Raw genomic sequence first — 72,089 nt, forward strand, 5'->3', positions numbered from 1 at the left:
CTCAGGTTCTCTGCGTTTGGTATTTTTTATGGTTTTTGGATCTCTTAATGGGGTCTTGAATTCAAATGTCAGAAACCAATGACAAGCTAAGTTAACATTCTGCCTCCTATATCTTGGAATTGAGGAGGAATTCTGGCTTTAGGAATTGCTTGACTCAAGAACTCAAAGCATGAGTTACATTGTTGTTTTTACCGTTTTTTTCCCTTTGTTTCTCTAGATCTTATTTTGGGCTATCCCCCCAGGTGACAGCCCTGTGAATCGTGGTCATCTCTCTATGACCTTTGTTGCTAATCTCCTGGAGAAAATCCCTACTTCTTTCCCTGTTGTTCCAGCCAACTCCTGAGTCCCATGGCCTCCTCTGAGTCTGTCACTGCAGGGACAGGTTGAGACTCCACCTGGCTCCCACACCACCTCTGCTCCCAGCAGGAAGAATTTAAACTAAGAATGGGTGAGGGGGTTCTTCAGTCACTCCTAAGAGTCCACAGTTCCATGCTGCCATGACGATGGGCTCTTTGTGACACTTTGGGGAAAAGGTGAGAGGGTTCTGTCCTACTTCTTCAATATTATAGAGAAACTGAGATTTACACACACACACAATGCACACATTCAACTTCTCACCAAAACTGTGCCTTCTGTTCATCTAAGACTGTGAGAAAAGACACCACAGAAAGTAGTGGATTGAAACAGCACGATCAGGTCTTCACTCACACATTCGCAATTGGGGTTTGGATCCTTCCACCGGCATAAGAGGAGAGGTTCTGCTGAGATCTGAAAATTCCAGGGCCAGGACACTCATGCACAGGTGGCGGGTGGTGCTGGCTCGGCTGGGAACTCTCAGAAAGCTGAGCGAGGAGACCCTGTGATGTGCTGGGGCCAGATCAGGCCAGCTCATCAGAGAGGAGTTTTGTGTGATAATTCTTAAACTGTCCATAGCTGGGAGCATTTTAACCACAGAAATTTACATAAATTTACATTGCAAATCACAGTTTGGTTTTTCCTAGAAAGCTGGTTGCTCTGTGTTCTCTAGCCCATCCTTGCAGGTGGGCTCAGTTCCTCTCCATGTGGAATGCTTAGTCTTCCTCCAAGCATGGTATCTGGGCTCCAAAGGCACCAGCCCTCAGCACATGTGAACTGCTAAAAAAAATTTAAAATGCCATGACCCAAGTTGCTCTAATATTGCCTGGAAGGTCACCCTCACTACCTCTCAGCTCTCTGTCCTGCTGGACAATAGTGACCCTTTATCTTCTTTGTTCCAACCCTCCACACCCTAACTTCAGCCACCACTCAGAACCACCTGTGGAGGCTGAGAAGTCCAAATCACGGTGGCAGCAGAATCAGTCTCTGGTGAGGACCAGCCTTTTGGTTCATATACAACATCTTCTCACTGTGTCTTCATCTGGTGGAAGGAATGAAGGAGCTCTCTGGGACCTCTTATACAGGGGCACTCATTCCATTCATGAGGACCCCACCGTGCTGACCTGCTCACTTCCAAAAAGGTCCCATCTTTTAATCCTACCATCTTAGGGTCTAAGACTTCAACATATGAATTTCAGAGGAAAAATGTATCAGGCCACAGCACCATCCAACACAGAGAAAGTGAAAGTCACCAGTTCACCAGGGCCTAATCCCAGAAAACAGCATGGCATCAAGTTGCATGTAGTCTGTCGGTCAAAATGTCACCCGTCCTAGACCCAACAGGTGAGAACAGAAACCTTCTGTATAAAAAAGAGTAAAAGGATTTAGGGGCCATATTTTAAAACAGCTCAGGGAAGCTATTTCCTTATGGTTTATTGTAAAATAAACCTGCTGCAGACGCCGATACCAGACACATAGACAGCTTGTGAGAGGCGGCTGGGAAAGGTGGACAAAGGGCAGGGGACTCGGAGCTCCTGCCTGTCCCAGCTGGATCTGCAGGCCCAGCAGTGGCTGTGTGGCATAGGCAGCATCAAGACCCTCCCCGCAGGACAAGGGACAAAGGGCTGAGGGGAGGGACAGGGCAAAGCACTCTGCGGAGCTGGGAGGTGGAGGGTCCTCCTCAGAGCTCACCTCCACGCAGCTCTGACCCACGCTAACACGCGCGCTGTGTTCCATGACTACCCTTTCCTACCAGGTCAAAATCATAACACCAGGGCCCTGCCCAAGGTCCACATACACTGTGTCTTCTGGGGCCACCAGACATCATAAGCGTGTGTGAGAATATACATGCTGCTCCTGAAAGCCTCTGTCCTCTCACACCTGCAGTCCCACCCACAGCTTCGCCAGAATGTTTGTCCCAGCGTGATGATGTCAAGGTTTTTATTGAGTCTAGACTCACTTCAATGTTCCCTAAAATTCAAATGCATGTTTCTGAAAAAACAGCTTCAGTTGTGTCTACATATAGTGTCTACAGTGTGGACACTGATTGTCTACACTGGCAGCAATTAGTGGAAAAATCAGGCTGGGGTTGGGGGCTATGGATCAACATGGAATTGAAAGTACTCTAAAAAAATTTTAGACGTCACACCTTTTTGTTTAAACCACAGAATTCTGCCAAGGTTCTGGTGCAGCCAAAAGAGAAAAGTGAATAGGACCACAGAGAGGAATCCCTCTGTTCTAACTTGAGTGTTAGAGTTTGAGAATCACCTGGGGAAGGATGGAGATGATGCCTGGGCGTGACCTCAACACAGACTGAGACCCTGCTGGGGCTCTGGGCTGCCGAGTCCTGACCACAGTCTATGGAGGAGGCAAGGATGGGAGCATGGCCACGAGGCAGACAGAGCAGTGTCCCAGCAGATGGTTCCCAGTCATGCAGCCAAGAATGGGAGAGAAGGAGAGCATAAGACTGGGTTGGAGCAGAGAAGGCCTCCCCTCCAGCGATAGCAGCCACCACTGACTCTGAGCCAGCTGGAGGGTCTCTGTTCTCCCTGAGCTCCTCAAATCACTCTGGGTGCTGCAAGTAAAGCCACCGCCTGGGCCAGGCCACACATCTGCGGCAGGGTTGCTGCACCCGCTCTCCCTCTTCCTGGACAGTGCCCAGGTTTCTGCAGGACACACTCATGGCCCTTCCAGCACTGTTGTAAAGATTCTGGGCATCAATTGGTCCTCAGTGGGCTGACAAAGTCCCCTTGCAGTTAAAAACCAAATCCTCACCACTAGTGTGCCGGCCACTTTGCGGCAGGCCCTCCATGTACTGGGACATCGTGTCTTTGGAGACAGCTATACCCCACTTGTCCATTCTGCTGAGGCCCACCAATATCATCACTCAGAAGCCATTCGCATGCTTTGGGGCCACAGCAGGATACAGTCTGTAGCTGGCCCAGCAGGTGATCTCTCCAGGCCATGCGTGGGTCCCAGGTTCTGAGTTTCACGGGGAGGCCCTCACTACCACCCATCACAACTCTCAAAGCCTCCGGATAAAGCACACTTGTCCCGGATGTGGGCTTCTGCACATGTAGACTTCCAGGGAAGGTAGCTCCTTATGCCTTGGGTGGAGCAGGTGTTCTCTTTTTGTGGCATTTCTTCACTTTCTCCTTTAGAACCACACCTATCATTGATTTAGATGGAGGATTCCACCACAGGGCATCACAACACTGGGGTGGGTTAAGGGAGTCTCATTTAGTTCATCATCCCCAAGCCACCAGCCTCCTCAAGCAGCACAGTGGCCTCCTAAAGTCATGGTTATTAATGTCTCTAGATATGCTACGGACATCCAAGGCACCAAGGACCTTCTAAGGGCCATCGCTTTTTTAACTCTCAATTCCCTGGCCACCATCTCCTCATCACAATTGGGCTAGACCCACTGTGCTGCCCACCTTGGTGATCACAGAAGAGTTAGCTTCTTTTTCCCTTAGAGATAACATCATTTACATGTTCTCCAATAATGAGACCTCCACACACCATCACAGGACATCCACCATCTCAACATCAAACATTACTGAACAACGGATTGTGGATGGATAGTAAACTATGATCTTCTGAGCACTGACGCCCCAGGCCCACTGGCACCCAGCAGCACCACGAGGCTTTTGCTAGACCATACCTCTCCATTTGACAGGCAACTTCTGGCACAAGCTCCTGTTTTTACCGGGTTTAAAGGTTAGCTAATATTTCCCACTTACTCCTCCTGACAGGAAATAGGGATTATTGCTCCAGAACCCACCGAGGGTGCAGTCAGAGGCAGTAAATGAGGAGAAGAAGTCTTCAAACTAGAGACAACAACTACATCAGGCAAAGACCATATGGAAGTGCCATCACCAAACGTGGCCACGGGGGAAAAAGTCACCAAGGAAAAGTGGGTGTGAGCTGACCCCATAATCTGTGTCAATATGGAAGCACTGGGAAGAAGCCCTGAGTGACAAGATGTCAGTGTTCTCCATGACTGATCTTGCGTGGTATCTCATGTACACATGCCTTGTGGGGTAGCTGTTAAACCCAGGCCTTGGAGACTAGAGAGCTGCTGGGAACAGGATAGCTCTAGTCAGAATTTGTACTCCAGGCTGGAAAACTGGGGAATTCCCTGTAAGCCCTGTTAGAGGGGCTACACCCCAAATACAACCTGACCTGTGTCCAACGTGGGCAACTCAATTCTTAGATATTGAATGGGTCCCATGGCACCAATGCTTAAACACCAGCAGCCCTCGAAACCTCAGCTCACCCTGTTTTAAGGATGAGGAGGTGGTTCTCTGGATGCACAGACTTCAGTCCAAATGGGCTAATGATGCTGCAGCACAAACCCAGACTGCAGCCTGAAGGGTTGGAGCTTTGCATTCACAGAAAGCATCCAGACATGATCATGGACTCAGTGATACACCTGTGGTCCAAAGTATATGAGTTATGGATGGAAACTTCCTATGCCTCTCAGGAAGCACCACTCAACTTTGCTAAATGCTTCTCTGAAGACCCACAAGGGCTGAGAAGCTGTACAACACCAGCAGTCAAGTGAATGCCCAGACTCCCACTTGCCTTCTTGGGTGGCCATCTGGAAAGGCCACTTCCACCCTGAAGGCTAATGCTTCAGACCAGTTCTTGGCTCAGATGATCCTAGACAATTGTTTAACCTTAAACTGTTCATTGGCCAAGCAAGGAGGTGATTGTCCCCTCTGGGGAACCACACGCTGTGTGTACATCCATAACTCAGGAGAACCCACAAAAGTCTGTTTCACATAGCAACAGAAGCCCAGGTGGCACTCAGTCTCACCTGGGTGTTCTCCAACATCCCAGCTCAGCCAAACGGCTTTGATTTGTTTTTATGGTTAGACCCGAGGTCCTTGGGACACTGCTTCAGAAACAGATTCCAAATCCTCTTCTGCGTGTGGGTGGCATTCCTATCCGAGTGTCTTTATAGGGAGTGTACTACGATATGCAACCAGGCTGTCCCGGAGGCTTTAAATACTCCCTTGGTGCAGGTAGTTCACCTCAGCCATGGCCAACGCAGCACAGGGTCAATTGTGTCAGGAGCCATGGAGAATCCAACGTTGGTTGCTGCCCAGGCCTGGTCAGGGCTGGCCAAGGTAGACAAGGGGTTCTTCTGCAGAGTTCTACTTTAACCTCACCTTCCCACCAAATTTCTCAACCGTTCTTGACACCACAATTGTTGAATGAACCCAACAGAAAGTAACCGTGGAAATTAGGACACCTCATCCCAAAAGACCTTGAAATAGGGGAAGTCCACTTGTGCACGTCTGCTCCTTGCTACAGAAGACCTGGGACAGAGGACTGCTGTCTGCCCTCTCTGGTCACCCTGCCTAGCTAGAAGAGCTGTAAGTAATACAAAACTTAAACCTTTACACTGAGTTTTCATCATTGAAGCTATGCCTCCAATCTGACCTCTACTGTGGGGATTACCCCAGGGTAAATCCCTGCTGGGAACGTCTGTCTGGATCTCTGTGATGCTGGGGACAATGGCTTTCAGCTAAGTTAATAGAGAAACTCAAGCAGTTTCCTTCTAAACACAAGTGTCCTAGTTGACATGTCCAGTAGAGACAATCGCAGGTCTTTGGAACATTCTTTTGAGAAAAGCCTATTCAGGTCCTTGGTCTGTTTTTCAATCAGGTTGTTTGATTTTTGCTATTGAGTTGTTTGACTTCCTTATGTATTCGGATATTTGCCCCTTCTACAATGTAGGTTTTGCAAATATTTTCTCTCATTTTCTGGATGAACTTTTCACGTAATTGATTGTTTCCTTTGCTGTGCAGATGCTTTAGCGTTCAATACAGCCGCACTTGTCTATTTTCCCTTTTATTGCCTGTGCCTTTGGTGCCATAGCCAAGAAATCATTACCTACATCAATGTCAAAAGCTTTATCCTTATATGCACTTCTAGTAGTTTATGGTTTCGGGTGCTGCATTTAGGTCTTTTTCATTCTAGGAATTAGAGTCCTGCCATTGGCTTCCCAAGGAGAGACTTTGCTAGGGACTGTGCAGAGTAGTGCAGCAATGAAAGCCTTGAAAGATTAGTTAATGTATACAGTTCATCCCACAGGCACGAGCAGACAACTAGGAAAAAAATAACAGCCACTTAGCTGAGCTGTCTTAGCCTAAGTTGCTTTCAGAAACAGCTTGTCAAAATTTCTCCAGACTCTACAATAATGTTGAAATCAAACTTTTAAACCCAAAGTCCATGTAATTCATTCAGGCAATCACCCAATATTATTCAATTTCCATGTAATTCACTAAGGCAATCACCCAATATTACTTAAATTTTAATCTTCTCTTTAATTCATTCTCCATGTAATCTTTTCCAAATCTATAGTGCTAAATGCTGTCAATTTCAGAATGATTCCTCCATTTATATTTTCAGTTCCAACCACCCAGCTGAACTCCAGACCCCAGAACCCATGTCCTGATATGTCCACTAGAATCTCTGACAGGTTATCTCACCCCTAGTGTTTCAAACTCTTCATTGTATATCTCCCCAGCTTGCAGGCACCACGTGCACATACAGGTGTTGTCATTTCAGAAAATGGCGCTAGTGTCTCTCTGCAATTGTTCAGGGCAAAAAATAAAAATTTTCTTCACATAGTCTCATATTCCATATTCTTACATCAGCAACTGTGTTGCCACTGTACCTTCAACATAAATTTTGAATGAGGCCACTTCTTATCCCCTGAACTGCTGGCACCCTGGTGCAATATACACTGACTTGTAGCCCAAGCTTCCACAGCCCCCTTGTAACGGGGCTCCTACTGAAACTTTGGTCCACTGTAGTCTATTTTCCACTGCAAATATCAAGGTTTTATCATGGTTTGCAGGTACGAGCCCTGGCTCTTGACCACCTCTGTCCTCAACTTCCACTACTGTCCACACCAGCCACCAGACTTTTTTCAGAGGAGGTTGTTAGGGGTTGAATTGTGTTACCCCAAAGTTCATATGTTGAAGACTTAACCCCTAGTATCTCAGAATGTGGTACTGTATCTGGAGAGTCTTTGAAGAAGTAATTAAGTTAAAATGAGGTAATGAGAGTGGGCAGTAAACCCAATATGACTGGAATTCTTACAAGAAGAGGTTAGGACACAGTCACACCCAGAGAACAGACAACGTGAGGACGCAGGGAGAAGACAGCTGTCTACCAGACAAGGAGAGAGCCTGCAGAGGACACCAGCCCTGCTAACACCTTCAGAGTTCCAGTCTACAGCACTGTGAGAACACAAATTCCTGTTGTTTTAGCCACCCAGTCTGTGGAAATTTGTTATGCTATTCTGAGCTGACTAATCCAGATGCCAACATACAGGGTTTCCTCAGCTCATCAGCTCATGAGCTCATCAGCTCAGAGCACTGGCAGAATCTTGGACAAGAGAAAATTCTTTGGCACAATTGCAAAGTCTCAAATGAGACAGTAAGAATGAATAGTGAGAGATGAACATCATTCATGTCTGTCCTTCAGATACAGCTCAGAGCTAGTGCACAAAGCACAATGGTTGCCACAAGACAAACTCTTCCAAATTGTGTCAGTGTCTGCAGCCCAGAGGGCAGTGAAAGTTTATCAAAGTTGTAAATTTCTCTTCTGCAAAAACTCTGCCTTCCTCAGCCTGACACCCTCTCTGAGAAAGTGGGCACCCACCTTCTCCCCCACCCCATCCAGGGTCCCTTCCTCCTGGGAAGGAGGGTGGCCTGCTGATGCATGGTCCAGATGGTGCGTCTCTCCTGTGTCTTTACCTGAAACGTCAGAGGCCGGCTTTCATTTTCACATCTGCATTGATAGACCGCCCTGTATGAGCAGTTTCCCCAAGAATGTCCACTTTCCTCACAGCCAGAGCAAGATGGCAGCTCTGCTTTATAGCGTTCATCAGCGCTGCCCCTGAGCACCCCTTTTTGAGAGCTGGTCAATACCCCTGTCTAGCGAGGCTCTTTCCCAGCCGTTTTCAAGATGCAACAACTGGGTACTAAGTCCTGACAGGCACTAATCTCTATGGTTCTCCAGGAATGAACAAATAAGGGACTAACCACACATATCCCATGTATCCACAGAAGTAGTGCCTCTTTCTTAAAGATGATGGGAAGCTCATTGCCCTTTCTTTAAGAAGCACTACTTTTGTGGATACATAGGATGCCCCCACAGCTGTGCTCTTGCAATTGATGTCCAGCAGCCTCTGAACAAGTGTGGAAGGTTCATTCAATAGTGCAAAACTGGGCTGTAGGTGCTCACAAGGAGGAGCCAGAGGTCCTCATGTTCACGAAAGACCCTATCTCTCTCTGTCTCCCATCTGCTTGCCTGTTACCAGCAATAAATATGGTCATGTCTAAGCATCATTTGTCCCCTGGAATATCCTGGAATACAAACCTCTATTATACAACCAGATTCTGTTGCTATCTTATTTTCTTCCAGGTCAATTCCCTTGCACCCTACTTTCTTAACACAGTTAATTTAATTCCTATGTTAAATAATTAACTCATCCGTCAAGGGAGTATATGCCTTCTAAGAGTGAATGTCCATATTATGGGTGGAAATCCTCTTTTTGTCCTGGCCCTGAGTGACCTGGACAAGTAGACCTTTCTACCCTGAGGTCCAGCTCCTCAGGGTAGAAAGTGCAGCATCGACATCTCTATGAAAATGACCAGGACAATAGAAACAAAAAGCTAAGAAAAACAAGTAAAGAAAAACATAAGGGAAAGGGGAGACTACATGGCCCAAAAACATTGAGTTTACTGTGAAAACTCATTTTTGAAGATAGTGAGAAGATAAAGCACAAGGTAAAGAGACTAAATTGTTCGTTTCCAGGTTCTCAAAAGCAATCTTGCCTTGATTTGGGTCTCAATTAACAAAGCACAAGGACAGCTGAGCCTGTAGCAGGTGTCGCTGAGCATACAGGTCCCAGAGTGATGCCCAGTGACAACAGGTGGGTCTGCAACTGCAGGTGCCCCTCACCTGGTGACCTTGAGGAAGATGGAGCAGCGTATTGGGCACAGGGCTGGGTTTCTGGGTACAGGAAATCAGATCAGAGCAGCCCAGAGGAGGACTGTGTCTGCTCATGGAAAACATACCTCGCAGATCCTATTAGAGCAGAATAAAGAGATCATAACTGGCCACCTGTCGGCCATTAAAGATCTGGTTCTTCCTGTAATCCTGGCACTTTGGGAGGCCAAGGCAGGTGGATCACAAGGTCAGGAGATCAGACCAAGCACATACTCAAGCATATGGGAAACAGAACAGGACAGTAATGTCCTTATCATCATTAACAGCTTGGATCAAGAAGAGGCATTAAGCATACAGACTCACTCTGTGATGAAAGCCGGGAGAAAGAGGAGCATCAAAGGGATCTTGAGGGCAAAGGCAGCCCTTCCCTGCCAATCACATGCCCACCTCCTCTCACTGTAGCCTCTGTCTCAGGCCTTCTCCCAGCAGAGCTATAAATCCAGGCTCACTCCTCACTCTACACACATTCACACCTCCTCTCCCGCCTCCAGGTGACCCCAGCCATGAGGACTCTCGCCATCCTTGCTGCCATTTTCCTTTTCGCCCTGCTGGCTCAGGCTAAGTCACTCCAGGAAACAGCTGATGACACTGCAACCCAGGAGCAGCCTGGGGAAGACGACCAGGACCTTGCTGTCTCCTTTGAAGAAAATGGACTCTCTACTCTTAGAGCCTCAGGTAGGAGACATCAATCTTGCAGATCTGCAAAATCTAGAACAAAAGGATTGGAGACAGGCTCTGGCGTCAAGTGTGGAAAAGTCTACCTCACTTGAGTGACTTTACTTAATCTTCCTGGACCTTGATTTTCTCATCTCTAAATTAATCAGTGAGAACCGAACACATCTAAAAGATTTTCTTTCTTCTAAGACTTTTAGTTTCAAGATATTTCTGTGAAATTTGCTACTTTTAAGATAGAAAGAGCTACACTGACTAATTTTTTGTAGGTCTGAATGGGTAGACTTAGTTATAGAGAGAATATTTTACTTTGTCCATTGGTAAAGCTTTTAGAACCTAGAGAGGAACCTATGGGTGCATTTCAATGTAGGCTAATGGGATTGATTAAATCTTTCTAAAATATATACATAGATCCAAACATCATATTGTGTCTCATACATATACACAATTATTATTTGTCAATTAAAATAAGGAAATAAGTAAAATGTGAAAAAAAAAAAAAAAGCGAGAGAGAGAGAGAGAGAGAGGGAAAGAAGAATTTGAATTTGGAAGGTCTTCAAAGACTCCTTGAGCACCAAAGTATTTGAGTCCATGACGTGAGCACGCACAATGCAGCATCTCAGAAACTGATCCAGGTGCATTAGGGAGCCTTGTTAGGACATGCAGATCATACATGGAGGTCAAGATTAGGGGTATGGATTAAGCAGAATGAAGAGTAGGTAACCGTGATGTTGAGAGGTATATTGTTTTACCAGGGAGCAGGTAATAAACATGTCCTGAATAGACTCAGATGGGGAAAGAGCTATGATCTTGCATGACTAACACACAGCTAGTACAATTTCTTGTCATTTATGACAAAGACATGAATTTTCTCCATCCTAACATGACTGATACAGTGTCTCTTGTTTAGACTATCTCAGTTAGTCTGGCCCTGCCTGTCCTTTTCCCCACCTCCCTCGCTGTGCCTGACCCTCTCTTCTTTCCACAGGTTCTCAGGCAAGTCACCCATGCATTTGCCGAATCGGCCGTTGTTTGAGGCGTGAGTCCTACTCCGGGAGGTGCAGCCGCATCTACATACTCTGCTGTCGCTGAGCTTCCTAGATAGAAACCAAAGCAGTGCAAGATTCAATCCAAGGTCCTGAAGAAAGAAAAACATTTCACCCTCTGTACCTTGTATCTTTCTAAGTTTTTCTCTCCAAAATAAAGTTCAAGCATTAAACTTAGGGTGTTTGACTTTTTAAATTTTCTTTTCTTTTTCCTTTTTTTCCCCCTTTTGCTTTTTTATATGGTGGTTTGTATGTTTCCTTTGTATGGAGAATTCTGATCCACATTAAGTTAACTGGTCTTTGCATTCCAATGATGCACAATTTGAGCGTCATAGAGCAATAACAAAATAGCAAAAATGAATATAATTGGGTTTCTTCCTGTTGTTGTTATTTGAGACAGTGTCTCACTTAGCCACCCAAGCTGTAGTACAGTGGTGCAATCTCGGCTCACTGTAGCCTTGACCTCCTGTGCTCAAATGATCCTCCCACCTCAGCCTCTTGAGTAGCTGGGACTACAGGCATGTGCCACCATACCCTGCTAATGTTTTGTACTTTTTGGAGAGACAGGGTTTCACCATGTTACCCAGATTGGTCTTGAACTCCTGAGCTTAAGTGATCTGCCCTCCTCAGCCTCCCAAAGTGCTAGGATTTCATGCTTGAGCCACCATGCCTGACAGGATATAAGTGTTAATTGGAATAGTTTGAAACTTAAAAGTTCAATGCATTCCTAATGATACTCAAACAATAGAAGTTTACAATGAGAGGCAAAAAGTGGTTGTTGACTCAAAGGAAAGATAGATCTGATGGGCTATGTTCACTTGTCCTTTAATTTTAAAAAGTGGGAAAGCATTGCTATACATAATTTTTGAAATTTTAAGCAGATGTGTTAAATACATATGCTATACATTAAGCTTTATTTCACTCTATTTGGGTAAGTGATATATAACTGTATCAACAAGATAGAATAAAATAAAGTTTAACAAGGAAAAAGTTAAAACTGTGCCAAAAACAGGAAAGACTGATGAGCATCAGTGATTCAATTAACAACCAGATAGCAGAAGAGTTCAGAAACTGGTGACCATAGAGGTTGAGGCCCAATAACCAATGAGACAAATGGTCCCTTACTGGTCCCCAAAAGGTTAATTAGGCCAATTTTTAATGAAGGAGTTGGTCTCAACTCTCCATCCCTTCAAGCATATGAATTCTATTCGTTATAATAAAGCTATACTATTTTAATAAAATGCTAGTGAGAAAATATATGTTAATATGTTTTTAATCATGTCAATGAACCAAGTCAATAATCGGAATGATAAGACAATTGGCCATACACTTACGGCTGTGCAAAAACTTACGGCTGTGCAAAAACTGTGCAACAACATATTTGTGAGAAAGGCAAGTTTCTAGAATTAAAATTTATATAAAAGACAGGGACTGAACAGTGCCATGATATGACGGAAAAAAACCCAAACAAACATTTTTATTACAACAACAACAAAAAGTCTCAACCTGATAATAAATAACAACTAGCCTGACTTTGATTCATCTTAGACACATACAAAGCACTGGTTCCTGATCAAGGGTCAGCTGTTTGACCCTAGACTTGCAACCTCGTTTAGTCATCTGGGGTCTCAGAAGATCAAGAAAATCACAGGAAGGAGTAAAATCAAAACAAAGAAGAAAAGACATCAAATCCATGACATGGACCCTTCTGTATCACTTTTGGTAAAATGAACAAATAAGTTTGTGGTCATCGTTCAGGAATATGCTTATCTATTCTTTAAGGTGTTAGATGTGTCTAAAAACAACCAGGCATACTAAATGTATGACATCAATGTAGATGAAGGGAATTTAAATAACCACCGTTGTATCAATATTTAATACTCAAGAACTGGTTTAAACTTAGTGTAAATAGTGATGAGATTTTTCTCTGTGCACAAAAGCCCTTTCAATATTAAAGAACCTACCAAGCTAGTGCAGGCTGCTGCTGCCTTTCCTCATCTGATGGTCCTTCGTGAGAGCTCTCCACTTTACAGGGAGATAGGTGGTCAGGGCTGGTTCTCTGCCTCAGCAACCCTTCTCAGCAGGACTCTCTTCCACTCTTGCTGTCACACCTGGTCCTGGAACTGGAGGGCCAGCAAGACAGCACGGTAGAGGAGGGCGAGCATTCTCATGCACCACCCAAAAGGCGAGGCTTTCTGGCAGCACGAACCAGAATGGGTAGTGGAGAGACCTCAGATGCTGAATACAAGTACATTTTTGGGGAAGATAAAGTCACTCTACAAAGTCTGTGAACTTAGGTCAGGTTGGTGTGTAGGGTGAAAGGGAAGCATTTTCCAAGTCTCACCTGGTTGACTAAAAGTCACCGTGATGCTCCTCTATTTAACTCCTTTACTCACAGCCAAAATTGACTGGTTGTTTGGTCTCTGCCCTTTCTTTTTGATGTGTTCTGCTTTTTGTTTCTTGGGTGTTTTGTTTTGTTTTGTTTTGTTTTGTTTCATTTTGTTTTGGTTGAATTGGAGTCTTCCTCTGTCACCCAGGCTGGACTGCAGTGGCACGATCTTGGCTCACCGTAACCTCCACTTCCCAGGTTCAAGTGATTCTTCTGCCTCACCCTCCCGAGTAGCTAGGATTACAGGCAAGTGCCACTGCACCCAGCTCATTTTCATATTTTTATTAGAGAAGTGGTTTCACCATGTTTTGGCCAGGCTCGTGTCGAACTCCTAACCTTGAATAATCTCCCCACCTCGGCCTCCCAAAGTGCTGGGATTACAGGCATGAGCCACTGTGCTGGGCCAATGGGTTCTGTTTTTTTATAAGAATCTTGAAGTCAGGTAGCGTGACGCCTCCAGCTTTGTCCTTTTGACTTAGGATTGTCTTGGCAATGCGGGCTCTTTTTTGGTTCCATATGAACTTTAAAGCAGTTTTTTCCAATTCTGTGAAGAAACTCATTGGTAGCTTGATGGGGATGGCATTGAATCTATAAATAACCTTGGGCAGTATGGCCATTTTCACGATATTGATTCTTCCTATCCATGAGCATGGTATGTTCTTCCATTTGTTTGTGTCCTCTTTGATTTCACTGAGCAGTGGTTTGTAGTTCTCCTTGAAGAGGTCCTTTACATCCCTTGTAAGCTGGATTCCTAGGTATTTGATTCTCTTTGAAGCAATTGTGAATGGAAGTTCATTCCTGATTTGGCTCTCTGCTTGTCTGTTACTGGTGTATAAGAATGCTTGTGATTTTTGCACATTAATTTTGTATCCTGAGACTTTGCTGAAGTTGCTTATCAGCTTAAGGAGATTTTGGGCTGAGACGATGGGGTTTTCTAAATATACAATCATGTCATCTGCAAACAGGGACAATTTGACTTCTTCTTTTCCTAACTGGATACCCTTGATTTCTTTCTCTTGCCTGATTGCCCTAGCCAGAACTTCCAACACTATGTTGAATAGGAGTGGTGAGAGAGGGCATCCCTGTCTTGTGCCAGTTTTCAAAGGGAATTTTTCCAGTTTTTGCCCATTCAGTATGATATTAGCTGTGGGTTTGTCATAAATGGCTCTTATTATTTTGAGATACGTTCCATCAATACCGAATTTATTGAGCGTTTTTAGCATGAAGGGCTGTTGAATGTTGTCAAAAGCCTTTTCTGCATCTATTGAGACAATCATGTGGTTCTTGTCTTTGGTTCTGTTTATATGCTGGATTACGTTTATTGATTTGCGAATGTTGAACCAGCCTTGCATCCCAGGGATGAAGCCCACTTGATCATGGTGGATAAGCTTTTTGATGTGCTGCTGAATCCGGTTTGCCAGTATTTTATTGAGAATTTTTGCATCAATGTTCATCAGGGATATTGGTCTAAAATTCTCTTTTTTTGTTGTGTCTCTGCCAGGCTTTGGTATCAGGATGATGTTGGCCTCATAAAATGAGTTAGGGAGGATTCCCTCTTTTTCTATTGATTGGAATAGTTTCAGAAGGAATGGTACCAGCTCCTCCTTGTACCTCTGGTAGAATTCAGCTGTGAATCCATCTGGTCCTGGACTTTTTTTGGTGGGTAGGCTATTAATTGTTGCCTCAATTTCAGAGCCTGCTATTGGTCTATTCAGGGATTCAACTTCTTCCTGGTTTAGCCTTGGGAGAGTGTAAGTGTCCAGGAAATTATCCATTTCTTCTAGATTTTCTAGTTGATTTGCGTAGAGGCGTTTATAGTATTCTCTGATGGTAGTTTGTATTTCTGTGGGGTCAGTGGTGATATCCCCTTTATCATTTTTTATTGCATCTATTTGATTCCTCTCTCTTTTCTTCTTTATTAGCCTTGCTAGCGGTCTGTCAATTTTGTTGACCTTTTCAAAAAACCAACTCCTGGATTCATTGATTTTTTGGAGGGTTTTTTGTGTCTCTATCTCCTTCAGTTCGGCTCTGATCTTAGTTATTTCTTGCCTCCTGCTAGCTTTTGAATGTGTTTGCTCTTGCCTCTCTAGTTCTTTTAATTGTGATGTTAGAGTGTCAATTTTAGATCTTTCCTGCTTTCTCTTGTGGGCATTTAGTGCTATAAATTTCCCTCTACACACTGCTTTAAATGTGTCCCAGAGATTCTGGTATGTTGTATCTTTGTTCTCATTGGTTTCAAAGAACATCTTTATTTCCGCTTTCATTTCGTTATGTACCCAGTAGTCATTCAGGAGCAGGTTGTTCAGTTTCCATGTAGTTGAGCGGTTTTGATTGAGTTTCTTAGTCCTGAGTTCTAGTTTGATTGCACTGTGGTCTGAGAGACAGTTTGTTATAATTTCTGTTCTTTTACATTTGCTGAGGAGTGCTTTACTTCCAATTATGTGGTCAATTTTGGAATAAGTGCGATGTGGTGCTGAGAAGAATGTATATTCTGTTGATTTGGGGTGGAGAGTTCTATAGATGTCTATTAGGTCCGCTTGGTGCAGAGATGAGTTCAATTCCTGGATATCCTTGTTAACTTTCTGTCTCGTTGATCTGTCTAATGTTGACAGCGGTGTGTTGAAGTCTCCCATTATTATTGTATGGGAGTCTAAGTCTCTTTGTAAGTCCCTAAGGACTTGCTTTATGAATCTGGGTGCTCCTGTATTGGGTGCATATATATTTAGGAGAGTTAGCTCTTCCTGTTGAATTGATCCCTTTACCATTATGTAATGGCCTTCTTTGTCTCTTTTGATCTTTGATGGTTTAAAGTCTGTTTTATCAGAGACAAGGATTGCAACCCCTGCTTTTTTTTGTTCTCCATTTGCTTGGTAGATCTTCCTCCATCCCTTTATTTTGAGCCTATGTATGTCTCTGCATGTGAGATGGGTCAGTAACCAAAACAGCATGGTACTGGTACCAAAACAGAGCTATAGACCAATGGAACAGAACAGAGTCCTCAGAAATAATACCGCACATCTACAGCCATCTGATCTTTGACAAACCTGAGAGAAACAAGAAATGGGGAAAGGATTCCCTATTTAATAAATGGTGCTGGGAAAATTGGCTAGCCATAAGTAGAAAGCTGAAACTGGATCCTTTCCTTACCCCTTATACGAAGATTAATTCAAGATGGATTAGAGACTTAAATGTTAGACCTAATACCATAAAAACCCTAGAAGAAAATCTAGGTAGTACCATTCAGGACATAGGCATGGGCAAGGACTTCATGTCTAAAACGCCAAAAGCAACGGCAGCAAAAGCAAAAATTGACAAATGGGATCTAATTAAACTAAAGAGCTTTTGCACAGCAAAAGAAACTACCATCAGAGTGAACAGGCAACCTACAGAATGGGAGAAAATTTTTGCAACCTACTCATCTGACAAAGGGCTAATATCCAGAATCTACAAAGAACTCAAACAAATATACGAGAAAAAAACAAACAACCCCATCAAAAAGTGGGGAAAGGATATGAACAGACATTTCTCAAAAGAAGATATTCATACAGCCAACAGACACATGAAAAAATGCTCATCGTCACTCGCCATCAGAGAAATGCAAATCAAAACCACAATGAGATACCATCTCACACCAGTTAGAATGGCAATCATTAAGAAGTCAGGAAACAACAGGTGTTGGAGAGGATGTGGAGAAATAGGAACACTTTTACACTGTTGGTGGGATTGTAAACTAGTTCAACCATTATGGAAAACAGTATGGCAATTCCTCAAGGATCTAGAACTAGATGTACCATATGACCCAGCCATCCCACTACTGGGTATATACCCAAAGGATTATAAATTATTCTACTACAAAGACACATGCACACGTATGTTTATTGCAGCACTATTCACAATAGCAAAGACTTGGAATCAACCCAAATGTCCATCTGTGACAGACTGGATTAAGAAAATGTGGCACATACACACCATGGAATACTATGCAGCCATAAAAAAGGATGAGTTTGCGTCCTTTGTAGGGACATGGATGCAGCTGGAAACAATCATTCTTAGCAAACTATCACAAGAACAGAAAACCAAACACCGCATGTTCTCACTCATAGGTGGGAACTGAACAATGAGATCACTTGGACTCGGGAAGGGGAACGTCACGCACTGGGGCCTATCATGGGGAGGGGGGAGGGGGGAGGAGGGAGGGATTGCATTGGGGAGTTATACATGATATAAATGACGAATTGATAAAAAAAAATAAAATAAAATAAAAATAAAAATAAAAATAAAAATAAAAATAAAAAAAAAAAAAAAAAAAAGAATCTTGAATAGTATCTCCCGTTCCTCATCAGCCTTTATGTAAACATCAGCTACAAAGCGGGAGTTTGTTAGAGGCTCTGCTGCTTCATTCAGAGCAGCTACAGTATAAACAACTCTAGGTTTTCCAGGCAGATCTCTTCAATGTCCAGTTTTCCCTTGAAGCTAAGACTCTTGTCTTATCTTAGCACAGTGATCAGGGGATATGAATAACTTCCATGGACGAGGACTCCAGGGTCATGGGGGAGAATACCCTACTCTCTACTGTGAGTGAAACTTACAGTAAGAAACAAAATAAATGTTTCCTCAGGCACAAAGCTGTTACATTGAGCATCCAGTCTCTGGTCAGGAGGAGAGCAGGTTCTGCAAAAACCATGATAAACAGAACATGTTCTTCACCCTTCCTTCAGGCAATGGGAGGCTTTTTCTAACTGCTAATGGAAATTCTTGGCTCAGCATGGACCTAAACAAAAAGGTCTGATAAAAGGCACTTCGCTCTCATTTCAACTGTGTCCTACATATAGCTCCTCATCTTTCCATCCCACACATCCTCATTCTCATGTCCCAACCCCAGTCAGTCTAACTGCAGATCTTCCTGTTCTCTGCTGCAGAAAATTCAGGTGACCACACAAATCAAGTGTCTACCTAAACTGTGTGTCTTGGTCAGGAACTCCAGAGAAACAGAACCAAAATAATGTGTATGTATAGAGAGATTGTTTTCAAGTAAATGCCTCATGTGACTAAGGAGCTAGCAAATCAAAAATCTCCAGGATGGGCCATCAAGCTGGAGGCCCAGGGAAGAGTCACACTTGCAGTTCAAGTCTGGAGCCTGTCTGCCGGCAGAATTCTTTCTTGCCCAGGGAAGGTCAACCTTTTCCCTTTTCAAGCCTTCAGCGGATTGGATGAGGACCACCTACATTAAACAAGACAATCTACTTCACGGAAAGTCCACCAACTTATATGTTAATCACATCCAATAAGACACCCTTACATAAATACCCAGAATCATGTTTCACCAAATATCTGGTCCACTGCAAACCAGCCAAGTTGACACATAAAATTAACCATCACACTGGACTTTCAGTTTTACTGAGCAATCTTCTAAGTCTCTGTATTTCAGTCTTGTTCCAGTTCTTTAGAAGGACTTCAACAATATCCTAGTTCTATCATATTCTATATCATGTTTGTCATAGATTAATGTCTTTCTTTTTCTTTCTTTTTTTTTTTTTTTTTTTTTTACAAGACAGACTCTCACTCTGTTACCCAGGCTGGAGTACAGTGGTGTGATCTCAGCTGATTCCAACCTCTGCCGCTGAGGTTCAAGCAATTCTCATGCCTTGGCCTCCCAAGTAGCTGGTACTACAGGCATATGCTACCACGCCCAGATAATTTTTTATGCTTTTAGCAGTAACAGGGTTTCACCATGTTGTCCAGGCTGGTATCAAACTCCCAATCTCAGGTGATCCACCCACCTTGGCCTCCCAAACTGCTGGGATTACAGGTTTGAGCCCCCATACCCAGCCTTGCTTCTGGAGCTTTTGATCCATCTTGTATCTGTGTGTAAAAGTAATCTGATAGTTGTTTTGCTTGGATTTATTTTGATAAACTTCTATAATTATGTAATTAGTATTACTATAATTAGAGTATGTCCTCCAAAAGTTCATGTTGAAACTGAATCCTCAATATAACACTATTAAAATGTGGGGTCTTTAAGAGCTGATGGGGTCTTGAGGGCTCTAAGCCCCCGAATGGATTAACCCATTCATGAACTAACATGTTAGTAGATTGTCACAAGAGTGAGTCTGCTGTGAGTCTGTTGTAAAAGCCAGTTCCTCTCAGGGTGTCCCACCTCACAATGTGACGCCCTGTACCACTGAGGACTGCAGAGATTCCTTATCAGCAAGAAGGACCTCACCAGATGCAGCCTCTAAACCTCAGACTTACCAGCCTTCAGAGTTGTAAGAAAAAAGTGTATTTTCTTTATAAGATACCCAGTCTTAGGTATTCAGTTATGGAAACTATATACATATACATATATATATATATATATATATATATGACAGCTACCATCTTAGGATCAAGGAAATACGGCAATATTGGTTAATATCCATTCATTGCCCCCATTGTGTTAGGCATCACACCAATTCCTTTCCCTACTACACATGAGATAGGAGAGAGACAATTATCTAGATTTCAGAGATGAAGAAATGGAGGCCTGCTACATGGAAACCCATCCTTTAGTCTTCAGTATACCTGATGTTTCATAAGAAACAATAGTAAACAGAAAATGAAGACCTCCCCCGACGGACAAAGGAGCCAGTGACCAACCTTAAGAAGATGGCAACGTTCAATAATTCAAAACAGCAGTTTTTAGGAAACTCAGCAAACTTTGTGATGACACAGAAAAGTAATTCAGAAATTTATCAGAAAAATTGAGCAAGGAGATCAAAATAGTTTTCTGAAAATCAAACAGAAACCCTGGAACTGAGAAATAAACTCCCTGGCAGAAAACTCTCAGACTCTCAAGAACAGAATTGATCAAGTAAAAAAAATTCAGTAAGCTCAATGAAGGTTATTTGAAATACAATGTAAGAGCAGAAAAAAAGGGGAAAGAATGAAGAATACCAATTAAATACAGAAAGTACCTCAAAAGAGCAAACCTAAAAGTCATTGACCTTCAAAAGGGAACTGAGAGAGGGCAAGGGCTACAAAACTTAAATAAATAATAAGAAAGAAAACTTTCCAAATATAGAGAAAGATATAAATATCTAGGTACAGGAAGGTCAAAGATCATCAAACAGATTCAACACAAGTAAGACTATCATAAGGCATATAGTCATTAAACTCTCAAAGGACAAAGAGAGGATTCTAAAAGCAACAAGAAGAAAAAAGCAAATTGCACGTAAAGGAGCTCCAATTCATCTGGCTACAAACTTCTCAGTGAAAATCCTACAGACCAACAAGGAGATGGATGATACGCTCAAAGTGCTGGGGGGAGGTTGAGGGAAAATCTTCCTACCAAAAATACTGTACCCAGCAAAGCTATCTTTCATATATTGAGTAGAAATAAAGTTGTGCCTGACAAACAAAAACTAAGAAAATTCATTACCAGACCTGTCTGTCTTAATACAAAACTATAGAAGGAAATTCTTTAGTCTTTAAGAAAAGGGTGCCAACATGCAATAAGATAACATCTGAAGGTATAAAACTAATTGGTAAAAGTAAGTACACAGACAATCTTAGAATATTCTAATACTATAATTGTGGTACGTAGATCTCTCATATCTCTAATATGAATACTTAAAGGCAAATCTATCAAAAATAGTTAAACAATTTGTTAAGAGATAGGCAGTATAAAAAGACATACATTGAGACCAAAAAAAGTCTAAATGTTGAGGGGGAGGGAGTTAAAGTATAGAGATTTTTAGGTTTTTCTCTCTTTGTTAGCTTGTTCTACTTTCCTTGTGATGAAAGTCAAGTTGTCATTTGTTCAAAGTAACTTCTTATACACATTTTATAATCTCCATAGTAACCCCACAGCAAAAGCCTATAATGCATACACTTCTTTTCTGTTTTTTGAGACAGAGTCTCGCTCTGTCACACAGGCTGGAGTGCAGCGGCATGATCTCAGCTCACGGGAAGCTCCACCTCCCAGGTTCTGGCCATTCTCCTGCCTCAGCCTCCCAAGCACCTGGAACTACAGGTGTCCGCCACCACCCCTGGCTAATTTTTTGTATTTTTAGTAGAGACGGGGTATCACCGTGTTAGCCAGCATGGTCTTGATCTCCTGACCTCATGATCCACCAGCCTTGGTCTCCCAAAGTGGTGTGATTACAGGCGTGAGCCACTGAACTCAGCCTGGATTACACTTTTTTAAAAGCGAAGAATTAAAGCACTACCAGAGAAAATCATTTAACTGCTAAGGAGGAAAGTTATAAAAGAAGAAAGAAAAGGAAGAGATGAGTTACAAAACAACCAGAAAACAAGTAACAAAATGGCAATAGTAAGTTCTTACCTATCAATAATAACATTAAATATAAACTAAAGTCTTCAATTTATAAACATACGTTGGCTGAATGGATTGAAAAATCAAGATCCAACTATATGTTCCCTACAAGAAAATTACTTCATCTATAAAGACACAAATAGATTGAAAGTGAAGGAATGAAAAAAGATATTCCATGCAAATGGAAACCAAAAAAGAGCAAATGTAGCCACATTTCTTTCAGACAAAATAAAATTCGAGTCAAAAATTACAAAAAGAAGCAAACAAGATCATTACATAATGATATAGTGGTCAATTTAGCAAAAGGATATAAAAATTCAAAGAGCCTTCAAATGCAAATATTAATGGATCTAAAGAGATAAGCTGCAATACAATTATAATAGGAAACTCCAACAACTCACCTTCGGTAAAGAACTGATCATTTAAACAGAAAATTAACAAAACCAAACATCAGAGTTAAATTACACTCTAGCCCAAATGGACCTAACTGACATTTACAGAATATTTCATCCAACTGATGCAGAATATATTCTTCTCATCAGCACATGGAACATTCTCCAGAACAGATCGTATGTTAGTCCACAAAACAACTCTCAACAAATTTTTGAGTCAAAACTGTATCAAGTATATCAAAATTATATCAAGTAGTATTCTGACCACAGTGGAATACAATTTGAAATCAATGATAAGAGGACCTTTGGAAACTGTACAGACACATGGAATTAAACAACATGTTCCTGAATGACCAATGGATCAATAAAAAATAAGAAGGAAATTTAAAGATTGCTTGAAACAAATGAAATTAAAAAGAGAACATAACAAAACCTATATTCAAGCCATACCTACTCTTAGGTGGTCACCGGTAAAATGACACAAGGAGTTTGAGTGGGACAGAGAGATTGAAGACTTCAAAGAAAGGGACAGCATTTCAAGTGGGTTTTCACCATACTTGACCAAAACATCTCAAGGGCCAGACACTGCTGTGACCACCAACACCAGTCGCAAATGCCCAGAGCCCAGGAGAAGGGAGCAGGTGTTTCCCACGTCCACCCCATGAGATTCTGAGGAAGTCTCAACACCAGACTGGGGCTCTGTCTGTCTGAAGAGGTGGTTCAGGTGTCCAGGCACCTCACTGAAACACTGCACTGCCAGGGAACCCAACACAGATCCCAGGGACAACACAGGCATTCTGACAGACAAATGATCCCACCCTTCCCCTTGTTTAGATGGTGAAGGAAACACACAAAACTTCAGATTGTGAATGCCAGGAGCCTCCCTTGGTTTCTAGTAACCACCACTGCTTCAAGTCCTGAGGTCCCTGAACTAACGTTCCATATTCTTCCAAATTGTGGGCTGGGTCAGGTTGACTCTATCCAGAGGGCATCTGCATTTCACCCGGAAGTACACCTGGCTCATTTCCCAGACCTGGGGTCTCTCCTAAAATTTCACTTTGTCACTGACATCTTTCCTGATTTCTCAATTTTAAATTGCAGCAACTTTCCTGAGTAATCTCCATCCCACTTGTTCTCCTTATTTTTAACTGTAGAATAGTAACGGTCTCACATTCTGTACACTCCACTTACTCTCTGTAACATTTCCCTCCCCACTCTAGGAGGGAAGTTGCATGTTTTGCTCATTGCTGGACCACAGTGTTCAGATGACTGCCTAGCACATCGTAAGAGATCAATAAATTAATTATAATAAAATTAATTATATTCAATATCACATAATGATATAAAATTAGATTATTACTCAACTGCATAGGAAAAAATGAAAACTACAGCAGCAATGCAGTCCACATATCAGATTTTGTGACAGCATGAAAAAAAAAGCCAATGAAAAACACTGAAGGCTGAAATACAGAAAAATTTCCTTGGGAAAATGTGGCTTCATGAAGGAATAGGAGTTTAGAAGAAAGAAATAGACTATTTTGGTTTTGAGTGCAAGAAAAGACTTCATGGTGAAACACAGAGGTATTTAAAACATGGGTAGATTAAAAGAAGGGGTAGAGTACAATCTTCGGTAGAGAGAATAATATCAGGGCAAGAAATATGCAAGGTCAGGTAGACCGCCACTGAATTTGGAGGAATGGATGTTGCCAGAGAGAAGGATGGAGTAGAATTCAGGCTGATGTGCTGAGGAGCATCCATAATCCAAGGGAAAGGGTCACATGAGGATGGAGCATCCCTGCTCCTCTGTGTGGATAAGGGCACACTGGGAGCACCACATGTGGCTTCTGCTACTGCAGTCTAGGGTGGGCAATGACAGCTGCAAACTCTAGGACAGAGAACTCAGGGAGAGGTGTGAGGGTCTCCAAACAACCAGGGCAACTTGCTCGGCCTCAAGTAACACTCAGAACTGTTCACTGGGATGCGCGAACACTCTATGTTCACTGATGACATACAAGAGATTTTCTACCTTGAACCACTCGTGTGGTGCAACAATGAATAACGAATAAGTCAGATGCCTCATCCCTATAAATGTAATTACCCAAGAAGGCAGCAGCTCTGTCTCTGTGGGAGGATAGGGGCCTTACTCCAACACACTAGCCAGCTTCCCTCCTAACGACCTCCAGAACCATCCTGCTAGCTCCCTCCAAGGCTTAAATTCTCCTGCCTTTGGCTTGAGGTAAGTTGAGTCCAAGGGCTCTTCCTATTACAGCGTTTTGACTCCTATTGCAACAGTCTTCAATAAACGTTCCCTTGACATTCATTTCTTGAAAGTCTTGCTGAAATTTTTCTTTTAAAAGAAAAGTAAAGAGTTGCTTTTTCTGTATCTCTGTTTGTTCTGAACTCTGCTTACAAACAAAACCAGAATGTGAGAGATGAGAAAAGTACTCGTTTCCTTTTCTGAAGTTCTGTATTTCTTCCTTTGCCACTAAAAGCTGAACAACTCATAAAAATAAAATCTAAGGGAAAGAGTTCATTCTAATATTTCCTGGCAGATCACCCTCCCAACCTCTCAGTGCTTTGTCCTCCTGGATGAAAGTGACACCTGCTTCCTCTTTGCCCCAGCCCTCCACCCATGGCCACCCACTGACTCCTGCCACCACCTGGAATTCCTCCAGCTCTGAACATCAACTATGAAGGTCCCCATCCCTGACTCACCCGCTGTCCTTCTAGCCTCTCTTGTAGCTGTCCCTCCTTCCCTGCTGATCAACATCAACAAGGCTCTTCTCCCCCGGGGCCGTGCATGGGAATCCCCAGGGAGCCTGATGCCCAAGCTGCCCCCAGGACACCTGTCATCTGCTCTCATCTCCTGTCCTTGTGCACTGCACCGTCTTTGCCTCTCAGATTCTCTGAGTTTGGTATTTTTGATGTTTTTCAGACTTCTTAGTGGGGTCTTGAATTCAAACGTCAAACCACGACAAGCGAGTTACCATTTTGACTCCTATATCTTGGAATTGAGGGGGAATTCTGGCTTCAGGCAATGTTTGATTTAAGGACTCGAAGCATGCGTTACATTGTTGTCTTCACCTTTTTCCCATTTATTTCTCTTGGTCTTACTTTGGGCTCTCTCCGCAGGTGACAGTCATGTGAATCATGGTCATCTCTCTGTGATCTTCGTAGCTGATCTCCTGGAGAAAATCCCTACTTCCTTCCCATTGTTCCAGCCAACGCCCAAGTCCCATGGCCGACTCTGAATCTGTCACTGAGGGTGGAGGTTGGCACCACACCTGAGTCCCATACTGCCCCTGCTCCCCAAGGAAGAATTTAAACTCAGAACAGTTGACAGGGGATCGGTGAGTCACTGGAAAAGTCCACAATCCCATTCCCCCACCATGATGGGCTCTGTGTCACACTTTGAAAATAATCTGAGAAGATCCATCAATATTTTAGAGAAGCACAAGTTGACATGCAAAAAGTGCTCAAGTCCAGCTTCTCTCCATGACAATGAGAACTTCTCTCCTTGTTCACTTGCTACTTTGTAAAAAGCCACCACAAAATTTAGAGGATTGAAACAGCATCATCAGGTCTTCACTCTCGCATTTGCAACTGGGGCCTGGCTCCCTCCAGGGGCATCAGAGAAGAGGTTCTGCTGGGATCTGAAGACCTCAGGGCTGAGACACTCCTGCACAGGGGCAGGCGGTGCTGGCTCAGCTGACAGCTCCGGCAAGACTGAGGGAAGAGACTGTGTGACATGCTGGGGTCAGATCATGCAGGCTCATGAGAGAGGTTTTGTGAAATAATTGTTAAATCATCCATAGCTGGGAGAATTTTAAGAACAGAAATTTAAAAACACTGCAAATCAGAGGTCCCCCCCCACCCCCAGGAAGCAGGATGTTTTGCATTCTCTAGCCAGTCCTTGTAGGTGGGCTCAGTTCCTCTCCCTGTGCAACGCTCAGACTTCCTCCAAGCACGATGCCTGGGCTCCAAAGTCGCCAGCGTTCATAGTCTGTCTGGGCTGCTAGCAAAATAATGCCATAAACCAAGCTGCTTATAAAAACAGAAATGTGTTTCTCATGGACTGATAAGACCAAATCAACGTGCCAGGAGATTTGGTGTCGTGAGAACTGCCTTTCTGATTCATAGACGGCATCTTCTCACTGTATTCTCACCTAGTGAACCCTCTCACCAGAGAGGGAGCTCTCTGGGGCATCTTCTATAAGGGCGTTAGTGCTACTTATAAAGCCTGTGCCCTCCTGACCTTCTTACCTACCAAAAGCTCCCATCTCTTATACTATCAACTAATGATTTAAGATTTTAACATATGATTTTCAGAGGAACAAAAACATTTAGGTTGTAACACCATCCAATAGAGAGGAAGTGAAAGATACCAGTTCATCAGGCCCGATCCCAGAAAAACAGCATGGCACTAAGTCAGGTGCATTCAGTTGGTCAAGATGTTACCCAGTCTCGATTCAAAAGGAGACAAGTAAACCTCCTTTTCTGTGTGAGGAGAGTCAATGATTTAGGGACACATTTTTAAACAGCATAAGGGAGTTATTCCCTCACAGTTTTTTGGAAAATTGCTGCAGACGCCAATGGCAGACACATATAAAACTTGTGAGAGGTGACTGGGAAAGGGGGACAAAGGGCAGGGACTCAGAGCTCCTGCCTGTCCCAGCTGGAATATGCAGGCCTGGGAGTTGCTGTTTAGCACAACAGCACCAGGACCTTCCCTTCAGGATGGTAGACAAAGGGCTGAGGGGAGGGCAGGGGAGTGCTCTCTGACAAGCTAGGAGGTGGAGGGTCCTCAGAGCTCACCCCCACGCAGCCTCCGCCCTGCCCCATGATAAGACACACGCTATGTTCCACGACTGTCCTTCCCTACCAGGTCAAAACCACGTTCCCAAGCCCTGCCCAAGGTCCACACACTCTGTGTCTGCTGGGGCCACCAGACAGACTCAGCTGTGTGAAAATATCCTTGCTGCTCCTAGAGGCCTCTCTCCTCTCACACCCACACCTGCACCCCCATCCACAGCTTCCCCAGAATATTTATTCCAGCCTGATGGTGTCAACGTTCTTATGGAGAGTCAGCTCCAACCTAGTGCAGGCTCACTTCAATATTCTCTGGAAATTCAAATGCATGTGTATGAGAGAACAGTTTCAACCATGTCTACACTGGAAGTCTACACTTGTAGAAATTTCTAGAAAAATCCACTGGGGTGGGGGTCATGGATGGTCACAACCTCAGACCACAGTGCCCCAACCCAAGGGGCTGTCAAGAAAAACCACAGCCTCCCCAGAACCAGGGGACTCCAAGGAATCCCACCTTGATGGTGAGGTCACCACTAAACCAGGCTCTCCTTACTGCTACAGGGTAGGGACCTCGCCACCCCCAGGACATGGTGCTGGCTTACATCCAGTACTTGGACCCCCACTTTGTTGCTCTCTTAGCTCATGCTTTGTTGAGTACCCTGCAGGTGACTTCATAGAGTGGTATTTTGCTGGGAACACCATTTGTCTTCATGTAACCCCATTAGCTACATACACCCTCTAGTACAAGCAAACCATAGGGCCTAGATCACACCATGAGGATGCCCTACAAGCTATGCAAAACTATGGACTTGGGAGACCCGTGTGTAACAACAGCACATCCAAATCTAACCAGCTCTCCCCGTAATAGCTCTCTCATGAGTTACTGAGGAAATGCCTATGGATTGGAGTGTGTTCTGTGTGCAGGAGGCTGGTCCAGGTATCACTTCTGCAGGACACTGGACGTTTCCCAAAACCACCAGACCTTCCCCACATGCACACACACCCCTTCTCATTTTGCCTCTACATCCATATCCACCCAGCTCTTCAGGCACCTACTAATGCCCTAGAACCTAAAACCATCATCTGGGGCCCAGTTCCCCAAATGGCCCGAATTTCTTCCTCTGCTGGGATGAGTCCAGTGCCCACTTCCTCCAATGGTGGAATTGCTGGGCCTGCTACAGATCAGGAACTCACTGCTTCCTCAGAGGGGACAGCTGACCCCACTGCTCTGGAACAGTGACCACCCCTTGCGAGGCTTGAGATGCCTCCTCCCTCCTTAAGACTGAGGGAGACGCTTCAGCTTTCACTCCACTGTCCCCAGTCCTGCACAGCCCAGTGCCTGCTGCCTTCACACAGAGCCGCAGGGAGGCCCACCCAGCCTGTGGGACCAGCGCTGTGCACAATCTTCCCGGGGCGGCAGGGGCTGCCCGGCCAGCACACTGGGTTCAGCAGCCTCACCGCAGGGATTTATTGCCTCAGAAGTGACTGCATTCTTTTCTCATTTCCAGATACCTTATTCCATCTAACTCACTAGGAGAAGGAGAAGGAGGGTGGAGAGTGGTACATTTTAAAATGTGCACTGGTCCCCCTAGGACTCCCCCTCAAATAACCCAGGGAGGACCATACCAGCTCAAGCCTGGTTATCCCAAGCACAAAGTAATCATCCCACTCATGCCGAGTGTATGGTGGCCACTAAGCCTGCCCAGAACTGGCTTTGGAACAAGGTGTTTGAGCACACAGCACCAGTCTTGCTGCCCCCTTGGCCCCCTGCCTTGTGGGACCTCTGAGACCCATTTGGTCTCACCTAAAAATCTCAGGATTTCTAGACCCAAACAGTCCTAGCAAATTGTTTAGCCTGAACTCTCTAAGGTCAAGCAAAGAGGCGAGTGTTCCCTCTAACAAACCACCTGTGGTATGTACGTGCTTTTTGTGTGTGTGTGTGTGTGCAAGATTTAATGAAAAACAAACAAAAATAGGAATGGTTGCTTTCAACCTTTTCCAGGTTGTGAAAGGTTTGCCACGATTCTCAGGGGTGTGGTTCTAAGCGGCATCAGTGGAACAGATACAAAATGCTGTCTTCCTCCCAGGCCGGAAGGCAGCGCACCTTCTCCTCTTAACCGCCATACTAGCGGGTGAGGAGTCAGTGCTATGACCCAGGCCAAAAGCTGGAGTGTCCTCATGGCTTTTTCTCTGACCAGTGGGGATTCCATCTACCTTGAGGCGTGCTGGCTGGGCCCTGTGTCCACACCAGCGCGCGGTGAGAGAGGGTAGCTTATCAACAGGCTGCTGGGCCTTAATACTGAAAGTGAGCGCAGTGGGTCACGGCCAGGAAGGGACTAACACAGATGCCCTCCCAGTCCCCACTGCTGGCCTAATTTTAGAATACCACGGAAAAGAGCTTTGATGAAGACAATAGGAAGTCAACACAGCAGAGAGTGGTATGGACAACCCAGAAGCCAGCCTCACACGTTCCATGCCCACACTTAACGATGACAACAACAGCAATAATAATAATAAAACAAATGTACAGGTGAAAAGCAGCGCTCGGGGTGTGCTGCTGCAAGCTGGGGAAGGCACGTGGTCAACTTGGAGAGCCAAGTTACTGGACAGGAGGTCCACGGAGCCCTCCCTGACGCCCGACCTGCTGAATTTCAAGAAAGGCTGGCTGACTAAGCAGTATGAGGACGGCCAGTGGAAGAAACACTGGTTTGTCCTGGCCGATCAAAGCCTGAGATACTACAGGGATTCGGTGGCTGAGGAGGCAGCCGACTTGGATGGGGAAATTGACTTGTCTACATGTTACCATGTCACAGAGTATCCAGTTCAGAGAAACTATGGCTTCCAGATCCATACAAAGGAGGGCGAGTTTACCTGTCGGCCATGACGTCCGGGATTCGGCGGAACTGGATCCAGACCATCATGAAACACCTGCACCCGACCACTGCCCCGGATGTGACGAGCTCGTTGCCAGAGGAAAAAAACAAGAGCAGCTCCTCTTTTGAGACATGCCGGAGGCCTACTGAGAAGCAAGAGGCAGAGCTGGGGGAGCCTAACCCTGAGCAGAAGAGGAGCGGCGCACGGGAGCGGAGGCGAGAGGGCCGCTCCAAGACCTTTGACTGGGCTGAGTTCCGTCCCATCCAGCAGGCCCTGGCTCAGGAGCGGGTGGGTGGCGCAGGGCCCGCTGACACCCATGAGCCCTTGCGCCCTGAGGCGGGGCCTGGGGAGCTGGAGCGGGAGCGTGCACGGAGGCGGGAGGAGCGCCGCAAGCGCTTCGGGATGCCGGACGCCACAGACGGGCCAGGCACTGAGGAGGCAGCCCTGCGCGTGGAGGTGGACCGGAGCCCAGGGCTGCCTGTGAGTGACCTCAAGACGCATAAGGTCCATGTGGAGAACGAGCAGCGGTGGCATCAGGTGGAGACCACGCCTCTCCGGGAAGAGAAGCAGGTGCCCATCGCTCCCGTCCACCTGTCTTCTGAAGATGGGGGTGACCGGCTCTCCACACGCGAGCTGACCTCTCTGCTGGAGAAGGAGCTGGAGCAGAGCCAGAAGGAGGCCTCAGACCTTCTGGAGCAGAACCGGCTCCTGCAGGTATGTACATTCTTAATTCCGGAAAGTCCAACAAACCTGCCCTGCTTAGCAACACAAACCGAGTTGGTCCTCATCTCACCGGGCGTTCTCCAATACACCTGTTTGTCCAAACAGCTTTGACTTGTTTTTATGCTTAGACCCCAGGTTCCAAGGAGGCTGGTTCAGGCCAGATTCCAAATCCTCGTCTGTGTGTGGGTGGCATTCTTAGCCTAGTCTCCTTACGGAGTAGATACTACGATACACAGGCCAGGCTGTCCCAGTGGCTTTCAATATTCCTTTGGTCCAGGTAGTTCAGTCTCAGCCACCAGTGTAGGCATCGCAGGGTCAATTGTCTTAGGAGTCGTGGAGAGTTCATAGTTGGGTGCTGCCCGGGGCCTGGCCAGGGCTGACCATAGACAAGGCGTCCCTCTGTGAACTCCTATTTTAATGCCAGCTTCCCAATAAATTTCACAACTGCTCTTACCAGCAGGTATTTAAACTACTCAATAGAAAGTAACCGTGAAAATTAGGACACCTGTTCCCAAAAGACCCTTAAATAGGGGAAGTCCTTTCCTGCTTGTGCACAGCTGCACGTATAGCAACATGAGCCCTGGGACAGGGGACTGTCCTCTGCCCACTCTGGTGGCCTTGCCTAGCTTAACAATCTGTAAGCAATACAATACAAAACTTAAACTTTCATGTTGCAGTTTCACCCCTGAAGCTGTGTTCTCAATCTGACTCGTGACTATGGGGCCACCCCAGAGGGATCCAGTGAGGGCATATTTTGCTGTGTGGGACTCTTTGCTGCAGAGGGGAGTGGCTATGAGCTCAGTTAATAAACTCAAGCAGTTTCCTTCCAAACACACGTGTCCTACTTAACATGTCCAACAGAGATGATCGTACCAATAGCTCCTAAAACATTATTTTTTTTTATTATACTTTAAGTTCTAGGGTACACATGCACAATGTACAGGTTTGTTACATATGTATACATGTGCCACGTTGGTGTGCTGCACCCATCAACTCGTCAGCACCCATCAACTCGTCATTTACATCAGGTATAACTCCTAATGCCATCCCTCCTCCCTCCTCCCCCCTCCCCACAATAGGCCCTGGTGTGTGATGTTCCCCTTCCCGTGTCCGAGTGATCTCATTGTTCAATTCCCACCCATGAGTGAGAACATGCGGTGCTTGGTTTTCTGTTCTTGGGATAGTTTGCTGAGAATGATGGTTTCCAGCTGCATCCATGTCCCTACAAAGGACACGAACTCATCCTTTTTATGGCTGCATAGTATTCCATGGTGTATATGTGCCACATTTTCTTAATCCAGTCTGTCACTGATGGACATTTGCGTTGATTCCAAGTCTTTGCTATTGTGAACAGTGCCACAATAAACATACGTGTGCATGTGTCTTTATAGCAGCATGATTTATAATCCTCTGGGTATATACCCAGTAATGGGATGGCGGGTCATATGGTATTTCTAGTTCTAGATCCTTGTGGAATCACCATACTGCTAAAACATTATCTTATTTTGAGAAAAGTCTACTCATGTTCTTTAGTTTTTATGTTTTATTTATTTATTTATTTATTTATTTAAAGAGATGGGGTCTCACTATGTTGCTGAAGCTGGTCTCCAACTCCTGGGCTCAAGCAATCTTTCTGCTTTGGCCTTTGAAAGCACTGAGATTGCCTTTGTGAGCATCCTGCCAGCTCATTGGCCCATTTATTATTCAGATTAATTGTTTTTTGCTATTGAGTTGTTTGACCTCCATGTGTATTCGGATATTTATCCCTTCTACCATGTAGGGTTTGCAAATATCTTCTCTCATAATCTGGGTTGCCTTTTCATTTAGTTGATGGCTTCCTTTGCTGTGCAGGTGCTTTAGCGTTCAATGCAGCCCCGCTTGTCTATTTCCATTTCATTGCCTGTGCCTTTGATGTCACAGCCAAGAGATAATTGCCCAGATTAATGTCAAAAAGCTTTATCCCTATATGTACTTCTAGTAGTTTATGGTTTCAGATTTTATGTTTAGGTCTTCAATCCATTGAGTTGATTTTTGTATGTGGTTTAGGGAAAAAAACCACATATACACATATCTCAAATTCTAAGGTAGTATACATTAGACACATACAATGTTTAATTGTCCCATGTATGTAAATAGAGCTGAAAATAATAAACGTATTTTTATCTTTCAATCAATTCTATCTCTGTCTCACAGAACTTGTTTCACCTATAGCCTGATGAGGTTGCTGTCCTCTCTACCAGCTCCTGTAGGAGACTGCTCATCCCCTCACCTCGAACACTCCTTCATGAGGGGGGTAATGCCCTTGAATCCTCTAATGAATTATTTCTCTACTCCAGTGGAATTCAGGTCTGTTATGCGGGTCTGGATCTCTGAAGAGAAGAGGGCTCATTTTCAGAAAATAAGAGGCATTTATTCAATGAAATTACTGAATTAAAGCACTGTTTCTATTATTTTCTGCAATATTAAAAGTAAATATTTAAGCAGGCAAAAATGGAAAAAATGATAGGATCCTTATCATCACCATGAGCTCCAACCTAGCACAGACACTAAACCTAGAGATTCATGCTAGAACGAAAGCTGGGAGAGCAAAGGAGCCTCAGAAGGATGTAGAGGCCAATGAATACCTGCACCCTCTCCAACAAAATGCCCACCTCCTCTCACTGCAGCATCCATCTCTGAGCCTTCTCGCAGCAGAGCTATAAATCCAGGCTGGCTCCTCCATCCCCACACATTCACTCCTGCTCTCCCTCCTCTCCTCCAGGTGACCACAGGTATGAGGACCCTCACTCTCCTCTCTGCCATTCTCCTGGTGGCCCTCCAGACCTGGACAGAGCCGCTCCAGGCAAGAGCTGATGAGATGCCAGCCCAGGAGCAGCCTCCAGCAGGCGACCAGGATGTGCTCATTTACTTTTCAGGAGATGAGAGCTCCTCTCTTCAGGTTCCAGGTGAGAGACGCCAGCATGCAGAGCTACAGACTAGAGGGAAGGACGGGAGACAGGCTCTGGAATTGGGTCTCAGTGGCAGATGTCACTTAGGTGGCTTTACTTAACATCTCTGGTCCTGGATGTTCTCATTTCTAAATGGAATAGAGATCCAAATAAATCTAAGAGATTTTTCTTTCTCCAAAAACATGATTCTAAGATATGACTGTGAAATTCACTAGGTTTAAGATATAAGGGGGATGCTACGTAGTTCCTTCTGGATTCAGACAAATAAGCTTAAGTATATAGAAAATATTTCACCCTGTCTATATAGGAGGTTTTAGAACCTGGAGAGGAGCTTAAGAGTATGTTCAGGTGTGTGTGTGATGGGGCAGGAGAGCAAAAACACGAAGCCAAGGAGAATGAGTCTCAAGTCCTGTGTGACCAGCACTGCTCTGTGTATTTATTCCTATTGACTGAGATTGTTTCTGCTACCGGCTGCAATACAGCCAACATCACTCATCAGCCAACATGTGACTTCTCCAAGATTCCCTTTACCACCCACTGCTGACCCCATACTCAATTTCTGATGCTCTCTCTGGGTCCCCAGCCTCAACGAAGGGCTTGATCTGCCATTGCAGAGTACTCTACTGCCTTTTTGGAGAACATCTTGGTGGGACCTGCTTCATCCATGGTGAATGCTACCCAATCTGCTGCTACTAAGCTTGCAGACTAGAGAAAAAGAGTTCATAATTTGCTTTGAGCATTAAAGGGAATTGTTATTTCTATACCTTGTTGTCAATTTCCTGTTCTCATTCTAAATAAATACTTGGTAACATGATTTCCAGGTTTTTTCTTTTATGTTGTTTTTAAGGTGGAGTCCCAGGCTGGAGTGCAATGACAGGACCTCGGCTCACTGCAAGCTCTGTCTCCCAGGTTCAAGCAATTCTCTTGCCTCAGCCTTCTGAGTAGCTGGGATTACAGGTGCCCACCACCACGCCCAGCTAGTTTTTGTATTTTTAGTAGAGACGCTGTTTCTCCATGTTGGCCAGGATGGTCTTGATCTCCTGACCTCGTGACCCACCCACCTTGGCCTCCCAAAGTGCTGGGATTACAGGCATGAGCCACCGCACCCAGGACAATCTAATAAAATAAAGATGCAAATTCTAGGAACTTCAAGGAAGAATTCGGTTTCAGACACAGATGTATATGAAAGGTCAAATGATGCCCTTGATCTCTCCATCCGCTGCTCTGTCTTTTCACTCTGCCTCTTTTTCACTGGATCCACTCTCAAAGAACTCCGGTGTTCTCGGCAGACAATCAGTGTCAGCTTAAAGTTTATGCAGTCAACAAATCATTCCTTCTAAGGAAAAACCATCATGCTGTTTCCAAAAATGTTGGAGTTTCATTCAACCAACCTGGATCACACATCTGCCATTTAAGTTTAGGGGTTATATCAATTCTATTGAAACAACTTTAATTAAGGTTGAAATGAATGGGTTGCAGGAGTTTGAGACTACACTGGGCAACACGGTGAAACCCCGTCTACACAAAAACATACAAAAAATTAGCTGGGCATGGTGGCACACACCTGTGGTCCAAGCTATCAGGGAGGCTGAGGTGGGAAGACTGCTTGAGCCTGGAATGTTGACGCTGCAGCAAGCTGAGATTGTACCACTGCAGTCCAGCCTGGGCAACAGAGTGAGACACTCCAGCCTGGGCACCAGACTGAGACCCTGTCTCCGAAAAACAAACAAACAAAAAAAAAAAACCCAAAAAAAAAACAATTTTTTTGAAGGTTGGAATGGGTTGTTAAGAAAGCTGTAATGAGTCAAACAAAGAGCCCAGGAGCACCACACTATGATAGACTCATTATCAGGACCTTCCAGGAGGAAGAGCAACAGCAACACCCTCTTAGCTCCTCAGAGTATGTGCCGGGATGGTCATGGCTCCTCTGCCAGGCTGTCTCCAACTGTTGCTCATCTTAATACCTCTCTCCTGGGGCCTGTGTCCTTTTGAGCTTGTCTTTTTCTTCCTTTCCAAGAGGACACGGTCACTGCCTAAACCTGGTGTCTCTGTAGGGCCAGGCTGACATCTTGTTGAGGTGTAATGTGACTCTTCCTCCTGTCTCCCCTCTGTTTCCTTCTCCAGATTCCAGCTGTCCCTTGAACAGTTATCCAATATGGCCTGCACATGGCCTATCAATCCCTGACCACAAGACCCTGGGGAGGCGTCCAGCGTGAGTGCCAGCTCCTTATTTGATTTGGAATATAGCGGTTTCAGTTTGTGATTCCATGACACATATTTGGAATAAGAATATGTCTGTTTGAGCCAAGGCTACTCTTATCAGGAGGGCTCTGGTAGAATGCCTTAAGAAGTCCTGGAGTGACAGAGAGACCACTGTTTGCAAAGAGACAGAATTTCAAGTGGGTTATTTACAATTCTTGACCAAAATAATTCAATGGGCCCAGATGCTGCTGTGACCAGCAACACCAACAACAAATGCCCAGACCCCAGGAGAAGGGGCTGGTGTTCTCCACGTTCACCTCACGCAGATTCTAAGCAGGTCTCAGCCCCAGACCAAGGCTCTGCCTGTCTGAGGAGGCAGCTTCAGACAGGCAGAGGGTCCAGGCGACCCACTGAGACACTGCAAATGTGAGGAACCCAACACAGATCCCAGGGAGGACAGAGGGGGTCTGTGTCCAACAAAGAAATGGCTCCAGGCCGGGCATGGTGGCTCATGCCTGTAATCCCAGCACAATGGGAGGCCGAGGTGGGAGGATCACCTGAGGTCAGGAGTTTGAGACCAGCCTGGCCAACATTGTGAAACCCCATCTCTACTAAAAATACAAAAATTAGCCAAGCATGGTGGTGTGTGCCTGTAATCCTAGCTACTCCGGAGGCTGAGGCAAGAGAACCGCTTGAACCTGGAAGGCAGAGGTTGTAATGAACCGAGATCACGCCATTGCACTCCAGCCTGGGGGACAGAGCGGGATTCCGTCTCAACAACAACCACAACGAAAAACAAAAGAATTTGCTGGATACCGCTATTCAGTAGTGAACCTTTGCAGTGCCCTTGGGGTAAGTTTATAAGGGACAGGAGCGCCGCCTGCTTTCCTTAAGGTGCTACTGTAGCACTACCGGCCCATCTTTCTGTAAGGGCAGGTTCTCCTTGCCTGGGAATACAGTGTGGGCACTGCTAGGTCGCCCTCTGATGACTGAGGACATCTCAAGGTGGAAACATACTGAAGCTACTGAGGAGAAAAAGCAGAAACAGCCCTTGGCACAAACAGATTGCACCTCAGTGAAAAGGCTCTGGCTTCGATGTTGGGTGGGGTGGGGTGAAAGAGAGAAGGGCGCTCAGCAGAGAGAAGGTCCTCATGACCACCGGTCATCACAGGGAATGGTGGTTACTTCTCACGAAGCTGCAGGATCCCGATGGCTAATGAGGGGGAGTCATACCCATCATGTGTTTGCATTTGTTCACTGAAAGCTGGGCCTAAGAGTAACGGGCTTTGCTGAATAGGGCTTGGACATTTGTATGTATGTGAGTATGGGGGCCGGGAGGAGAGGGGAGAGAGGAAAGCAAACCATTTGAAGTTCCCTTATTGTCCCCAAAGCCCTTTGATGTTCTTTTTCCAGGTCCGCCATCTATTTGCTTGGTGCCTCTGATGACTTCATGAGTTGTGATACAGATCCTGAGAAGATTCCCTGCTTCCCGTCTGTCTGTATGTTTACCAACCACCATGTGAACTAGCCTGTGTAACTCCTATTCCATCTGGAGTAAGCTGGGGCCACTTCTTATTTCCCAAAGGTAGATCAGACAATTCCAGAATTCCCCTTTAGGTCAAGACCAGGAAATCAAGACCACTTATCCTTAGAAGAATCTTGTCCTCTTAGGTAGATCAGGGTGGCTGAGTAATAGCTCCTGGGTGAGATTCCCAGGTGATAGGGGAATTGTTGTCTTCCCCTTGAACAAGTGGGGAAAGTGGTGTGGACAGTTTTAATTCACAATGAACAAGCACAATTTGGGGTGAAGGGCTGGGCGCGGTGGCTCATACCTGCAATCTCAGCAGTTCAGCAGGCCGAGACGGGGGGATCAGTTGAGGTCAGGAATTTGAGACCAGCCTGGCCAACACGGTGAAACCTTGTCTCTACTGAACATACAAACATTAGCCGAGTGTGGTGGCATGCACCTGTAATCCCAGCTACTTGGGAGACTGAGGCAGGAGAATCGCTTGAACCCAGGAGGTAGATGTTGCAGTGAGCTGAGATCGTGCTACTGCACTCCAGCCTGGGTGACAGAGCAAGACTCTGTCTCAAAAAAAATTGGGGTGAAGAAGGTAGGTTTAATTGGAAACCCGGTTCGTGGTTAAAAAGGCCACCTCACACTGGATAAATGAATGCCAAGTTCAAGTAAATATAAAACAAATGCAATGACACAGAAAATGCACATCTCTGGAAATGGCTGAAAAGTTTCAGAATTCTTTCACTCTGCACGGACCTCAGCAATGGGATTTAACAGAAAGCGTTTATGTCCGTTGCTTTTCGAAGGACCTGGGAGAAAGAGTCTCTGTCCTGAGCGATGATGGTCTATGAGCAGTAAACCTCCCCTAGGTCCACAGCGGTCTCAGTAAAACGCTATTGCTAGGACCCACGCCCCAGAGTGTCTGATTCAGCAGGTCTGGGGTGGGATCCAGGAGTTCGTACTGCTACCATGTTCCCAGGTGATGCAGGTGCTTCTGGTTCAGAGCTCTGGCTTTGAGAACACCTGCTGTGGCGTGAGAAATGGCATTGCTCTCACCTGGCTCCCAACAACACACCTCAGGGATCCTTGACCTGTTGGTTTCAGAAACCTTCCTCATACTCTGTTTTATTCACCCACTCCACAGCCATAACCGCAATCTTATCACTTGGAGATACTCTCTCCTTAAAAATGCAGATTCCAGCATCCTACCCTGCCTCGTCCCCACCCCTCAAACTTTCTAACTCAGCCACTCCCACGCTGTCACTCAATGTCGTCAACACCTCCATTCTCTAGGAACACCACTATTTCCCAATCAGTTGTCCAAACTCTTAATTCTTTCACATTCAGCCCTGGTCTGTGTTCCATCACTTAATCACTATTGTATGAGGACCCTACTCTCTCATCTTTTCCGCCTACTCTCTCATCTCCCTGGGCAAATGCCAAATACTAAGCCTACATCAATTTTATATTGTTCTCACCTTCACCTTGATGCTGAGAAAAAGTCCCAACCACGGAAATCCAATTAAAGCACAACTGAGTTCTCTGCCCTGCCTAGAAATCTTCCAAAAATCCTTACTTTTCCAATCTCAAAAGAGAACAAAATTATGTCACAGCATCTATTCTAGAAAAGCTCTTTTTTAAAAACCTCTTCGGAGGCAGAGCAAGATGGCCGAATAGGAACAGCTCCAGTCTCCAACTCCCAGCGCGATCGACACAGAAGACCGGTGATTTCTGCATTTTCAACTGAGGTACTGGGGACATCTCACTAGGGAGTGCTGGACAATCGGTGCTGGTCAGCTGCTGCAGCCTGACCAGCGAGAGCTGAAGCAGGGCGAGGCATCGCCTCACCTGGGAAGTGCAAGGGGGAAGGGAATCCCTTTTCCTAGCCAGGGGAACTGAGACACACAACACCTGGAAAATCGGGTAACTCCCACCCCAATACCGCGCTTTAAGCAACGGGCACACCAGAAGAATATATCCCTCACCTGGCCGGGAGGGTCCCATGCCCACGGAGCCTCCCTCATTGTTAACACAGCTGTCTGCAGCGATCTAACCGCGAGGCAGCAGCGAGGCTGGGGGAGGGGCGCCCGCCATTGCTGAGGCTTAAGTAGGTAAACAAAGCCGCTGGGAAGCTCGAACTGGGTGGAGCTCACAGCAGCTCAAGGAAACCTGCCTGTCTCTATAGACTCCACCTCTGGGGGCAGGGCTCAGCTAAAAAACAATAGGGGAAACAGCAGAGGCCTGAGCAGACGGGAACGACTCTGTCTGACAGCTTTGAAGAGAGCAGTGGATCTCCCAACACGGAGGTTGAGATCTGAGAACGGACAGACTGCCTGCTCAAGTGGGTCACTGACCACTGAGTAGCCTAACTGGGAGACATCCTCCACTAGGGGCAGTCTGACACCCCACACCTCACAGGGTGGAGTACACCCCTGAGAGGAAGCTTCCAAAGGAAGAATCAGACAGGTACACTCGCTGTTCAGCAATATTCTATCTTCTGCAACCTCTGCTGCTGATACCCAGGCAAACAGGGTCTGGAGTGGACCTCAAGCAATCTCCAACAGACCAACAGACAGTCCTTCTGACTGTCAGAAGGAAAACTATCAAACAGGAAGGACACCTATACCAAAACCCCATCAGTACGTCACCACCATCAAAGACCAGAGACAGATAAAACCACAAAGATGGGGAAGAAGCAGGGCAGAAAAGCTGGAAATTCAAAAAATAAGAGCGCATCTCCCCCTGCAAAGGAGCGCAGCCCATCGCCAGCAACGGATCAAAGCTGGTCAGAGAATGACTTGGACGAGAGGAGAGAAGAAGGCTTCAGTCCATCAAACTTCTCAGAGCTAAAGGAGGAATTACGTACCCAGCGCAAAGAAACTAAAAATCTTGAAAAAAGAGTGGAAGAATTGACAGCTAGACTCATTAATGCAGAGAAGATCATAAACGAAATGACAGAGATGAAAACCATGACACGAGAAATACGTGACAAATGCACAAGCTTCAGTAACCGACTCGATCAACTGGAAGAAAGAGTATCAGCGATTGAAGATCAAATGAATGAAATGAAGCGAGAAGAGAAACCAAAAGAAAAAAGAAGAAAAAGAAATGAGCAAAGCCTGCAAGAAGTATGGGATTACGTAAAAAGACCAAATCTACGTCTGATTGGGGTGCCTGAAAGTGAGGGGGAAAATGGAACCAAGTTGGAAAACACTCCTCAGGATATCATCCAGGAGAACTTCCCCAACCTAGTAGGGCAGGACAACATTCAAATTCAGGAAATACAGAGAACGCCACAAAGATACTCCTCCAGAAGAGCAACTCCAAGACACATCATTGCCAGATTCACCAAAGTTGAAATGAAGGAAAAAATCTTAAGGGCAGCCAGAGAGAAAGGTCGGGTAATCCACAAAGGGAAGCCCATCAGAATAACAGCAGATCTCTCGGCAGAAACTCTACAAGCCAGAAGAGAGTGGGGGCCAATATTCAACGTTCTTAAAGAAAAGAAATTTAAACCTAGAATTTCATATCCACCCAAACTAAGTTTCATAAGTGAAGGAGAAATAAAATCCTTTACAGATAAGCAAATGCTTAGAGATTTTGTCACCACCAGGCCTGCCTTACAAGAGACCCTGAAGGAAGCCCTAAACATGGAAAGGAACAACCGGTACCAGCCATCACAAAAACATGCCAAAATGTAAAGACCATCGAGGCTAGGAAGAAACTGCATCAACTAACGAGCAAAATAACCAGTTAATATCATAATGGCAGGATCAAGTTCACACATAACAATATTAACCTTAAATGTTAATGGACTAAATGCTCCAATTAAAAGACACAGACTGGCAAACTGGATAAAGAGTCAAGACCCATCAGTCTGCTGTATTCAGGAGACCCATCTCACATGCAGAGACATACATAGGCTCAAAATAAAGGGATGGAGGAAGATCTACCAAGCAAATGGAGAACAAAAAAAAGCAGGGGTTGCAATCCCTGTCTCTGATAAAACAGACTTTAAACCATCAAAGATCAAAAGAGACAAAGAAGGCCATTACATAATGGTAAAGGGATCAATTCAACAGGAAGAGCTAACTCTCCTAAATATATATGCACCCAATACAGGAGCACCCAGATTCATAAAGCAAGTCCTTAGAGACTTACAAAGAGACTTAGACTCCCATACAATAATAATGGGAGACTTCAACACTCCGCTGTCAACATTAGACAGATCAACGAGACAGAAAGTTAACAAGGATATCCAGGAATTGAACTCATCTCTGCACCAAGCGGACCTAATAGACATCTATAGAACTCTCCACCCCAAATCAACAGAATATACATTCTTCTCAGCACCACATCGCACTTATTCCAAAATTGACCACATAATTGGAAGTAAAGCACTCCTCAGCAAATGTAAAAGAACAGAAATTATAACAAACTGTCTCTCAGACCACAGTGCAATCAAACTAGAACTCAGGACTAAGAAACTCAATCAAAACCGCTCAACTACATGGAAACTGAACAACCTGCTCCTGAATGACTACTGGGTACATAACGAAATGAAAGCGGAAATAAAGATGTTCTTTGAAACCAATGAGAACAAAGATACAACATACCAGAATCTCTGGGACACATTTAAAGCAGTGTGTAGAGGGAAATTTATAGCACTAAATGCCCACAAGAGAAAGCAGGAAAGATCTAAAATTGACACTCTAACATCACAATTAAAAGAACTAGAGAGGCAAGAGCAAACACATTCAAAAGCTAGCAGAAGGCAAGAAATAACTAAGATCAGAGCCGAACTGAAGGAGATAGAGACACAAAAAACCCTCCAAAAAATCAATGAATCCAGGAGTTGGTTTTTTGAAAAGATCAACAAAATTGACAGACCGCTAGCAAGGCTAATAAAGAAGAAAAGAGAGAGGAATCAAATAGATGCAATAAAAAATGATAAAGGGGATATTACCACTGACCCCACAGAAATACAAACTACCATCAGAGAATACTATAAACGCCTCTACGCAAATCAACTAGAAAATCTAGAAGAAATGGATAAATTCCTGGACACTTACACTCTCCCAAGGCTAAACCAGGAAGAAGTTGAATCCCTGAATAGACCAATAGTAGGCTCTGAAATTGAGGCAACAATTAATAGCCTACCCACCAAAAAAAGTCCAGGACCAGATGGATTCACAGCTGAATTCTACCAGAGGTACAAGGAGGAGCTGGTACCATTCCTTCTGAAACTATTCCAATCAATAGAAAAAGAGGGAATCCTCCCTAACTCATTTTATGAGGCCAACATCATCCTGATACCAAAGCCTGGCAGAGACACATCAAAAAAAGAGAATTTTAGACCAATATCCCTGATGAACATCGATGCAAAAATTCTCAATAAAATACTGGCAAACCGGATTCAGCAGCACATCAAAAAGCTTATCCACCATGATCAAGTGGGCTTCATCCCTGGGATGCAAGGCTGGTTCAACATTCGCAAATCAATAAACGTAATCCAGCATATAAACAGAACCAAAGACAAGAACCACATGATTGTCTCAATAGATGCAGAAAAGGCTTTTGACAACATTCAACAGCCCTTCATGCTAAAAACGCTCAATAAATTCGGTATTGATGGAACGTACCTCAAAATAATAAGAGCTATTTATGACAAACCCACAGCTAATATCATACTGAATGGGCAAAAACTGGAAAAATTCCCTTTGAAAACTGGCACAAGACAGGGATGCCCTCTCTCACCACTCCTATTCAACATAGTGTTGGAAGTTCTGGCTAGGGCAATCAGGCAAGAGAAAGAAATCAAGGGTATCCAGTTAGGAAAAGAAGAAGTCAAATTGTCCCTGTTTGCAGATGACATGATTGTATATTTAGAAAACCCCATCGTCTCAGCCCAAAATCTCCTTAAGCTGATAAGCAACTTCAGCAAAGTCTCAGTATACAAAATTAATGTGCAAAAATCACAAGCATTCTTATACACCAGTAACAGACAAGCAGAGAGCCAAATCAGGAATGAACTTCCATTCACAATTGCTTCAAAGAGAATAAAATACCTAGGAATCCAGCTTACAAGGGATGTAAAGGACCTCTTCAAGGAGAACTACAAACCACTGCTCAGTGAAATCAAAGAGGACACAAACAAATGGAAGAACATACCATGCTCATGGATAGGAAGAATCAATATCGTGAAAATGGCCATACTCCCCAAGGTTATTTATAGATTCAATGCCATCCCCATCAAGCTACCAATGAGTTTCTTCACAAAATTGGAAAAAACTGCTTTAAAGTTCATATGGAACCAAAAAAGAGCCCGCATTGCCAAGACAATCCTAAGTCAAAAGGACAAAGCTGGAGGCGTCACGCTACCTGACTTCAAACTATACTACAAGGCTACAGTCACCAAAACAGCATGGTACTGGTACCAAAACAGAGATATAGATCAATGGAACAGAACAGAGTCCTCAGAAATAATACCACACATCTACAGCCATCTGATCTTTGACAAACCTGAGAGAAACAAGAAATGGGGAAAGGATTCCCTATTTAATAAATGGTGCTGGGAAAATTGGCTAGCCATAAGTAGAAAGCTGAAACTGGATCCTTTCCTTACCCCTTATACGAAGATTAATTCAAGATGGATGAGAGACTTAAATGTTAGACCTAATACCATAAAAACCCTAGAAGAAAATCTAGGTAGTACCATTCAGGACATAGGCATGGGTAAGGACTTCATGTCTAAAACACCAAAAGCAACGGCAGCAAAAGCAAAAATTGACAAATGGGATCTAATTAAACTAAAGAGCTTTTGCACAGCAAAAGAAACTACCATCAGAGTGAACAGGCAACCTACAGAATGGGAGAAAATTTTTGCAACCTACTCATCTGACAAAGGGCTAATATCCAGAATCTACAAAGAACTCAAACAAATATACGAGAAAAAAACAAACAACCCCATCAAAAAGTGGGGAAAGGATATGAACAGACATTTCTCAAAAGAAGATATTCATACAGCCAACAGACACATGAAAAAATGCTCATCATCACTCGCCATCAGAGAAATGCAAATCAAAACCACAATGAGATACCATCTCACACCAGTTAGAATGGCAATCATTAAGAAGTCAGGAAACAACAGGTGTTGGAGAGGATGTGGAGAAATAGGAACACTTTTACACTGTTGGTGGGATTGTAAACTAGTTCAACCATTATGGAAAACAGTATGGCAATTCCTCAAGGATCTAGAACTAGATGTACCATATGACCCAGCCATCCCACTACTGGGTATATACCCAAAGGATTATAAATTATTCTACTACAAAGACACATGTACACGTATGTTTATTGCGGCACTATTCACAATAGCAAAGACTTGGAATCAACCCAAATGTCCATCTGTGACAGACTGGATTAAGAAAATGTGGCACATATACACCATGGAATACTATGCAGCCATAAAAAAGGATGAGTTTGCGTCCTTTGTAGGGACATGGATGCAGCTGGAAACCATCATTCTTAGCAAACTATCACAAGAAGAGAAAACCAAACACCGCATGTTCTCACTCATAGGTGGGAACTGAACAATGAGATCACTTGGACTCGGGTAGGGGAACGTCACGCACAGGGGCCTATCATGGGGAGGGGGGAGGGGGGAGGAGGGAGGGCTTGCATTGGGGAGTTATACAAGATATAAATGATGAATTGATGGGTGCTGACGAGTTGATGGGTGCAGCACACCAACATGGCATAAGTATACATATGTAACAAACCTGCACGTTATGCACATGTACCCTAGAACTTAAAGTATAATAAAAAAAAAAAAAAAAAAAAAAAAAAAAAAAAAAAAAAGAACCACACGTATCATTGATTCAGATGGAGGCTCCCACCTGAGGGAATCACAGCACTGGGGTGGGTTAAGGGAGTCTCATTTAGTTCATCATCCCCAAGCCACCAGCCTCCTCAAGCAGCACAGTGGCCTCCTAAAGTCACGGTTATTAATGTCTCTGGATGTGCTACGGACACCCAAGGCACCAAGGTCCTTCCAAGGGCCATCACTTTTTTAATTCTCAACCCCATGGCCACCATCTCCTCATCACAATTGGGCTAGACCCACTGTGCTGCACACCTTGGTGATCACAGAAGAGTTAGCTTCTTTTTCCCTTAGAGATAATATCATTTATATGTTCTCCAATAATGAGACCTCCCCACACCATCACAGGACATCTACCATCTCAACATGAAACATTACTGAACAACAGATTGTGAATGGATAGTAAACTATGATCTTCTGAGGACTGACGCCCCAGGCCCACTGGCACCCAGCAGCGCCACGAGGCTTTTGCTAGACCACAGCTCTCCATTTGACAGGCAACTTCTGGCACAAGCTCCTGTTTTTACTGGTTTTAAAGGTTAGCTAATATTTCCCACTTACTTCTCCTGGCAAGAAGTAGGGATTATTGCTCCAGAACCCACCGAGGGTGCAGTCAGAGGCAGCAAATGAGGAGAAGAAGCCTTCAAACTAGAGACAACAACTACATCAGGTAAAGACCATATGGAAGTGTCATCACCAAACGTGGCCATGAGGGAGAAAGACTCCAAGGAAAAGTGGGTGTGAGCTGACCCCATAATCTGTGTCAATATGGAAGCACTGGGAAGAAGCCCTGAGTGACAAGATGTCCGTGTTCCCCATGATTGGCCTTGCGTGGTATCTCATGTACACATGCCTTGTGGGGTAGCTGTTAAACCCAGGCCTTGCAGCCTAGAGAGCTGCTGGGAACAGGACAGCCCTAGTCAGAATTTGTACCCCAGGCTGGAAAACTGGGGAATTCCCTGTAAGCCCTGTTAGAGGGGCTACACCCCAAATACAACCTGACCTGTGTCCAACGTGGGCAACTCAATTCTTAGATATTGAATGGGTCCCATGGCACCAATGCTTAAACACCAGCAGCCCTCGCAACCTCAGCTCACCCTGTTTTAAGGATGAGGAGGTGGTTCTCTGGATGCACAGACTTCAGTCCAAATGGGCTAATGATGCTGCAGCACAAACCCAGACTGCAGCCTGAAGGGTTGGAGCCTTACATTCACAGAAAGCATCCAGACATGATCATGGACTCAGCGATACACCTGTGCTCCAATGTATATGAGTTATCGATGGAAACTTCCTATGCCTCTCAGGAAGCACCACTCAACCTTGCTAAATGCTTCTCTGAAGACCCACAAGGGCTGAGAAGCTGTACAACACCAGCAGTCAAGTGAACACCCAGACTCCCACTTCCCTTCTTGGGTGGCCATCTGGAAAGGCCACTCCCACCCTGAAGGCTAATGCTTCAGACCAGTTCTTGGCTCAGATGATCCTAGACAATTGTTTAACCTTAAACTGTTCATTGGTCAAGCAAGGAGGTGATTGTCCCCTCTGGGGAACCACACGCTGCGTGTACATCCATAACTCAGGAGAACCCACAAAACTCTGTTCCACATAGCAACAGAAGCCCAGGTGGCACTCAGTCTCACCTGGGTGTTCTCCAACATCCCAGCTCAGCCAAATGGCTTTGATTTGTTTTTATGGTTAGACCCCAGGTCCTCGGGACACTGCTTCAGAAACAGATTCCAAATCCTCTTCTGAGTGGGTGACATTCCTATCCAAGTGTCTTTGCAGGGAGTATACTACAATATGCAACCAGGCTGTCCCGGAGGCTTTAAATACTCCCTTGGTACAGGTAGTTCACCTCAGCCACGGCCAATGCAGGACAGGGTCAATTGTGTCAGGAGCCATGGAGAATCCAACGTTGGTTGCTGCTCAGGCCTGGTCAGGGCTGGCCAAGGTAGACAAGGGGTTCCTCTGCGGAGTTCTACTTTAACCTCACCTTCCCACCAAATTTCTCAACCGTTCTTGACACCACAATTGTTGAATGAGCCCAACAGAAAGTAACCGTGGAAATTAGGACACCTCATCCCAGAAGACCTTTAAATAGGGGAAGTCCACTTGTGCACGGCTGCTCCTTGCTACAGAAGTACCTGGGACAGAGGACTGCTGTCTGCCCTCTCTGGTCACCCTGCCTAGCTAGAAGAGCTGTAAGTAATACAAAACTTAAACTTTTACACTGAGTTTTCCTCATTGAAGCTATGCCTCCAATCTGACCTCTGACTGTGGGGATTACCCCAGGGTAAATCCCTGCTGGGAACGTCTGTCTGGATGTCTGGTGGCTGCTGGGGACAATGGCTTTCAGCTAAGTTAATAGAGAAACTCAAGCAGTTTCCTTCTAAACACAAGTGTCCTAGTTGACATGTCCAGTAGAGACAATCGCAGGTCTTTGGAACATTCTTTTGAGAAAAGCCTATTCAGGTCCTTGGTCTGTTTTTCAATCAGGTTGTTTGATTTTTGCTATTGAGTTGTTTGACTTCCTTATGTATTCGGATATTTGCCCCTTCTACAATATAGGTTTTGCAAATATTTTCTCTCATTTTCTGGATGATCTTTTCACGCAGTTGATTGTTTCCTTTGCTGTGCAGATGCTTTAGCGTTCAATACAGCCGCACTTGTCTATTTTCCCTTTTATTGCCTGTGCCTTTGGTGCCATAGCCAAGAAATCATTACCTACATCAATGTCAAAAGCTTTATCCTTATATGCACTTCTAGTAGTTTATGGTTTCGGGTGCTGCATTTAGGTCTTTTTCATTCTAGGAATTAGAGTCCTGCCATTGGCTTCCCAAGGAGAGACTGTGCTAGGGACTGTGCAGAGTAGTGCAGCAATGAAAGCCTTGAAAGATTAGTTAATGTATACAGTTCATCCCACAGGCACGAGCAGACAACTAGGAAAAAAATAACAGCCACTTAGCTGAGCTGTCTTAGCCTAAGTTGCTTTCAGAAACAGCTTGTCAAAATTTCTCCAGACTCTACAATAATGTTGAAATCAAACTCTTAAACCCAAAGTCCATGTAATTCATTCAGGCAATCACCCAATATTATTCAATTTCCATGTAATTCACTAAGGCAATCACCCAATATTACTTAAATTTTAATCTTCTCTGTAATTCATTTTCCATGTAATCTTTTCCAAATCTATAGTGCTAAATGCTGTCAATTTCAGAATGATTCCTCCATTTATATCTTCAGTTCCAACCACCCAGCTGAACTCCAGACTCCAGAACCCATGTCCTGATATGTCCACTAGAATCTCTGACAGGTTATCTCACCCCTAGTGTCTCAAACTCTTCATTGTACATCTCCCCAGCTTGCAGGTACCACGTGCACATACAAGTGTTGTCATTTCAGAAAATGGCGCTAGTGTCTCTCTGCAATTGTTCAGGGCAAAAAATAAAAATGTCCTTCACATAGTCTCATATTCCATATTCTTACATCAGCAACTGCTGTTGCCACTGTACCTTCAACATAAATTTTGAATGAGGCCACTTCTTATCCCCTGAACTGCTGGCATCCTGGTGCAATATACACTGACTTCTAGCCCAAGCTTCCACAGCCCCCCTGTAACGGGGCTCCTACTGATACTTTGGTCCACTGTAGTCTATTTTCCACTGAAAATATCAAGGTCTTATCACGGTTTGCAGGTATGAGCCCTGGCTCTTGACTACCTCTGTCCTCAACTTCCACTACTGTCCACACCAGCCACCAGACTTTCTTCAGAGGAGGTTGTTAGGGGTTGAATTGTGTTACCCCAAAGTTCATATGTTGAAGACTTAACCCCTAGTATCTCAGAATGTGGTACTGTATCTGGAGAGTCTTTGAAGAAGTAATTAAGTTAAAATGAGGTAATGAGAGTGGGCAGTAAACCCAATACGACTGGAGTTCTTACAAGAAGAGGTTAGGACACAGTCACACCCAGAGGACAGAAAACGTGAGGACGCAGGGAGAAGACAGCTGTCTACCAGACAAGGAGAGAGCCTGCAGAGGACACCAGCCCTGCTAACACCTTCAGAGTTCCAGTCTACAGCACTGTGAGAACACAAATTCCTGTTGTTTTAGCCACCCAGTCTGTGGAAATTTGTTATGCTATTCTGAGCTGACTAATCCAGATGCCAACATACAGGGTGTCCATGGCTCATCAGCTCAGAGCACTGGCAGAATCTTGGACAAGCGAAAATTCTTTGGCACAATTGCAAAGTCTCAAATGAGACAGTAAGAATGAATAGTGAGAGATGAACATCATTCATGTCTGTCCTTCAGATACAGCTCAGAGCTAGTGCACAAAGCACAATGGTTGCCACAAGACAAACTCTTCCAAATTGTGTCAGTGTCTGCAGCCCAGAGGGCAGTGAAAGTTTATCAAAGTTGTAAATTTCTCTTCTGCAAAAACTCTGCCTTCCTCAGCCTGACACCCTCTCTGAGAAAGTGGGCACCCACCTTCTCCCCCACCCCATCCAGGGCCCCTGCCTCCTGGGAAGGAGGGTGGCCTGCTGATGCAAGGTCCAGATGGTGCGTCTCTCCTATGTCTTTACCTGAAACGTCAGAGGCCAGCTTTCATTTTCACATCTGCATTGATAGACCACCCCGTATGAGCAGTTTCCCCAAGAATGTCCACTTTCCTCACAGCCAGAGCAAGATGGCAGCTCTGCTTTATAGCGTTCATCAGCGCTGCCCCTGAGCACCCCTTTTTGAGAGCTGGTCAATACCCCTGTCTAGCGAGGCTCTTTCCCAGCCGTTTTCAAGATGCAACAACTGGGTACTAAGTCCTGACAGGCACTGATCTCTATGGTTCTCCAGGAATGAACAAATAAGGGACTAACCACACATATCCCATGTATTCACAGAAGTAGTGCCTCTTTCTTAAAGAGGATGGGAAGCTCATCACCCTTTCTTTAAGAAGCACTACTTTTGTGGATACATAGGATGCCCCCACAGCTGTGCTCTTGCAATTGATGTCCAGCAGCCTCTGAACAAGTGTGGAAGGTTCATTCAATAGTGCAAAACTGGGCTGTAGGTGCCCACAAGGAGGAGCCAGAGGTCCTCATGTTCACGAAAGACCCTATCTCTCTCTGTGTCCCATCTGCTTGCCTGTTACCAGCAATAAATATGGTCATGTCTAAGCATCATTTGTCCCTTGGAATATCCTGGAATACAAAACCTCTATTATACAACCAGATTCTGTTGCTATTTATTTTCTTCCAGGTCAATTCCCTTGCACCCTACTTTCTTAACACAGTTAATTTAATTCCTATGTTAAATAATTAACTCATCCGTCAAGGGAGTACATGCCTTCTAAGAGTGAATGTCCATATTATGGGTGGAAATCCTCTTTTTGTCCTGGCCCTGAGTGACCTGGACAAGTAGACCTTTTCTACCCTGAGGTCCAGCTCCTCAGGGTAGAAAGTGCAGCATCGACATCTCTATGAAAATGACCAGGACAATAGAAACAAAAAGCTAAGAAAAACAAGTAAAGAAAAACATAAGGGAAAGAAAAGGGGAGACTACATGGCCCAAATACATTGAGTTTACTGTGAAAACTCATTTTTGGAGATAGAGAGAAGATAAAGCACAATGTAAAGAGACTAACTTGTTCGTTTCCAGGTTCTCAAATGCAATCTTGCCTTGATTTGGGTCTCAATTAACAAAGCACAAGGACAGCTGAGCCTGTAGCAGGTGTCACTGAGCATACAGGTCCCAGAGTGATGCCCAGTGACAACAGGTGGGTCTGCAACTGCAGGTGCCCCTCACCTGGTGACCTTGAGGAAGATGGAGCAGCGTATTGGGCACAGTGCTGGGTTTCGGGGTACAGGAAATCAGATCAGAGCAGCCCAGAGGAGGACTGTGTCTGCTCATGGAAAACATACCTCGCAGATCCTATTAGAGCAGAATAAAGAGATCATAACTGGCCGCCTGTCAGCCATTTAAGATCAGCCCTGAGTATAGCAGAGGCAAGATTAGACTCAGAATAAAGGATATGAAAAACAGTATTAAAACAAATACCAAAATTGGTATGAAATCAGAAATGACAGCGAATAGCCAAAGTAATCTTGAACAAAATAACAAAGCTAGAAGCATCATGCTCTCTGATTTTAAAATGTATCATAAAGTTATTGTAAGCAAAACAGCATGGTCTGGCGTAAAAGCAGACACAATAACCAAAGGAAAGGAGGAGGAAGCCCAAAACTAAACCCAAGTATTTATGATTATTTGATCTTCAACAAAGATGCCACAAACACACAATGGGTCAAGGACAGTCTCTTCAATAAAAAGTTTAAGGAAAACTAGATATCCACAAGCAGAAGAATGAAATTGGACACTTATTCCACACTATACACAAAAATCAACTCAAAATGGATTAAAGACTTGCATAAAAGACCCAAAATTGTAAATCTACTAGAAGAAAACATGGGGTAATATCCTTATGACATTTCTCTGGGCAATTATTTCTACCACAGGACTCCAAAAGCAAAGACAACAAAAGCAAAAATAGACAAAGGAGGTTTCATCAACTAAAAAACTTCTGCACAGAAAGGAAACAAAGTGAAGTGATGATCCGTGGACTAGGAGAAAGTATCTGTAAACCATACATCTGATGAGGGGCCAATATCCCAAATATATAAGGAAGTCAAACTACTCAATAAGAAGAAGACCAATATCTCAATTTAAAAATGGGTAATAAACCTGGCCCACAGATATATGGAAAACATACTCAACATCACTAATTATCAGGAAAATGCAAATTAAAATCACAAAGAGGGAATCATCTGTTAGAATGGCTTTTAACAAATAGACAAATAATATGAGTTGGTGAGGATATAAAAAAAAGGGGACCCTTGTACACCATTGGTGGAAATGTAAATTAGTACAGCCATTTTGGAAAATAGTATGGAGGTCCCTCAAAGCACTAAACATAGAATTGCCACATGACCTAGCAATCCAGCTTCTGGGTATATCTCCAAAAAATTGAAATCACTATATCAGCCGGGCTCAGTGGCTCACGCCTGTAATCCCAGCACTTTGGGAGGCCAAGGCAGGTGGATCACAAGATCAGGAGATCAGACCAAGCACATACTCAAGCATATGGGAAACAGAACAGGATAGTAGTGTCATTATCATCATTACCAGCTTGGATCAACAAGAAGCATTAAGCATACAGACTCACTCTGTAATGAAAGCTGGGAGAAAGAGGAGCATCAAAGGGATCTTGAGGGCAAAGGCAGCCCTTCCCTCCCAATCACATGCCCACCTCCTCTCACTGTAGCCTCTGTCTCAGGCCTTCTCCCAGCAGAGCTATAAATCCAGGCTCACTCCTCACTCTACACACATCCACACCTGCTCTCCCTCCTCCAGGTGACCCCAGCCATGAGGTCCCTCACTATCCTTGCTGCCATTCTCCTGTTTGCCCTGCTGGCTCAGGCTAAGTCACTCCAGGAAACAGCTGATGACACTGCAACCCAGGAGCAGCCTGGGGAAGACGACCAGGACCTTGCTGTCTCCTTTGAAGAAAATGGACTCTCTACTCTTAGAGCCTCAGGTAGGAGACATCAATCTTGCAGATCTGCAAAATCTAGAACAAAAGGATTGGAGACAGGCTCTGGCGTCAAGTGTGGAAAAGTCTACCTCGCTTGAGTGACTTTACTTAATCTTCCTGGACCTTGATTTTCTCATCTCTGAATTAATCAGTGAGAACCAAACACATCTAGAAGATTTTCTTTCTTCTAAGACTTTTAGTTTCAAGATATTTCTGTGAAATTTGCTACTTTTAAGATATAAAGAGCTACACTGACTAATTATTTGTAGGTCTGAATGGGTAGACTTAGTTATAGAGAGAATATTTTACTTTGTCCATTGGCAAAGCTTTTAGAACCTAGAGAGGAACCTATGGGTGTGTTTCAATGTAGGCTAATGGGCTTGATTAAATCTTTCTACAATATATACGTAGATCCAAACAACATATTGTGTCTCATACATATACACAATTATTATTTGTCAATTAAAATAAGGAAATAAGTAAAATGTGAAAAAAAAAAAAAAGCGAGAGAGAGAGAGAGGGAAGGAAGAATTTGAATTTGGAAGGTCTTCAAAGACTCCTTGAGCACCAAAGTATTTGAGTCCATGACATGAGCATGCACAATGCAGCATCTCAGAAACTGATCCAGGTGCATTAGGGAGCCTTGTTAGGACATGGAGATCATACATGGAGGTCAAGATTAGGGGTATGGATTAAGCAGAATGAAGAGTAGGTAACCCTGATGTTGAGAGGTATATTGTTTTACCAGGGAGCAGGTAATAAACATGTCCTGAATAGACTCAGATGGGGAAAGAGCTATGATCTTGCATGATTAACACATAGCTAGTACGATTTCTTGTCATTTATGACAAAGACATGAATTTTCTCCATCCTAACATGACTGATACAGTGTCTCTTGTTTAGACGATCTCAGTTAGTCTGGCTCTGCCTGTCCTTTTCCCCACCTCCCTCGCTGTGCCTGACCCTCTCTTCTTTCCACAGGTTCTCAGGCAAGACTCGCGTGCATTTGCCGAATCGGCCGTTGTTTGAGGCGTGAGTCCTACTACGGGAGGTGCGGCCGCAACGACACACTCTGCTGTCGCAGAGCTTCCTAGATAGAAACCAAAGCAGTGCAAGATTCAATCCAAGGTCCTGAAGAAAGAAAAACATTTCACTCTGTGTATCTTGTGTCTTTCTAAGTTTTTCTCTCCAAAATAAAGTTCAAGCATTAAACTTAGGGTGTTTGACTTTTTAAATTTTCTTTTCTTTTTCCTTTTTTTCCCCCTTTTGCTTTTTTATATGGCGGTTTGTATGTTTCCTTTGTATGGAGAATTCTGATCCACATTAAGTTAACTGGTCTTTGCATTCCAATGATGCACAATTTGAGCGTCATAGAGCAATAACAAAATAGCGAAAATGAATATAATTGGGTTTCTTCTTGTTGTTGTTATTTGAGACAGTGTCTCACTTAGCCACTGAAGCTGGAGTACAGTGGTGCAATCTCGGCTCACTGTAGCCTTGACCTCCTGTGCTCAAATGATCCTCCCACCTCAGCCTCTTGAGTAGCTGGGACTACAGGCATGTGCCACCATACCCTGCTAATGTTTTGTACTTTTTGGAGAGACAGGGTTTCACCATGTTACCCAGATTGGTCTTGAACTCCTGAGCTTAAGTGATCTGCCCTCCTCAGCCTCCCAAAGTGCTAGGATTTCATGCTTGAGCCACCATGCCTGACAGGATATAAGTGTTAATTGGAATAGTTTGAAACTTAAAAGTTCAATGCATTCCTAATGATACTCAAACAATAGAAGTTTACAATGAGAGGCAAAAAGTGGTTGTTGGCTCAAAGGAAAGATAGATCTGATGGGCTATGTTCACTTGTCCTTTAATTTTAAAAAGTCGGAAAGCATTGCTACACATAATTTTTGAACTTTTAAGCAGATGTGTTAAATACATATGCTATACATTAAGCTTTATTTCACTCTATTTTGGTAAGTGATATATAACTGTATCAACAAGATAGAATAAAATAAAGTTTAACAAGGAAAAAGTTAAAACTGTGCCAAAAACAGGAAAGACTGATGAGCATCAGTGATTCAATTAACAACCAGATAGCAGAAGAGTTCAGAAACTGGGGACCATAGAGGTTGAGGCCCAATAACCAATGAGACAAATGGTCCCTTACTGTTCCCCAAAAGGTTAATTAGACCAATTTTTAATGAAGTAGTTGGTCTCAACTCTCCATCCCTTCAAGCATATGAATTCTATTCATTATAATAAAGCTATACTCATCTTAATAAAATGCTAGTGAGAAAATATATGTTAATATGTTTTCAATTATGTCAAGGAATCAAGTCAATAATCATAATGATAAGACAATTGGCCATACACTTATGGCTGTGCAAAAACTTACCGCTGTGCAAAAACTGTGCAACAACATATTTGTGAGAAAGGCAAGTTTCTGGAATTAAAATTTATATACAAGACAGGGACTGAACAGTGCCATGACATGACGAAAAAAACCCAAACAAACATTTTTATTACAACAACAACAAAAAGTCTCAACCTGATAATAAATAACAACTAGCCTGACTTTGATTCATCTTAGACACATACAAAGCACTGGTTCCTGATCAAGGGTCAGCTGTTTGACCCTAGACTTCCAACCTCGTTTAGTCATCTGGGGTCTCAGAAGATCAAGAAAATCACAGGAAGGAGTAAAATCAAAACAAATAAGAAAAGACATCAAATCCATGACATGGGCCCTTCTATATCACTTTTGGTAAAATGAACAAATAAGTTTGTGATCATCGTTCAGGAATATGTTTATCTATTCTTTAAGGTGTTAGATGTGTCTAAAAACAACCAGCCATACTAAATGTATGACATCAATGTAGATGAAGGGAATTTAAATAACCACCGTTGTATCAATATTTAATACTCAAGAACTGGTTTAAACTTAGTGTAAATAGTGATGAGATTTTTCTCTGTGCACAAAAGCCCTTTCAATATTAAAGAACCTACCAAGCTAGTGCAGGCTGGTGCTGCCTTTCCTCATCTGATGGTCCTTAGGGAGAGCTCTCCACTTTACAGGGAGATAGGTGGTCAGGGCTGGTTCTCTGCCTCAGCAACCCTTCTCAGCAGGACTCTCTTCCACTCTTGCTGTCACACCTGGTCCTGGAACTGGAGGGCCAGCAAGACAGCACGGTAGAGGAGGGCGAGCATTCTCATGCACCACCCAAGAGGCGAGGCTTTCTGGCAGCACGAACCAGAATGGGTAGTGGAGAGACCTCAGATGCTGAATACAAGTACATTTTTGGGGAAGATAAAGTCACTCTACAAAGTCTGTGAACTTAGGTCAGGTTGGTGTGTAGGGTGAAAGGGAAGTATTTTCCAAGTCTCACCTGATTGCCTAAAAGTCACCGTGATGCTCCTCTATTTAACTGCTTTACTCACAGCCAAAATTGACTGGTTGTTTGGTCTCTGCCCTTTCTTTTTGATGTGTTCTGCTTTTTGTTTCTTGGGTGTTTTGTTTTGTTTTGTTTGAGATGGAGTCTTCCTCTGTCACCCAGGCTGGACTGCAGTGGCACGATCTTGGCTCACCGTAACCTCCACTTCCCAGGTTCAAGTGATTCTTCCGCCTCACCCTCCCGAGTAGCTAGGATTACAGGCAAGTGCCACTGTACCCAGCTCATTTTCATATTTTTATTAGAGATGCGGTTTCACCATGTTGGCCAGGCTGGTGTCGAACTCCTAACCTTGAATGATCTCCCCACCTCGGCCTCCCAAAGTGCTGGGATTACAGGCATGAGCCACTGTGCTGGGCCAATGGGTTCTGTTTTTATAAGAATCTTGAATAGTATCTCCTGTTCCTCATCAGCCTTTATGTAAACATCAGCTACAAAGCGGGAGTTTGTTAGAGGCTCTGCTGCTCCATTCAGAGCAGCTACAGTATAAACAACTCTAGGTTTTCCAGGCAGATCTCTTCAATGTCCAGTTTTCCCTTGAAGCTAAAACTCTTGTCTTATATTAGCACAGTGATCAGGGGATATGAATAACTTCCATGGAGGAGGACTCCAGGGTCATGGGGGAGAATACCCTACTCTCTACTGTGAGTGAAACTTACAGTAAGAAACAAAATAAATGTTTCCTCAGGCACAAAGCTGTTACATTGAGCATCAAGTCTCTGGTCAGAAGGAGAGCAGGTTCTGCAAAAACCATGATAAACAGAACATGTTCTTCACCCTTCCTTCAGGCAATGGGAGGCTTTTTCTAACTGCTAATGGAAATTCTTGGCTCAGCATGGACCCAAACAAAAAGGTCTGATAAAAGGCACTTCATTCTCATTTCAACTGTGTCCTACATATAGCTCCTCATCTTTCCATCCCACACATCCTCATTCTCATGTCCCAACGCCAGTCAGTCTAACTGCAGATCTTCCTGTTCTCTGCTGCAGAAAATTCAGGTGACCACACAAATCAAGTGTCTACCTAAACTGTGTGTCTTGGTCAGGAACTCCAGAGAAACAGAACCAAAATAATGTGTATGTATAGAGAGATTGTTTTCAAGTAAATGCCTCATGTGACTAAGGAGCTAGCAAATCAAAAATCTCCAGGATGGGCCATCAAGCTGGAGGCCCAGGGAAGAGTCACACTTGCAGTTCAAGTCTGGAGCCTGTCTGCCGGCAGAATTCTTTCTTGCCCAGGGAAGGTCAACCTTTTCCCTTTTCAAGCCTTCAGCGGATTGGATGAGGACCACCTACATTAAACAAGACAATCTACTTCACGGAAAGTCCACCAACTTAAATGTTAATCACATCCAATAAGACACCCTTACATAAATACCCAGAATCATGTTTCACCAAATATCTGCTCCACTGCAAACCAGCCAAGTTGACACATAAAATTAACCATCACACTGGACTTTCAGTTTTACTGAGCAATCTTCTAATCTCTGTATTTCAGTCTTGTTCCAGTTCTTTAGAAGGACTTCAACAATATCCTAGTTCTATCATATTCTATATCATGTTTTTCATAGATTAAATGCTTGAAACTGTCTTTCTTTTGTTTTTTTTGTTTTTTTTTTTTACAAGACAGACTCTCACTCTGTTACCCAGGCTGGAGTACAGTGGTGTGATCTCAGCTGACTCCAACCTCTGCCTCTGAGGTTCAAGCAATTCTCATGCCTGGGCCTCCCAAGTAGCTGGGACTACAGGCATATGCAACCACGCCCAGCTAATTTTTTATGCTTTTAGCAGTAACAGGGTTTCACCATGTTGTCCAGGCTGGTATCAAACTCCCAATCTCAGGTGATCCACCCACCTTGGTCTCCCAAACTGCTGGGATTACAGGTTTGAGCCCCCACACCCAGCCTTGCTTCTGAAGTTTTTGTTCCATCTTATATCTGTGTGTACAAGTAATCTGATAGTTGTTTTGCTTGGATTTATTTTGATAAACTTCTATAATTATGTAATTCGGTATTACTATAATTTGAGTATGTCCTCCAAAAGTTCATGTTGAAACTGAATCCTCAATATAACACTATTAAAACGTGGGGTCTTTAAGAGCTGATGGGGTCTTGAGGGCTCTATGCCCCTGAATGGATTAACCCATTCATGAATTAACATGTTAGTAGATTGTCACAAGAGTGAGTCTGCTGTGAGTCTCTTGTAAAAGCCAGTTCCTCTCAGTGTGTCCCGACTCACCATGTGATGCCCTGTACCACTGAGGACTACAGAGATTCCTTATCAGCACGAAGGCCCTCACCAGATGCAGCCTCTAAACCTCAGACTTACCAGCCTTCAGAGTTGTAAGAAAAAAGTGTATTTTCTTTATAAGTTACCCAGTCTTAGGTATTCAGTTATGGAAACTATATATAGATATACGACAGCTACCATCTTAGGATCAAGGAAATATGGCAATATTGGTTAATATCCATTCATTGCTGCCATTCTGTTAGGCATCACACCAATTCGTTTCCCTACTACACATGAGGTAGGAGACAGACAATTATCTAGATTTCAGAGATGAAGAAATGGAGGCCTGCTACATGGAAACCCATCCTTTAGTCTTCGGTATACCTGATGTTGCATAAGAAACAATAGTAAACAGAAAATGAAGACCTCCCCCAATGGACAAAGGAGCCAGTGACCAACCTTAAGAACATGGCAACGTTCAATAATTCAAAACAGCAGTTTTTAGGAAACTCAGCAAACTTTGTGATGACACAGAGAAGTAATTCAGAAATTTATCAGAAAAATTGAGCAAGGAGATCAAAATAGTTTTCTGAAAATCAAACAGAAACCCTGGAACTGAGAAATAAACTCCCAGACTCTCAGACTCTCAAGAACAGAATTGATCAAGTAAAAAAAATTCAGTAAGCTCAATGAAGGTTATTTGAAATACAAAGTAAGAGCAGAAAAAGGGAAAAAGAATGAAGAATACCAATTAAATATAGAAAGTACCTCAAAAGAGCAAATCTAAAAGTCATTCACCTTCAAAAGGGAGTTGAGAGAGGGCAAGGGCTACTAAACTTAAATAAATAATAAGAAAGAAAACTTTCCAAATATAGAGAAAGATATAAATATCTAGGTACAGGAAGGTCAAAGATCATCAAACAGATTCAACACAAGTAAGACTATCATAAGGCATATAGTCATTAAACTCTCAAAGGACAAAGAGAGGATTCTAAAAGCAACAAGAAGAAAAAAGCAAATTACACGTAAAGGAGCTCCAATTCATCTGGCTACAAACTTCTCAGTGAAAATCCTACAGACCAACAAGGAGATGGATGATACGCTCAAAGTGCTGGGGGGAGGTTGAGGGAAAATCTTCCTACCAAAAATACTGTACCCAGCAAAGCTATCTTTCATATATTGAGTAGAAATAAAGTTGTGCCTGACAAACAAAAACTAAGAAAATTCATTACCAGACCTGTCTGTCTTAATACAAAACTATAGAAGGAAATTCTTTAGTCTTTAAGAAAAGGGTGCCAACATGCAATAAGAAAACATCTGAAGGTATAAAACTAATTGGTAAAAGTAAGTACACAGACAATCTTAGAATATTCTAATACTATAATTGTGGTACGTAGATCTCTCATATCTCTAATATGAATACTTAAAGGCAAATCTATCAAAAATAGTTAAACAATTTGTTAAGAGATAGGCAGTATAAAAAGACATACATTGAGACTAAAAAAAGTCTAAATGTTGAGGGGGAGGGAGTTAAAGTATAGAGATTTTTAGGTTTTTCTCTCTTTGTTAGCTTGTTCTACTTTCTTTGTGATCAAAGTCAAGTTGTCATTTGTTCAAAGTAACTTCTTATACACATTTTATAATCTCCATAGTAACCCCAGAGCAAAAGCCTATAATGTATACACTTCTTTTCTGTTTTTTGAGACAGAGTCTCGCTCTGTCACACAGGCTGGAGTGCAGTGGCATGATCTCAGCTCACTGGAAGCTCCACCTCCCAGGTTCTGGCCATTCTCCTGCCTCAGCCTCCCAAGCAGCTGGAACTACAGGTGTCCGCCACCACCCCTGGCTAATTTTTTGTATTTTTAGTAGAGACGGGGTATCACTGTGTTAGCCAGCATGGTCTTGTTCTCCTGATCTCATGATCCACCAGCCTTGGTCTCCCAAAGTGGTGTGATTACAGGCATGAGCCACTGAGCCCAGCCTGGATTACACTTTTCTAAAAGCGAAGAATTAAAGCACTACCAGAGAAAATCATTTCACTGTTAAGGAGGAAAGTTATAAAAGAAGAAAGAAAAGGAAGAGATGAGTTACAAAACAACCAGAAAACAAGTAACAAAATGGCAATAGTAAGTTCTTACCTATCAATAATAACATTAAATATAAACTAAAGTCTTCAATTTATAAACATACGTTGGCTGAATGGATTGAAAAATCAAGATCCAACTATATGTTCCCTACAAGAAAATTACTTCATCTATAAAGACACAAATAGATTGAAAGTGAAGGAATGAAAAAAGATATTCCATGCAAATGGAAACCAAAAGAGAGCAAATGTAGCCACATTTCTATCAGACAAAATAGAATTCGAGTCAAAAATTACAAAAAGAAGCAAACAAGATCATTACATAATGATATAGTGGTCAATTTAGCAAAAGGATATAAAAATTCAAGGAGCCTTCAACTGCAAATATTAATGGATCTAAAGAGATAAGCTGCAATACAATTATAATAGGAAACTCCAACAACTCACTTTCGGTAAAGAACTGATCATTTAAACAGAAAATTAACAAAACCAAACATCAGAGTTAAATTACACTCTAGCCCAAATGGACCTAACTGACATTTACAGAATATTTCATCCAACTGATGCAGAATATATTCTTCTCATCAGCACATGGAACATTCTCCAGAACAGATCGTATGTTAGTCCACAAAACAACTCTCAACAAATTTTTGAGTCAAAACTGTATCAAGTATATCAAAATTATATCAAGTAGTATTCTGACCACAGTGGAATACAATTTGAAATCAATGATAAGAGGAACTTTGGAAACTGTACAGACACATGGAATTAAACAACATGTTCCTGAATGACCAATGGATCAATAAAAAAATAAGAAGGAAATTTAAAGATTGCTTGAAACAAATGAAATTAAAAAGAGAACATAACAAACCTATATTCAAGCCATACCTACTCTTAGGTGGTCACGGGTAAAATGACACAAGGAGTTTGAGTGGGACAGAGAGATTGAAGACTTCAAAGAAAGGGACAGCATTTCAAGTGGGTTTTCACCATTCTTGACCAAAACATCTCAAGGGCCAGACACTGCTGTGACCACCAACACCAATCACAAATGCCCAGAGCCCAGGAGAAGGGAGCAGGTGTTTCCCACGTCCACCCCATGAGATTCTGAGGAAGTCTCAACCCCAGACTGGGGCTCTGTCTGTCTGAAGAGGCGGTTCAGGTGTCCAGGCACCTCACTGAAACACTGCACTGCCAGGGAACCCAACACAGATCTCAGGGACAACACAGGCATTCTGACAGACAAATGATCCCACCCTTCCCCTTGTTTAGATGGTGAAGGAAACACACAGAACTTCAGATTGTGAAGGCCAGGAGCCTCCCTTGGTTTCTAGTAACCGCCACTGCTTCAAAGTCCTGAGGTCCCTGAACTGACGTTCCATATTGTTCCAAATTGTGGGCTGGGTCAGGTTGACTCTAACCAGAGGGCATCTGCATTTCACCCGGAAGTACACCTGGCTCATTTCCCAGACCTGGGGTCTCTCCTAAAATTTCACTTTGTCACTGACATCTTTCCTGATTTCTCAATTTTAAATTGCAGCAACTTTCCTGAGTAATCTCATCCCACTTGTTCTCCTTATTTTTAACTGTAGAATTGTAACGGTCTCACATTCTGCACACCTCACTTACTCTCTGTAACATTTCCCTCACCACTCTAGAAGGGAAGTTGCATGTTTTGCTCATTACTGGACCACAGTGTTCAGATGACTGCCTAGCACATCGTAAGAGATCAATAAATTAATTATGATAAAATTAATTATATTCAATATCACATAATGATATAAAATTAGATTATTATTACTCAACTGCATAGGAAAAAATGAAAACTACAGCAGCAATGCAGTCCACATATCAGGTTTTGTGACAGCATGAAAAAAAAAGCCAATGAAAAACACTGAAGGCTGAAATACAGAAAAATATCCTTGAGAAAATGTGGCTTCATGAAGGAATAGGAGTTTAGAAGAAAGAAATAGACTATTTTGGTTTTGAGTGCAAGAAAAGACTTCATGGTGAAACACAGAGGTATTTAAAACATGGGTAGATTAAAAGAAGGGGTAGAGTACAATGTTCGGTGGAGAGAATAATATCAGGGCAAGAAATATGCAAGGTCAGGTAGACCGCCACTGAATTTGGAGGAATGGATGTTGCCAGAGAGAAGGATGGAGTAGAATTCAGGCTGATGTGCTGAGGAGCATCCATAATCCAAGGGAAAGGGTCACATGAGGATGGAGCATCCCTGCTCCTCTGTGTGGATAAGGGCACACTGGGAGCACCACATGTGGCTTCTGCTACTGCAGTCTAGGGTGGGCAATGACAGCTGCAAACTCTAGGACAGAGAACTCAGGGAGAGGTGTGAGGGTCTCCAAACAACCAGGGCAACTTGCTCGGCCTCAAGTAACACTCAGAACTGTTCACTGGGATGCACGAACACTCTACGTTCACTGATGACATACAAGAGATTTTCTACCTTGAACCACTCGTGTGGTGCAACAATGAATAACGAATAAGTCAGATGCCTCATCCCTATAAATGTAATTACCCAGGAAGGCAGCAGCTCTGTCTCTGTGGGAGGATAGGGGCCTTACTCCAACACACTAGCCAGCTTCCCTCCTAACGATCTCCAGAACCATCCTGCTAGCTCCCTCCAAGGCTTAAATTCTCCTGCCTTTGGCTTGAGGTAAGTTGAGTCCAAGGGCTCTTCCTATTACAGCGTTTTGACTCCTATTGCAACAGTCTTCAATAAACGTTCCCTTGACATTTCTTGAAAGTCTTGCTGAAATTTTTCTTTTACAAGAAAAGTAAAGAGTTGCTTTTTCTGTATCTCTGTTTGTTCTGAACTCTGTTTACAAACAAAACCAGAATGTGAGAGATGAGAAAAGTACTCGTTTCCTTTTCTGAAGTTCTGTATTTCTTCCTTTGCCACTAAAAGCTGAACAACTCATAAAAATAAAATCTAAGGGAAAGAGTTCATTCTAATATTTCCTGGCAGATCACCCTCCCAACCTCTCAGTGCTTTGTCCTCCTGGATGAAAGTGACACCTGCTTCCTCTTTGCCCCAGCCCTCCACCCATGGCCACCCACTGACTCCTGCCACCACCTGGAATTCCTCCAGCTCTGAACATCAACTATGAAGGTCCCCATCCCTGACTCACCCGCTGTCCTTCTAGCCTTTCTTGTAGCTGTCCCTCCTTCCCTGCTGATCAACATCAACAAGGCTCTTCTCCCCCGGGGCTGTGCATAGGAATCACCAGGGAGCCTGATGCCCAAGCTGCCCCCAGGACACCTGTCATCTGCTCTCATCTCCTGTCCTTGTGCACTGCACCGTCTTTGCCTCTCAGGTTCTCTGAGTTTGGCGTTTTTGACGTTTTTCAGACTTCTTAGTGGGGTCTTGAATTCAAATGTCAAACCACAACAAGCTGAGTTAACATTTTGACCTCTATATCTTGGAATTGAGGGGGAATTCTGGCTCCAGGCAATGTTTGATTTAAGGACTCGAAGCATGAGTTACATTGTTGTCTTCACCTTTTTCCCATTTATTTCTCTTGGTCTTACTTTGGGCTCTCTCCGCAGGTGACAGTCATGTGAATCATGGTCATCTCTCTGTGATCTTCGTAGCTGATCTCCTGGAGAAAATCCCTACTTCCTTCCCATTGTTCCAGCCAACGCCCGAGTCCCATGGCCGACTCTGAATCTGTCACTGAGGGTGGAGGTTGGCACCACACCTGAGTCCCATACTGCCCTTGCTCCCCAAGGAAGAATTTAAACTCAGAACAGTTGACAGGGGTTCGGTGAGTCACTGGAAAAGTCCACAATCCTATTCCCCCACCATGATGCTCTGTGTCACACTTTGAAAATAATCTGAGAACCATCAATATATTAGAGAAGCACAAGTTGACATGCAAAAAGTGCTCAAGTCCAACTTCTCTCCTTGTTCACTTGCTGCTTTGTAAAAAGCCACCACAAAATTTAGAGGTATGAAACAGCATCATCAGGTCTTCACTCACGCATTTGCAACTGGGGCCTGGCTCCCTCCAGGGGCATCAGAGAAGAGGTTCTGCTGGGATCTGAAGACCTCAGTGCTGAGACACTCCTGCACAGGGGCAGGCGGTGCTGGCTCAGCTGACAGCTCCGGCAAGACTGAGGGAAGAGACTGTGTGACATGCTGGGGTCAGATCATGCAGGCTCATGAGAGAGGAGGTTTTGTGAAATAATTGTTAAATCATCCATAGCTGGGAGAATTTTAAGAACAGAAATTTAAAAACACTGCAAATCAGAGGTTCCCCACCCCCCACCCCCCCGCCCCAGGAAGCAGGATGTTTTGCATTCTCTAGCCAGTCCTTGTAGGTGGGCTCAGTTCCTCTCCTTGTGCAATGCTCAGACTTCCTCCAAGCACGATGCCTGAGCTCCAAAGTCACCAGCGTTCAGAGTCTGTCTGGGCTGCTAGCAAAATAATGCCATAAACCAAGTGCTTATAAAAACAGAAATGTGTTTCTCACGGACTGATAAGACCAAATCAACGTGCCAGGAGATTTGGTGTCGTGAGAACTGCCTTTCTGATTCATAGACAGCATCTTCTCACTGTATTCTCACCTAGTGAACCCTCTCACCAAAGATGGAGCTCTCTGGGGCATCTTCTATAAGGGCGTTAGTGCTACTTATAAAGCCTGTGCCCTCCTGACCTTCTTACCTACCAAAAGCTCCCACCTCTTACACTATCAACTAATGATTTAAGATTTTAACATATGATTTTCAGAGGGACAAAAACATTTAGGTTGTAACACCATCCAATAGAGAGGAAGTGAAAGATACCAGTTCATCAGGCCCGATCCCAGAAAAACAGCATGGCACTAAGTCAGGTGCATTCAGTTGGTCAAGATGTTACCCAGTCTCGATTCAAAAGGAGACAAGTAAACCTCCTTTTCTGTGAGGAGAGTCAATGATTTAGGGACACATTTTAAACAGCATAAGGGAGTTATTCCCTCACAGTTTTTTGGAAAATTGCTGCAGATGCCAACGGCAGACACATATAAAACTTGTGAGAGGTGACTGGGAAAGGGGGACAAAGGGCAGGGACTCAGAGCTCCTGCCTGTCCCAGCTGGATATGCAGGCCTGGGAGTCGCTGTTTAGCACAACAGCACCAGGACCTTCCCTTCAGGATGGTGGACAAAGGGCTGAGGGGAGGGCAGGGGAATGCTCTCTGACAAGCTAGGAGGTGGAGGGTCCTCAGAGCTCACCCCCACGCAGCCTCCGCCCTGCCCCATGATAAGACACACGCTATGTTCCACGACTGCCCTTCCCTACCAGGTCAAAACCACGTTCCCGGGCCCTGCCCAAGGTCCACACACTCTGTGTCTGCTGGGGCCACCAGACAGCCTCAGCTGTGTGCAAATATACTTGCTGCTCCTAGAGGCCTCTCTCCTCTCACACTCACACCTGCACCCCCACCCACAGCTTCCCCAGAATATTTACTCCAGCCTGATGGTGTCAACGTTCTTATGGAGAGTCAGCTCCAACCTAGTGCAGGCTCACTTCAATATTCTCTGGAAATGCAAATGCATGTGTATGAGAGAACAGTTTCAACCATGTCTACACTGGAAGTCTACACTTGTAGAAATTCCTAGAAATATCCACTAGGGTGGGGTGTCATGGATGGTCACAACCTCAGACCACAGTGCCCCAACCCAAGGGGCTGTCAAGAAAAACCACAGCCTCACCAGAACCAGAGGACTCCAAGGAATCTCGCCTTGATGGTGTGGTCACACTAAACCAGGCTCTCCTTACTGCTACAGGGTAGGGACCTCGCCACCCCCAGGACATGGTGCTGGCTTACATCCAGTACTTGGACCCCCACTTTGTTGCTCTCTTAGCTCATGCTTTGTTGAGTACCCTGCAGGTGACTTCATAGAGTGGTATTTTGCTGGGAACACCATTTGTCTTCATGTAACCCCATTAGTTACATACACTCTCTAGTACAAGGAAACCATAGGGCCTAGATCACACCATGAGGATGCCCTACAAGCTATGCAAAAACTATGGACTTGGGAGACCTGTGTGTAACAACAGCACATCCAAATCTAACCAGCTCTCCCCGTAATAGCTCTCTCATGAGTTACTGAGGAAATGCCTATGGATTGGAGTGTGTTCTGTGTGCAGAAGCCTGGTCCAGGTTTCATTTCTGCAGGACACTGGACATTTCCCAAACCACCAGACCTTCCCCACGTGCACACACACCCCTTCTCGTTTTGCCTCTAGATCCACATCCACTGAGCTCTTCAGGCACCTACTAATGCCCTAGAACCTAAAACCACCATCTGGGGCCCTGTTCCCCAAATGGCCCGAATTTCTTCCTCTGCTGGGATGAGTCCAGTGCCCACTTCCTCCAACGGTGGAATTGCTGGGCCTGCTACAGATCAGGAACTCACTGCTTCCTCAGAGGGGACAGCTGACCCCACTGCTCTGGAACAGTGACCACCCCTCACGAGGCTTGAGATGCCTCCTCCCTCCTTAAGACTGAGGGAGACGCTTCAGCTTTCACTCCACTGTCCCCAGTCCTGCACAGCCCAGTGCCTGCTGCCTTCACACAGAGCCGCAGGGAGGCCCACCCAGCCTGTGGGACCAGCGCTGTGCACAACCTTCCCGGGGCAGCAGGGGCTGCCCGGCCAGCACACTGGGTTCAGCAGCCTCACCGCAGGGATTTATTGCCTCAGAAGTGACTGCATTCTTTTCTCATTTCCAGATACCTTATTCCATCTAACTCACTAGGAGAAGGAGGAGGAGGGTGGAGAGTGGTACATTTTAAAATGTGCACTGGTCCCCCTAGGACTCCCCCTCAAATAACCCAGGGAGGACCATACCAGCTCAAGCCTGGTTATCCCAAGCACAAAGTAATCATCCCACTCATGCCGAGTGTATGGTGGCCACTAAGCCTGCCCAGAACTGGCTTTGGAACAAGGTGTTTGAGCACACAGCACCAGTCTTGCCCCCTGCCTTGTGGGACCTCTGAGACCCCTTGGCCCCCTGCCTTGTGGGACCTCTGAGACCCATTTGGTCTCACCTAAAAATCTCAGGATTTCTAGACCCAAACAGTCCTAGCAAATTGTTTAGCCTGAACTCTCTAAGGTCAAGCAAAGAGGCGAGTGTTCCCTCTAACAAACCACCTGTGGTATGTACATTCTTTTTTTTTTTTTTTTTTTTTGTGCAAGATTTAATAAAAAACAAACAAAAATAGGAATGGTTGCTTTCAACCTTTTCCAGGTTGTGAAAGGTTTGCCACGATTCTCAGGGGTGTGGTTCTAAGCGGCATCAGTGGAACAGATACAAAATGCTGTCTTCTTCCCAGGCCGGAAGGCAGCGCACCTTCTCCTCTTAACAGCCAGACTAGCGGGTGAGAAGTCAGTGCTAAGACCCAGGCCAAAAGCTGGAGTGTCCTCATGGCTTTTTCTCTGACCAGTGGGGATTCCATCTACCTTGAGGCGTGCTGGCTGGGCCCTGTGTCCACACCAGCGCGTGGTGAGAGAGGGTAGCTTATCAACAGGCTGCTGGGCCTTAATACTGAAAGTGAGCGCAGTGGGTCACAGCCAGGAAGGGACTAACACAGATGCCCTACCAGTCCCCACTGCTGGCCTAATTTTAGAATACCACGGAAAAGAGCTTTGATGAAGACAATAGGAAGTCAACACAGCAGAGAGTGGTATGGACAACCCAGAAGCCAGCCTCACACGTTCCATGCCCACAGTTAACGATGACAACAACAGCAATAATAATAATAAAACAAAGGTACAGGCGAAAAGCAGCGCTCGGGGTGTGCTGCTGCAAGCTGGGGAAGGCGCGTGCTCAACGTGGAGAGCCAAGTTACTGGACAGGAGGTCCACGGAGCCCTCCCTGACGCCCGACCTGCTGAATTTCAAGAAAGGCTGGATGACTAAGCAGTATGAGGACGGCCAGTGGAAGAAACACTGGTTTGTCCTGGCCGATCAAAGCCTGACATACTACAGGGATTCGGTGGCTGAGGAGGCAGCCGACTTGGATGGGGAAATTGACTTGTCTACATGTTAGGATGTCACAGAGTATCCAGTTCAGAGAAACTCTGGCTTCCAGATCCATACAAAGGAGGGCGAGTTTACCTGTCGGCCATGACATCCGGGATTCGGCGGAACTGGATCCAGACCATCATGAAACACGTGCACCCGACTACTGCCCCAGATGTGACGAGCTCGTTGCCAGAGGAAAAAAACAAGAGCAGCTCCTCTTTTGAGACGTGCCCCAGGCCTACTGAGAAGCAAGAGGCACAGCTGGGGGAGCCGGACCCTGAGCAGAAGAGGAGCCGCGCACGGGAGCGGAGGCGAGAGGGCCGCTCCAAGACCTTTGACTGGGCTGAGTTCCGTCCCATCCAGCAGGCCCTGGCTCAGGAGCGGGTGGGTGGCGCAGGGCCCGCTGACACCCATGAGCCCTTGCACCCTGAGGCAGAGCCTGGGGAGCTGGAGCGGGAGCGTGCACGGAGGCGGGAGGAGCGCGCAAGCGCTTCGGGATGCCGGACGCCACAGACGGGCCAGGCACTGAGGAGGCAGCTCTGCGCATGGAGGTGGACCGGAGCCCAGGGCTGCCTGTGAGTGACGTCAAGACGCATAACGTCCATGTGGAGATCGAGCAGAGGTGGCATCAGGTGGAGACCACGCCTCTCCGGGAAGAGAAGCAGGTGCCCATCGCTCCCGTCCACCTGTCTTCTGAAGATGGGGGTGACCGGCTCTCCACACACGAGCTGACCTCTCTGCTGGAGAAGGAGCTGGAGCAGAGCCAGAAGGAGGCCTCAGACCTTCTGGAGCAGAACCGGCTCCTGCAGGTATGTACATTCTTAACTCCGGAAAGTCCAACAAATCTGCCCTGCTTAGCAACACAAACCGAGTTGGTCCTCATCTCACCGGGCGTTCTCCAATACACCTGTTTGTCCAAACAGCTTTGACTTGTTTTTATGCTTAGACCCCAGGTTCCAAGGAGGCTGGTTCAGGCCAGATTCCAAATCCTCGTCTGTGTGTGGGTGGCATTCTTAGCCTAGTCTCCTTACGGAGTAGATACTACGATACACAGGCCAGGCTGTCCCAGTGGCTTTCAATACTCCTTTGGTCCAGGTAGTTCAGCCTCAGCCACCAGTGTAGGCATCGCAGGGTCAATTGTCTTAGGAGTCGTGGAGAGTTCATAGTTGGGTGCTGCCCGGGGCCTGGCCAGGGCTGACCATAGACAAGGCGTCCCTCTGTGAACTCCTATTTTAATGCCAGCTTCCCAATAAATTTCTCAACTGCTCTTACCAGCAGGTATTTAAACTACTCAATAGAAAGTAACCGTGAAAATTAGGACACCTGTTCCCAAAAGACCCTTAAATAGGGGAAGTCCTTTCCTGCTTGTGCACAGCTGCACATATAGCAACATGAGCCCTGGGACAGGGGACTGTCCTCTGCCCACTCTGGTGGCCTTGCCTAGCTTAACAATCTGTAAGTAATACAATACAAAACTTAAACTTTCATGTTGCAGTTTCACCCCTGAAGCTGTGTTCTCAATCTGACCCGTGACTATGGGGCCACCCCAGAGGGATCCAGTGAGGGCATATTTTGCTGTGTGGGACTCTTTGCTGCAGAGGGGAGTGGCTATGAGCTCAGTTAATAAACTCAAGCAGTTTCCTTCCAAACACACGTGTCATACTTAACATGTCCAACAGAGATGATCATACCAATAGCTCCTAAAACATTATTTTTTTTAATTATACTTTAAGTTCTAGGGTACACGTGCACAATGTGCAGGTTTGTTACATATGTATACATGTGCCATGTTGGTGTGCTGCACCCATCAACTCGTCAGCACCCATCAACTCGTTATTTACATCAGGTATAACTCCTAATGCCATCCCTCCTACCTCCTCCCCCCTCCCCCCTCCCCACAATAGGCCCTGGTGTGTGATGTTCCCCTTCCCATGTCCGAGTGATCTCATTGTTCAATTCCCACCCATGAGTGAGAACATGTGGTGTTTGGTTTTCTGTTCTTGCGATAGTTTGCTGAGAATGATGGTTTCCAGCTGCATCCGTGTCCCTACAAAGGACCCGAACTCATCTTTTTATGGCTGCATAGTATTCCATGGTGTATATGTGCCACATTTTCTTAATCCAATCTGTCACTGATGGACATTTGCGTTGATTCCAAGTCTTTGCTATTGTGAATAGTGCCACAATAAACATACGTGTGCATGTGTCTTTATAGCAGCATGATTTATAATCCTCTGGGTATATACCCAGTAATGGGATGGCGGGTCATATGGTATTTCTAGTTCTAGATCCTTGTGGAATCACCATACTGCTAAAACATTATTTTATTTTGAGAAAAGTCTACTCATGTTCTTTAGTATTTATTTATTTGTTTAAAGAGATGGGGTCTCACTATGTTGCTGAAGCTGGTCTCCAACTCCTGGGCTCAAGCAATCTTTCTGCTTTGGCCTTTGAAAGCACTGAGATTGCTTTGTGAGCATCCTGCCAGCTCATTGGCCCATTTATTATTCAGATTAATTGTTTTATGCTATTGAGTTGTTTGACCTCCATGTGTATTTGGATATTTACCCCTTCTACCATGTAGGGTTTGCAAATATTTTCTCTCATAATCTGGGTTGCCTTTTCATTTAGTTGATGGCTTCCTTTGCTGTGCAGGTGCTTTAGCGTTCAATGCAGCCCCGCTTGTCTATTTCCATTTCATTGCCTGTGCCTTTGATGTCACAGCCAAGAGATAATTGCCCAGATTAATGTCAAAAAGCTTTATCCCTATATGTACTTCTAGTAGTTTATGGTTTCAGATTTTATGTTAAGGTCGTCAATCCATTGAGTTGATTTTTGTATGTGGTTTAGGAAAAATACCACATATACACATATCTCAAATTCTAAGGTAGTATACATTAGACACATACAATGTTTAATTGTCCCATGTATGTAAATAGAGCTGAAAATAATAAACATATTTTTATCTTTCAATCAATTCTATCTCTGTCTCACAGAACTTGTTTCACCTATAGCCTGATGAGGTTGCTGTCCTCTCTACCAGCTCCTGTAGGAGACTGCTCATCCCCTAACCTCGAACACCCCTTCATGAGGGGGTAATGCCCTTGAATCCTGCAATGAATTATTTCTCTACTCCAGTGGAATTCAGGTCTGTTATGCGGGTCTGGATCTCTGAAGAGAAGAGGGCTCATTTTCAGAAAATAAGAGGCATTTATTCCCTGAAATTACTGAATTAAAGCACTGTTTCTATTATTTTCTGCAATATTAAAAGTAAATATTTAAGCAGGCAAAAATGGAAAAAATGGTAGGATCCTTATCATCACCATGAGCTCCAACCTAGCACAGACACTAAACCTAGAGATTCATGCTAGAACGAAAGCTGGGAGGGCAGAGGAGCCTCAGAAGGATGTGGAGGCCAATGGATACCCGCACCCTCTCCAACAAAATGCCCACCTCCTCTCACTGCAGCATCCATCTCTGAGCCTTCTCGCAGCAGAGCTATAAATCCAGGCTGGCTCCTCCATCCCCACACATTCGCTCCTGCTTTCCCTCCTCTCCT

General features: G+C 44.5%; 2 protein-coding genes and 2 pseudogenes across 4 annotated transcripts; all 4 read left to right on the forward strand.

The window, feature by feature from the left end:
• The first annotated feature begins 5,664 nt into the window (after nucleotides 1–5,664).
• LOC104674078 (neutrophil defensin 4-like) lies at nucleotides 5,665–53,958 on the forward strand. Of its 3 annotated transcripts, none has more exons than XM_030937939.1 (3): nucleotides 5,665–5,738; nucleotides 9,882–10,065; nucleotides 11,051–11,281. In XM_030937939.1, exons 2-3 carry the CDS (start codon nucleotides 9,894–9,896, stop codon nucleotides 11,152–11,154), a joined length of 276 nt encoding a protein of 91 aa, XP_030793799.1. In that variant the 5' UTR covers nucleotides 5,665–5,738; nucleotides 9,882–9,893; the 3' UTR covers nucleotides 11,155–11,281. The 3 variants fall into 3 exon arrangements, with proteins under 3 accessions (XP_030793799.1, XP_030793798.1, XP_030793797.1); XM_030937938.1 differs by lacking the exons at nucleotides 9,882–10,065; nucleotides 11,051–11,281 and adding exons at nucleotides 52,562–52,745; nucleotides 53,724–53,958 and having other exon boundaries at nucleotides 5,669–5,738; XM_030937937.1 differs by lacking the exons at nucleotides 5,665–5,738; nucleotides 9,882–10,065; nucleotides 11,051–11,281 and adding exons at nucleotides 47,310–47,361; nucleotides 52,562–52,745; nucleotides 53,724–53,958.
• Nucleotides 29,453–30,720, forward strand: LOC115899711 (annotated as a pseudogene).
• Nucleotides 33,383–34,253, forward strand: LOC115899676 (defensin-7). Its single transcript, XM_030937940.1, has 2 exons — nucleotides 33,383–33,554; nucleotides 34,141–34,253. The coding sequence occupies exons 1-2, from the start codon at nucleotides 33,383–33,385 to the stop codon at nucleotides 34,251–34,253; spliced, it is 285 nt and encodes a 94-aa protein (XP_030793800.1).
• A 14,234-nt stretch (nucleotides 53,959–68,192) lies between the features above and the next one.
• Nucleotides 68,193–69,459, forward strand: LOC115899616 (annotated as a pseudogene).
• The last annotated feature ends 2,630 nt before the right edge of the window (nucleotides 69,460–72,089 follow it).

This window comes from Rhinopithecus roxellana, chromosome 9 (genome assembly GCF_007565055.1).
Source record: "Rhinopithecus roxellana isolate Shanxi Qingling chromosome 9, ASM756505v1, whole genome shotgun sequence".
Taxonomy (NCBI): Eukaryota; Metazoa; Chordata; class Mammalia; order Primates; family Cercopithecidae; genus Rhinopithecus; species Rhinopithecus roxellana.

Excerpts from the sequence above, each read along its gene's own strand:
- LOC115899676 (XM_030937940.1), top strand. The coding sequence starts at position 33,383 with ATGAGGACCCTCACTCTCCTCTCTGCCATTCTCCTGGTGGCCCTCCAG. Across the intron at positions 33,555-34,140 it reads CTCCTCTCTTCAGGTTCCAG|CCTCAACGAAGGGCTTGATC; the intron begins GTGAGAGACGCC and ends CTGGGTCCCCAG.
- LOC104674078 (XM_030937938.1), top strand. The coding sequence starts at position 52,574 with ATGAGGTCCCTCACTATCCTTGCTGCCATTCTCCTGTTTGCCCTGCTG. Across the intron at positions 52,746-53,723 it reads CTCTACTCTTAGAGCCTCAG|GTTCTCAGGCAAGACTCGCG; the intron begins GTAGGAGACATC and ends TTCTTTCCACAG.